The sequence below is a fragment of the Trichechus manatus genome, unplaced genomic scaffold, assembly GCF_000243295.1.
Source record: "Trichechus manatus latirostris isolate Lorelei unplaced genomic scaffold, TriManLat1.0 scaffold00036, whole genome shotgun sequence".
Lineage (NCBI taxonomy): Eukaryota > Metazoa > Chordata > Mammalia > Sirenia > Trichechidae > Trichechus > Trichechus manatus.
In genome coordinates this window covers 14,243,064-14,299,975 of record NW_004443972.1, presented here as the reverse complement: position 1 = coordinate 14,299,975, position 56,912 = coordinate 14,243,064, and the positions used below count along the sequence as shown (strand labels likewise).

Here is a 56,912-nt window from a genome sequence, read left to right as displayed (position 1 = left end):
TAACAATGTATGTATAAATTTTTGTATGGGAGACTAACTTGAAATGTAAACTTCATTTAAACTACAACAATAAAAAAAAAAGAAAAAAGAACTTTATGCCGTGGTGGGAATGTTTTATCTGCTCTTTCCGATATGACAGGCACTAGCCACTTGTGGCTATTAAATGCTTGAGATGTGTCTAATACGACTGAAGACTGAATTTTAAATTTTATTTAACTTTAATTAATTTAAATTTAAATAGCCATGTGTAGTGGCTACTTAATTAGGCAGTGCAATCTAATGCTAAGGTTATCTTGGAAATTTCTGATCATTCTAAGAGTTTTACCTAAACCTCACTGTCATATCTTTCTTTTGGCTATTCTGGTGACTTCTGAAATGTCTAAGTGTAAAAACGGCTTAGGGGCAATGTCCCATCTCCTCCAACTTCACAAGAGGGAGGGAGAACCAAGATCAGCAGCCCAAGGCTGATTTCTATGAGGTAAGGGTCAGACATGCCTCCTTTCTTTGCAATTTTTACCAACCCTGACACCAACTGTCCCTCCCACAGGACTCTCTACTGGGTTCGATAATTCATTACAATGGCCACACCGACCAATCAGGGATCCCAGCGCACCATCTTCTGCAGCCGGGTCTCTCCTACCACTGCTTCCCAATGCCTTCAGGGTTACAGTTTGTTTTTTTCTCTGTCAGTCTCTTGCTTCCAGGAACTTCTCAGCACAGGGATCCCAGGTCCAAAGGGCGCGCTTGCCGCCACTCCTGGCTGTTCTTCCCTGGTGGTGGTAGACTCCTCCTCTCTGTGCTGGAATTGGCTCTCTTTTAAGGCAAAACTGACCAATCCCGTTGGTAGGCCACAATTGCGCCATCACACAGTCCCGCCCAATCACCTGGGTGGGAGTTACAAGACCATGGCTAGAAAGGCCACATACAAAAGTAATTAATCCACCACACTAAGAATGGCTGAAGTTTTGAATAGTCGACCATAACCACTGAATGCCCAGTATAGGCTGAGCATTAGACAAGGTACACAGAGCACAGGGCCTCTTCTCTCGGGAATCTTGAGGCTGTGCAACCATACAACTATGGTTAGGCAAAGTTTGGGTGTGAATTTAATGGATTGCCCATTACACTACTTGAAGCCCTTGAAAAGCTTTCAAGTACGTTATTTTATTTAACCATCACAGATACTTTTACTGAATATTTACATTTCTTCCATTATCAAACAAACCACACAGTTTTCACAAGCAATGTGGAAATAACTATTGACAGTTATTATAAAGTCAATACACTAAAAAGTTTGTAACTTCCTTTGATTCTTCTGTCCCCCTTTATTTTTTTATTTATTTTTTACACATGTTGTTTTATAACATTGGTTAACAACCCCACAACATATCAGCCCTCTAACTTCTCAACCTCTTTTTTTTATTTGCTGAAAATACACATAGCCAAAGATACACCATTTCAAAAATTTCTACATGCACAGTTCAGTGGCGTTGAGTACGCTCTTCGAATTGTGCTGTTATTCTCACTTAAGATGAAGGCTTACAGAACAAAACAGTTTCTCATTTAACAGTTACTACAAATGTTGCCCTATGACAATGGTTAACAATCTCACAACACATCAACAATATCCTTACTCAACCTTGGGTTCCCTATCACCAGCTTCCTTGTCCCCTTCTGCTTTCTGGCCCTTGTCACTGGTCTTCTGTCCCCCTTTAATCTACTCATATTCCTTTTGCAAATCCTTTAGCCCCTATTCTTTAAAAAATATTTGTTTAAAAATTACAAAAATCATTTGTGTATTTTTTCTTTTAATCTTTTATTTTGATGTAATTTCAGATTTATGGAAAGGTTACAAAAATTGTATGAAGAATTCCCTTATACTCTTCACCCAGATTCCCCAAATTTTAATATTTTATTTGTTTTCTGAACCATTTGCAAGTCAGTTTCAGACATGATGTCTCTTTACTTCTAAATACTCCAGTGCATACTTCCTAAAAATAAGAACATTTACTTATATTACCACAATACAATTATCCAAATCTGAAAATTAACATTGATATAATTCTATTATCTAATCTACAGACCTGATTCACTTTTCACCAATTTTCCTAATAATGTTCTTTATAGCAAAAGAAAATCCCTGATTATGCAATGCATTTAGTTGTCATGGCCTTTTCATCTCGTTTAATCTGAAACATTTCCTCAGTCTGTGTATCTCATAACATTGATAAATAGAAGAGTGTGGGCCAGTTTATGCATATATACATATACACACATACACACACACACGTGTGTATATAAATACATTTGTTTGCTTGTTTGGTTTGCAAACAAGCAAACCAAACAAAAAATATGTGTATATATATATGTTTGTTTGCTTGTTTGGTTTTTGATGTTTGAACCCAAGCATCCCTCACTTGACAGCCTGTGTTTTCTTTTTTTTAAATTGTGGTTTTATATATATATATATATATAAAATTTTAATATATAACATAACATTTACCATTTCAACCATTTTTACATGTACAGTTTAGTGTCAGTAATTCACCATGTTGTGCAACAGTCATCGCTAACCATTTCCAATGTTTTTTTCTTCACCCTTAACAGAAACTCAACGCCATTAAGCAATACCTCCCACTTCCCCTGACAACCATCAGTAAACTTTGGTTTCTATGCATTTGTCTATTCTGATGTTTCGTATAAGTGGGATCACACAATATTTGCCCTTTTGTGTCTGACTTATTTCACTCAGTGTAGTGTTTCCAAGGTTGATTCATGTCCTAGCATGTACTAGAACTTCATTTATCTTTATGGCTGAGTAATGTTCCTTTGTATGTGTACACCAGATTTTGTTCATTCATTCATCTGTTGATGAACACTTGGGTTGTTTCCACCTTTGGCTATTGTGAATAATGCTGCAGTGAACATTGGTGTGCAAGTATCTGTTTGAGTCCCTGGAGTGGAATTGCTGGGTCATATGGTTATTCTATGTTTAACTTTGTGAGTAACTGCCAAACTATTTTCCACAGCAGCTGCACCATTTTACATTAAAAACAAACAAACAAAAAACTATATACATATAACAATTTTATTGAGATGTAATTCTTTTACCATACAATTTACCCATTTAAAATGTAGCATTCAAACCTTCATCTAAAGTACAATAAAAAAAGCATTCAATAGTTTTTAGTATATTCACAGTTGTGCAACCATTACCACAATTAATTTTAGGACATTTGCATCACCCCGCCAAAAAAACCCTGTATGCTTTAGCCATCACCCTTCTACCCCTGTCACTCCCCCAGACCTAGGCAACTACTAATCTAGTTTCTGTCTCTATAGATTTGCTTATTCTGGACATTTCACATAACTGGAACCATACAATACACAGTCTTTTGTGAATGGTTTCTTTCATTTAGCATGTTTTCAAGGTTCCTCCATGTTGTGAAATGTATCAGCATTTCATTCATTTTTATTGCTGAATAATACTTCATCATATAAATATATCTTGCTACCCATTCATCAGTTGTTTCCACATTTTGGCTATTGTGAATAATGCTCTATGAACATTCATGTACAAGTTTTTGTGTGGACATATATTTTCATTTCTAGGGTATATTCCTAGGAGTGGAGTTGCTAGATAACTGGTTTTTTTAATATTCTAAATAATGTTGCAATGAATATCTTGCCAAAAAGAGTAATTGAAAGATTTTCAGGTCAAAGGAAAAGCATAAATAAAGGTCTAGGGGCATGTGTGTTTTGAGTCTCAAGCCCTCTGAGCAACGCATTCAGCATTTGTAAAATGGGCTGTTGTAAATACTAGCGATCGGAGATAATGGACAGTGTTTGGCACACGGTAAGTTCTCAACAAACGATAGCTATTATTCTACACCCTCCAAACGTTGAAGCAAAAATTCTCATGGGCCTAGCCTCTTAATCCATCCATATCATCAATATGATGAGATTTCCCTGGGTTTTCATTTTTATGACTATGTATTTTATTTTGGCAATTCTGGTTATGCCTTCAGTAACCTCGAGAGTGATACCGCCTGCGGAAACTAAAATTGGGCTCAGCTTGAAGTTTGCCATTCCCTTTACATCTTTGCATCCTATTGCTCGCCGAACTCGTCTTGTTATTAACTTCTTTCCCTACGTCCCCACTGCAGGGATGGGAGGCAGGTCCTACTCGTATGTCCTTCCAGTCATCACAACTTGGTATTGTTGTGCGGAGCCGAGGTGAAAATCGTGGCTTGTATAAACCAGAAGTTGAAAAATAATGGTCTGTGAGTCAAGTGTAAACTGCAGTCTGGAATTGTTTTGTCTAGTGTACAGTTTTAAAAAAAAAAGAGTTGAAACAATATATAAAAGTCAGGAGATTTCACACAAAACTCTGTATTTCAGATTGCTTTGGGGAAAAAAACGAAAACAGAAACAGAACATATGGCAATATTGGGCCTGCATTCCTGCACTGCAAGAGGAGACTGATTTGTCCTACTAAAGCTCCTTCCTTTAACCCGTTTCCTTAGTGAAGGGAGCTGAAACAGCTAGTCCATGGAGACACTGGAAAGATACTAATTTTTACAAATTCTTGTGTGGCCATTGCACCATCTCCCCGCCCCCAGCTACACCCTGTCTTAATTTCCTAGTGCTGCTGTAACACAAATACCGCAAGTGGGTGGCTTTAAAGAACAGAAATTTATTTTCTCATAGTTCTGGAGGCTAAAAATCCAGTCAAGATCTCTTCCCTGTTGATTACTTTTTTGTAGGTGGTCCCAGGTGTTTCTTGTCTCCTTGGCTTGTAGACAATCTTCACATGGCATCTGGCTGCCCCTCATGTGTCTGTATTTCTGTGTCTAATCTGCTTTTTTTTAATAACTCAGAAATTACTAGATTTAGAACCCACCTACTCATGTCTGATCTAATTAACATAACAGAGAAAACTCCTATTTCTAAACAGGATTACAGAAAAAACCGAAACCAAGCCCGTTGTTTTCCAGTTGATTCTGACACATGGCGACTCCATATGTTACAGAGTAGAACTGCTCCATAGGGTTTTCTTGGCTGTAATCTTTATGGAAGCAAATTGCTAGGCCTTTCTTCCACAGCGTTTCTTGGTGGGCTTGAACTGCCAGTCTTTAGATTAGCAGCCAATTGCAAATCCTTTCACCACCCAGGGACTAGGGGTTAGAATTCCAACACATTTTTAGGGAGGAGACAATTTAATCCATAACACCCCCATTGTCATTTATCCCTGCTAAGCCACTGGCATTGTTAGTGACTTCACACCAGTCCAGACAACTTTTTTTTTTTTAAACTTTGTCTGGCATTCTGCTGCATTGTGAAAAATTTCCTGCAAAAGTCTCCTAATACATGATTATAAAGGTAGTGGCCTCTAGTTCCCAACGTCCTCCCTCTCGCCTTTTAAAAATGTTATTATATGGTCATTGTTTCAGTGCACAGGTGACTTCACCTTTCTCTCAACAATCTGCCGTTGAAAACAGCAGCTTGCTCAGTTCTTAAAAGCCTGGTAGAACTAAGCAGCACATCGTCAGACCTGGCAGTTCTTCCTTGCTTCATAAGCCCAGCTCACTTAGAACCACTTGACCCATAATGTCTGCTGTCAGATTGCTCATTGCTCAGTCTTTCCTTGCACTTGATACATCTGGTTAAAACTTTCCATTATCTCTAGGCTGTCTTTTGGTGCCTTCTTATTCTGTCTGTTTTAATCTTGCAACAATCCTCTCTCTTCTCATAGACCTTAGGTTTCTGAAGGGAATGCTTTTGTTCTTGCGTGAGCTTTTCTGCTCTCATCTCCTCCATTCTGTTTCATCTATTCTGTGATTTCACTATTTCGGCCCCAGTGTCTTCACCTTGGTTTTATCTGTCTGTGCTCTCCAGTAAACGCTTCTGCAGCAATATCTATTTTATTCTTGAAAGCCTTTGGCTATACTTCTTTGGAAAGTTTTCTTTACATCATTTAAAAAAAAAGTCTCATTACTCTGAAATCTTTAAAGAGGAGCAGGACTTCTGCTCTTCTTCAGTTTTTTACCCAATTCTCTGTGTTTTAAGAAATTAATTCCAGCTTCTACCATTGCATGAGTAGAAATGATAAAATCTTTTCACTTTACATTTTATGAGAAGAGCCCTGGTGACACAGTGGTTAAGCACTTGGCTGCTAACCAAAAGATCAGTAGTTCTAACCCACCAGTGACTCCACAGGAGAAAGATGCAGCAGCCTGCTTCCGGAAAGGTTCTGGCCTTGGAAACCCTATGGGGCAGTTCTACCCTGTCCTGTAGGGTCGCTATGAGTCGGAACCGACTCGAAGGCAATGGTTTTTATTTGGGTTTACATTTTATGACCTCTAGCATTTTTGCTTATGATACTTCTAATCCTACTGTATTCAAAAGGCTAGCATGGGCAGCTAAGTAAACATCCCTCTGTTCAATCTAATGATTCTTAAACTTGAATAATTAGTGGACTCTCTTTAAAAGAAAAAAAACTTTTTTTTAGCCTCTAATCCTGGTGGCACAGTGGTTAAGAGCTCAGCTGCTAACAAAAAAGTTTAACAGTTCGAATCCAACACCTGTTCCTTGGAAACCCAATGTGGCAATTCTACTCTGTCCTATAGGGTCATTATGAGCCAGAATTGACTAGATGACAATGGGGTTTTTTTTAATGGAGTGTTGTCCTAAAGTATTTTATTTATAATCAATAGCTGTTTTAGTATAGATAAGGTTCTGAACGTATGGGGCCGTTTCTTGACTTCAGCGTGCCTATGATAACTCAGTTCTCTCAGATTTTTCTCTTTTCAGACTGCCGTGAAGCTTTTTCTCATGGAGTTCATTTATGTGTTAAGTCTTCTTCTTTCCTTTTCTCACAGATGTGTGATAATTACAGTGGTGGTATTATTGACCTCAACGAAATGAAAATGCCCTCGCAAACAGGGCCTAAGACCCAGTGGCACACCTGCTCATAAGGTGATCATTCAGGTTATTTGAAATATGCTTTTGTAATTATTTAGATTGATTTGGAAAGCCCTTTTAGGAAACATTCCAATCTCCGTTACAGTGTCTAGTAGGCTGACAATAAATACTTCAATGCAGAGGTTACCTTTTTCTAATCCACCGCCCTACCTCCTTTTCCCAAGATGCACTTGACATCTCCCCAGCCTCATTCTTTCTGCTGTACACAGGGGACGCATCACATGTGCATTTCTTCTCCTTGTCTTTTTCAGGGCTCAGATTTACAGATGGGATCTTTTCTCTCAAGCCAGTTCACTTCCGTAATCTTTCAAACTTCCAAACAAAAATCTGAAAATCTGAACTTGAAGGACTCTCCCTTACTGAGGAATTTGGTTAGACTCCCAAACCAGTTCTTTTCACACACAGGTTTCTCTTCAAATTCAGCTCCATTTCTTAAGTCAAAATGACACCCAGATTCTCTCTTTTTAGAGACCTCTGGTCACGAGCTCCTTTAAGCATCACTACCTTTATGGGGTAGTGGAGACAGCTGTAGATTTGGGATTAAAAGAATCCCAAAGAAGTTCCTCTATTTAACAATCTATAAAATCTTTTAACTTTCCAGAAGCTCATTTTTCTTATCTGTAAAAGGGGTGTATCTTCCACCTCCCAGGATCCTTGTGAAAATGTCATGAAATCATTTTTAGAATTCTGTTACATATTTTTACTTTAAGCTCTGCTTGCCCTAATTTTGTGTGTGTAGTTTTTTTCCTCCAGTCCATCAACATTTCTTTGAAAGTTCTTCTCTTTGTTTTTCTTCGGCTCCTCATTTTTCTTGGCTCAGGGTCTCTATCACTTTCTTTTTCTTAATTAATTAATTAACCAATTAATCATTGATCCATTCTTTCATATTTGAATGGTAATGTTAACATCTTGGTAGTTGAAGTCGGACTTGTTGGGGAGACTATTCTGGGGGTAAAGTAACTCCCTGAGGACATGGTTTTCCAGGAATCAATGCAATCAGAGAAATAGCTGAACGGTGCTTTTGGAACAGAATAGGAATTGGGTGGAGGGAGAGGAGAAAAGTGAGGAAAAGAGAACGGAAGAGGGGAAAGTATCCAGCAAGATGGTGTGAGGAACGAAGGACTGGTAAAAACCAAAACCAAACCAAACCCCTTGCTGTCGAGTCGATTTCGACTCATAGCGACCCTATAGGACAGAGAAGAACTGCCCCATAGGGTTTCCAAGGAGCGCTTGGTGGATTTGAACTGCCAACCTTTTGGTTAGCAGCTGTAGCCCTTAACCACTAAGGTACCAGGGTTTCTGAAGGACTGGTAGGGGTGAAAAAAATGTTGGGCAAAATCCCGAGTTGGGCAGATGGTGGGAAGTAGGTGGAAGAAGGATATGCATATAAAATCAGCAATATCTAATATTCTACTAGAAGTTGTATGGGTATTGTGATATAAACTCTTTACCAAACCTTCTGTAAAGTTTGCTGTTGTTAGGTGCTGTCCAGTCGATTTTCAACTCATAGCAACCCCATGTGACAGAGTAGAACTGCCCCACAGAGTTTTCTAGGATTCCTGGTGTCACAATGGTTAAGTCAGTGGTTCGAACTTACCAAATTCTCTGCAAGAAAAAAGACCTGGCAATCTGCTCCCATAAAGATTATAGCCTAGGAAACCCTATGGGGCAGTTCTTCTCCATCCTATATGGTCGCTATGAGTTGGAATCCACTCAACAGCATTCAACAACAACAACAATCTTTGTGGGAGCAGATTACCAGGTCTTTCTCCTGAGAGGCCACTGGGTGGGTTATCTATCAGTTAGCAGCTGAGCACTCAACCATTGTGCCAAGTCTACCAACCACCAAAGTGGGCTTTTGGGAAAATCATGGGAAAGGACTGAGTCCCAAGCTCAGATCAGCATGATGAGGCACAGTGACAGTAAGAAATGAACTAATTCATTGGAAAGCAGAGCTGACCATGACAATGAAAACCTTCTGGAAATGAACTGACATCTGGGGAAGGCTTTGAATATCAACTGGGCATAGAGGGGGTTTGAGGCAATCTTACCTATTCTGAAAGGGTGTGGTGAGTCCAGCTGACATCTAGACATTCATTTAAAACATAACATGTACCAAATGCCAGCATGTACTCCTTATACGTGAGTTCTATCTAAAGAAAGCCTATCACGGAGTAAGAGCCTGATAAATGTGTGCTGAAGAAATTGATTTTAGCTTTTCCAGCTATTAATTATCCCTCTAGGTCCCCAGGTGGTGCAAGTGGTTTTCAAACAGCTGCTAACCTAAAGGTTGGTGGTTCAGACCCACCCAGGAGCAGCACCACAGAAGAAAGTCCTGGTGATCTGCTTTTGTAAATATGTTAGCCAAGAAAACCCTATGGAGCAGTTCTACTATGTAACACACAGAGGTGTCATGAGTCAGAATTGACTCAATGGCAATGGGATTGATTTTTTTGATTAATAATCCCTCTTTGTTCCTCTCCTATCCCATTTTTTTTTCTAAGTGGCTTAAGAAATAGCTATTTTCAAGTGCTCTCTGTATCTTTCTTCAGCAATTTTTCCTAGTGTTTTCTTCCTGCACCTCTTGTTTGCTCCCAGCAATTTAATGTTTACTTTATTCTCTCCCTCAACCTGCAAACCATCTTCATTTTTTACCTCCCCTCCAGAGGCTCTGCCTCTCACTGCTTTCTCAGATTTCCCAGCGGTCATTTCCGTGGGTATGAGTGGCTCAGTTGTTTGTTTTGTTTCGGGATCTTGTGGTTAGCATAGCAATGCCAGTCTCCCTTTTAAGGTGAAAAGTTCTTAGAAGCTTTATATAAATACTCCCTTTTGTACCACAATATTTGTGCAAACTTCAGTTTACAGAGAAAGAAATAGAGAGGGAGAGGGAGACAGAGAGAGAACGTGAGAGAGAGAAGCACTCATCTTTTGTAGATACCATGCTGAAGTATTTACAGATAAGATTATACGATGTTTGGAAATTGCTCTAAAATAATCCAGAAGGATAGAGGGAAGAAGGAAAAGAAGTTGTGCAGGGGGTGGCGGGAGGCGGAAGAGGGCTGGATGCTGTAGATAAAACAAGATTGACCACATTGTTGAAGCTGGGTGATGGGTACATAAGGGTTCAATATAATATTCACTCAATTTGTGTGTGTGGTTTATTTTTATTTTTATTTGTGTGTGTGTTTAAAATTTCCCTAATAAAAAGTTTAAATTCTGTTTATTAAAGGATTGCATGTGGGTTATTGATCTTCACACCTAACATTTTCTTTTCAGTGCACATGACCTTCAGGTAATATCTTGAGCCACCTCTTCAATATATCCCCTCCTCCCAACTTCCCACCTCCCACCACGCCATTTCTAAACCTTCTCTTTCTAGTGATTAGTTAGCATGTCTATTTCCCTTTGGTTTAAGAGGTCCTCGAGGGCCAGGACAGTATCTTACTTGTCTGTGTGTCCCTGTGTCTAGCACAGAGTCTGCTGAACTGAAGTGAACTGAGCTAAAGAAAATATCTGAAAGTGAATCCCCAGCTCTGCACCTACAGACCCTTCCCACCCACTCCCAACACACACACACATTTTTATGGCATCTGCTGGGCCTCTGAACACATCACAGGGACTCCCAACTAAGTGGATCCAGGACACACCCACACAGGGTTTATTGCTCGGGAGGGAGAGTAAACAGCCTCTTTGGCCTTCCACAGCTGTAGCCATGCCACCACAGAGTTGTCCTATCTGTCCCGGTCATTTGTCTTCTGATACATTCTCCAAGATAACTCCAATTTCTGTTCAGATCTGAAGCCCACACCAAATTTGTTACTTCCTGTGATTTGGTGATTTTTAGTTAATGCAATTATGGGCCTAAATTAATGCTCAGCGTCCTCACCACATAATCTCTCTTTGAGAAGCCTCTCTTTCCCCCACAATACATGCCAGTCTCTAGAGAGAGAGTGGAGCCTTCTCTCCTCACTTCCTTTGGGTGGCTGGGCCTCACACTGCCCCAGGAGAGGCAGATCTAGCAGTGTCTCCATCTTCACTTCCGTTTCCTTTATCATCTTCCCTCACGGTTCCTCCCTGCCTCCATCCTGCCCTGAATCTTCAGTTTTTCCCTGAATTTCCTATTTTAGGCTCGTTTATACCACCCCTCTCTTTCTAAACTTTTATTTATTTTGTTATTGTTGTTGAGAATATACACAGCAAAACATACACCAATTCAAGTTTCTACATGTACAATTTAATGACACTGATTACATTCTTCGAGTTGTGCAACCCTTCTCACCCTCCTTTTCTGAGTTGTTCCTCCCCGTTAACATAAATCCACTGTCCTCTAAGGCTCCTATTTAATCTTTCAAGTTGCTGTTGTCAATTTGATCCCATATAGATAGTTCTTGAAAGAGCATAATGCTCAAGGCAGACATGTTTTACTAGTTAAGCTAGACTATTGTTTGGTTTTAAGAAGACTTCGGGGGATATTTTTGGTTTCAGTTTTAAAGATTATCTCAGGGCAATAGTTTCATGAGTTCATCCAACCTTCATGGTTCCAGAAAGTCTGGATTTCATGAGAATTTGAAATTCTGTTCTGCATTTTCCGCCTTTTGGTCAGGATTCTTTTATAGAATCTTTGATCAAAATGTTCAGTGATGGTAGCCAGGCACCATCCAGTTTTTCTGGTCTCACAGCAAAGGAGGCAGTTGTTTATGGAGGCAATTAGCCACACATTCTTCATCCTCCTCCTGTTCCTGACTCTCCTTCCTCTGTTGCTCCAGGCAAATAGAAACCAATTGTTGTGCCTAGACGGCTGCTTGCAAGCTTTTAAGACGCCAGGAACTGTGCTATGAACTAGGAGGTAGAACAGAAGCACTAAACATGTTATCAGAAGCACTAAGCATGTTATTTGGCTAATTAACTGGGATGTCTGATGAAACCATGACCAAAACCTCCAAGAAACCAAATCCCATGAGGTGTTTGGTTGTACATAAATAAGCAGCCTCCAAAACAAAACAAAACAAAAAAACCCATTGCTGTCGAGTCGATTCCGACTGATAGCGACCCTATAGGACAGAGTAGAACTGCCCCAAAGAGTCTCTAAGGAGCGCCTGGTAGGATTTGAACTGCCGAACTTTTGGTTAGCAACCATAGCACTTAACCACTACGTCACCAGGGTTTCCAAAGCAGCCTAAGCCCCAGTAGCTACTTTTTTTTTTGGTTGTAAATATATCTATCACATAACTTTTGTCAATTCAACTTTTTACAGGTGTACAGCTTATTGACAGCAATTACAGTAATCGGCTGTGCAACCCTACCCTTAATCAATGCAATATTTCCATCACCATTAACCTCCGCTTTCCCCCTCCCTCCTGCCCCTGGTAACCACTAATAAACTTTGTTCTTTATAAGTTTGCCTTTTCTTGTCTTTTTATATAAGTGAGTTCATACAATATTTGTCCTTTTGTGATTGACTTATTTCACTCAGCGTAATGTCTTCTGGCTTCATCCATATTGTAGTGTATATCAATACGTCTTTTCTCCTACTGGCTGAGTAGTATAAGCTTATACCATCTCTTATGGTTCCCTTCCTACAAATGTAATTCTGGCAGCTTCTAGGACAGACATCCTTGTACCATTTTGCTCTTACTAACCCTGTTGCTGTCAAGTCGATTCTGACTCATAGCAACCCTATAGGACAGAGTCACTGCTCTATAGGGTTTCCAAGGAGTGCCTGGTGGATTCAAACTGCCGACCTTTTGGTTAGCAGCCGAACTCTTAACCGCTATGCCACCAGGGTTTCTTTAAATGGATTATTACAAATCTCACTGGTCATTTTGTCTTCTTCCCAGTATGCATCACTTGGAGGGTTCATGGGGTGTGTGTGTGTGTGTGTGTCAGATGTTATTTTGCCCATTTGACAAGGATCAGAAAGGTTGAGTGGCTTGCTGAAGGTTTCAGAACTAGTAAGGGTCAGAAGTCCACCACCCATATGTCAGCTTGTAGTACTGTCGTGGTTTGTGTGTTGCTATGATGCTGGAAGTTATGCCACTGTTATTTCAAATACCAGTGGGGTCATCAGAGCTTACAGACTACGAAGAAAGGGCCGGAAATCTACTTCTGAAAATTAGCCAATGATCCCTTGGATCCCAACAGAGTGTTGTTTGATATAGTGCTAGAAGATGAGCCTCCTAAGTTGGAAGGCACTGAAAATACATAGCGGCCACAACAATGAACTCAAGCATACAGACAACTGTGAAGATGGTGCAGGACTGGACAACATTTTGTTCTGTTGTACATGGGGTCTCTATGTGTTGGAGGCAACTCAACAGCAGCTAACAACAAGAGTCAGAAGTAGAACCCCAGTCTCCCCAATTTTAGTCCAGTGTTCCATCCGACTTACACTGTGCTAACGTTTCCTGGGGAAATAGTGACAGACCTCAAACTTCTGTGCATTTGCCTGGCCACATTTACCTTTCTGGGGTATGTCTGACCTCAGCCCAGAGTACTGGGAACTGAGTTCAGCCAAAATGAGGTGGGTTAGGTCTAACTATCTTATTGACTTATGCTAGCATTGCCTAGATGGCTAAGTACTGTCTCACATAATTTGGGATGCAATCCTCCTGGCCATGGAGCCCTAGCCAGGTACCTTTAGATTTCTAGCAATCAGAGACAGACTTGGCACCAGGTCATACTCCAAGAGTTGGCAATCTGTAAAATGATGCACTAAAGCACTAACCCCTTCCTTGGGTAAAGAGAAGTGCAGCTTGTCAGGTAGTGTTAGCAATTAGAGGTGCAGAACGGTGGAACTCTGAGTGACAGTTGACCTCTGTGGGAAAAGAATATGGTTATCCCTTACCCTCACCCGAGAATGCCCCGGCTGTTCACATGTAAGTATGTGAAGTATATATCGTATTTATGTGTGGTGGGGGCAGGGGAGCTAGAGCAGGTTTTTAGCCATGGCGACACTTGCCCTTCCACCCTCGCTTCCAATTAAAATCAGCGTCTACACCTCATCCACAATGCCCTGTGGCATCATAACCTCTACAGTTCAAGAGCATGAACTTACTGGGAGGCCCTGAGCAGATGTCCTACTGAAACTACACTTCTACCTTCTCTCCTTGATTGCTTTGCAGAAGAGAATAATTTTGTAATAAATTTTATTTTTAATCATCTCCACCAAGCCTTCAAAACAAATTATGTATTTATGTGAGGAACTGGAAAAGACATTTCACCTCAAGTGAAAACTGGAGCATTTTAAGACAAACACAATGGGAAGAGTCACTGCTTATGTTTGCATAGCATATTGGCCTTGGCAAAGCTCAGTGTACTCCTCTCTAAACCTTGCCTTCAAGGAAAATTCAATGTGGGTGGAACCACTCAGGCTAAGTATTAAGGAGAGAGGTTATCTAGTGGGTGGAGAGGAATAGTCAGGGAGTTTGGATTCTCTGCTTATTCCACAGAATTACATATGTAAATATCAATGGGATCTTGACCCAGGCCAAAAAGAGGCACAGGAATACAATGGATTTACAATTATGGATGCTTTATTATCTACAGTCAAAAGCAATGGTACAAAAGCTGTTTTATTTACCAAGCGAGTGCACTAAGGCCTGTGGAAAATTTTGGTCATTTCTACTAAGCTGTCAGATATTTGAGGCAGCTGGCCAGACGGCTGTGTTTTATGTCCTGGCTTAACATTTTCGAGGCTGCTGAATAATGTAGATCCTTTTTAGTGGAGTGACCTTCTCCAGGGCAGGTCTGGGTTTTTGATGTGCCATGTGCACTCTTGCTGGGAATTTATGGCTGATCTAAAGGTGAGAAGGAAAGAAAAAATAAGCATATTGGATCTTCTGGTCATGAAATATTAAAGTAATAGAAAACAATACAGTTGGTCAGGAGAATTTCACAATTTTGTTTACTTCTTTGCTAGCATCTGTTTATCCCATACCACTCCCAGCCTTGGGCTCAAGAACGTATGTGTTAACTTGGGTTTTCCCTCATTAATTTTTCTCTAATTATAAAAATTATGAAATACATCTAACATATATGTGTAGAATATACGTAACTTGTATGTATACATTAGATATGTTTTGGAGCAACATCTAAAAAATTTTTTTTAATTGTGCTAAAACTATATATAACATTTTTTACATGTATATTTCTGTGACACCAATTACATTAATCATGTTGTGCAATCATTGCCAGAATCCATTGCCAAATTTTCTGTCACCACCATAAACAGATACTCAATATGAAGCAACATTTTTTGAGGTAGAAATGGTTAACTGCATCTGCATCAAACCTCTGTAATATGAGTAATTACTCTGGCACTAGTGTGCATATTTGGATCACTATATTCTAAGAAAGCTATGGGGATACCAGAGAAGGTCCTGAGAAGGAAAACAACAACCAAACCAAACCAAACCAAACCAAACCAAACCAAACCAAACCAAACCAAACCAAACCAAACCAAACCAAACCAAACCAAACCCGTTGCTGTCAAGTCGATTCCAACTCATAGCAACCCTATAGGACAGAGTAGAACTGCCCCATAGGGTTTCCAAGGAGCAGTGGTGGATTCAAACTGCTAATATTTTGGTTAGCATCTGAGCTCTTAATCACTCAACAATACCTCAGTTGTCAAAAGATCAGAAAAAAAGAACCTCTGAAAGAAGTTAAGAAGAGTTGTTGTTATTTGTTGGGTTGAATTACGTGAAATTGCTATTTTTGTAGGTCAAAAATGGCTTAATATTGGCCATTTTATATGGTTCGAGCTAAATAGCCTGTGAAGAGAAACGAAGAATGACTTACTAGCTTCAGGTAACAAAGGCTCTCATTAGCCATCTCCACAGAAGAAATATATGAGGAAACAGGCTTAAATATATTTAAATGAACACACATTGAGACTTCTTGACAGTAAGAGTAATTTCAAAAGGAAATAAGAGACCTTATGCAATTTTCATCAAGGACAGCTTTAGATTGCCAGCATGCCAGTGCTGCTGAGCACTTTAGATGTAGTTTTCCCAGCAGGAGAGTTTGGACCCAGTGACCTTTTGGGTTCATTCCAGTGCTTTGCTTCCAAGCCCACCAACACAACATAAACGGCATCTTCTTTAACCAGCAAATAAAGAATGCCTCAACCCACTAGAATTTAACTTTTCTTTGTTGAACTTAGACACCCTTATCTTGACACTCAAATTAAATAAAAGAGGAGGTAAACTGTTCTCGATCCCAAGCATCACATTGTTTATGGCTCATTTGAACTCTTCTAAGCCAGGGAAAACAGATATGCCTTATGTCTCTTCTCAAATGTCCCGGCCCAAGCTCTAGACACACAGCATTCCCTTTCATGTGAAACTTGACCTTAAAAAGTTCTTTCTTCTTGTTCTTAAAAAATTAAACATGCTGGAAGAATATACACAAAAGTGTTAACAACGGTTATCTCTGAGGGATAGAACTATGGGTAATTCCCAGTCTTTTTCTTTACTTATTAGTGTTTTCCTAATTTTTTTTTTTTTAGAATGAGTAGGTTCAAGTTATATAATAATTAAGCCCAAGGATGGTCTCTACTGGTATTCTAGCAGAATGGAAGCAACGTAATTGAGATATTGGTCACAAATATTGCCTTAGAGTCTAAAAAAAGAGCTAGTGTCTTTTCTCTTGTCAGATCAATTATTATTGGACCATATGACCTGCATTTATAGTGTGGTAAGGGCAGAGTGGTTACTTTTCCTTTTAATACTAGAACCAGAAGGAGACTTAAGAGGCCACTGACTTCAGTAGTTTGATGTCGGGCTGGATGTCTTCAATCTCCACCAAGATGGATGGATTATTTCAGGTTAGCTTTAAACCACATTCAAGAGATCACAGTTTGGAAGAACAATTTGGTTAATTGCTTAGGGCCAAACGTAAGGTAAATGTGTGTGAAAAAGAAAACAAACAAGTGACTCTGATATAACAGAAATCTGGGCAATTAGCCAAGGGGAGATGGGGCAAGATGACAAGTTGGGACTGGAAAGGACAAAACCACATGTTGATTGTTCCGAGAGAGGTGATGGATGGAGTTGGGAAAGGAAAGAGGAGGGGAGGACTGTGTTAAAACACACTTCTTGCTTAATTCGGCACTAATTCTTTATTTGGTCATCTCTAGGGCCCCCGGTGCCGCAAGCAGTTAAGCTCTCAACTACTAGCTGAAAGGTTGGCGGTTCGAACTCACCCAGAGGTGCCTCAGAAGAAAGCCCTAGCAATCTGCTTCCGAAAGGTCACAGCCTTGAAAACCCTGTGGAACAGCTCTATTCTGCACACATGGGGTCACCATGAGTCAGAATCGGCTAGATGGTGACTAATAACAACAACAGGGTGATCTCCACGACTATTAGGGGCTATATTTTAACCAAGGCATTTAAATAAGGTTCTAAAAGTGGTGTTCAACTACTTCTCAGGAGGCGAATGTGACAGATTAGAATGTCTGGACACCGAGTCAGCCCCTGGGGCCCCTTGGCCATCTATGAATTGGTTTGGGAAAGGCTGGAGAAAGGGAAAAAAAAAAAAGAAGAAATTCAACAAGATTGAGAAAGAAGTGGAAATAACTCTGGAAAAGATAATAGCTTCAGAGAAACCGCCCATAATTATTAAGCTACTAGTGTACAGTCTTTGGTGGGGAGGGCAGTAGCAGGCTTATGTAACAACCCTTGGAAACAAGACAACACAAGGTATCAAGTTCTCTTTCTCAAATCATCCACCCTCTTCCACCTGGAACATCTTGATATGGAAGAATTTGCAAGTTGTGAGTGGAGAAACTACAGAGAGTCTGATGCAACTGTAAATAAACTGGTCAACCCCTTGAGACCCATAGCCTGCCTGCCGTCTTGAATAGGCAAAGGGCTATGCCTGCCATCTTCTGTGATATAGGAACTAACTCCCTGTCTTTAAGCTATCTCCTTACTTAGGTATGCTTCTTGTTTCTGGCCAAGTTGAGGAAAACAAGAGACTGGGGTGGCAGGACCAGCTGAAACTGGCAAGAACTAGATCTGGCCCACCAGACATGCACACAACCATCCACCCCCATTCTCTGGGTGACCCCAGAAGTCTTCTCCCACAGGACAGAGCCAAACTTTAGCCACCCAAGATTGGAGGAAGGCTTTCAGAAGTGAGGGGTCTGAGCCTAAGATCCGGTCTGAGAGACACCCACCCGCCACCCTCCCGCCCTGACCCTTTAAGACTAAGCAAGCGAAGAAAGGCCAGACTGCCCCCGGAATGACTTTTCGGGCCAGACCAATCAGCTAGCTGGCCTCACTTCGAGGCGTTCCTGAAGACCCCAGACCCCATTTATTTCGCCCATATAAACCTCTTGAGCTATTGTTCTGAGAGCCATCTTGGCAACACAAGTCTTGGTGTGCTTCTTTGCTTGCCCAACCAAGTAAAGCTGCTTCTTTCGCTTTCGCCTGTTTTCATGTCTCCGTGGCCGCGTCGAGCAGGCCTGGAACAGTCTGGTTATACCCTCACTACCTAATACTGAAATACCTAAATACCCTAAATTTTTTTTTATTTAAATAATGTTTTATTGTGTTTTCGGTGAAAGTTGATGCAGCAAATTAGGTTCCCATTTGACAATTTCGACGGAAATTGTTCAGTGACATTAGTTACACTTTTCACAATATGTCAACATTCTCTCTAATTCCATTCTGATTGCTGCATTTCTATTATTCTAGTTTCCCTGCCCCCTGATTTTCTCATCTATGCTTTAGAATAATTGTTGACCTTTAGGTCTCAAATAGATGGAGTATAAATATCCTAATTCTTTGCTATCGTTTTTATATCAATGGAGATAGGAAGATTTTGTTTTCAAGCCTGAACCAGAAATAGGTAGGAATAGCTTTCCAGAGTACAGCCGGCTGTGCTTTAGTCTGATGTCTTTAACTTTGGGGGATCTCTGGAATTTTCATCATTAGTCTTTATAAAATGCTAGGGTTTGTAGAATGAAAGATATTTCTTATCTGATTCATTAGGGTAAGAGAGACTCTAGGTTAAAAATAAGAGTTTAAGTTAAAAGATGGACCACGAGGGAAAGAATTTAAGGCCAGAAATATGTGTCAGGATACTGCCTTGCTGGGGCTCCATCACAGGGCAACAGTATTGAACTTGAAAAGCAGATCAATAGAAACCCTCACTTTGAGAATTTGCCTTCATCTTAGGTAGCTGTGACCTTAGAATCTATATTTTTGGTTTCAGAGAAAAAGCTAAGGAAGTGGGATAAGGGTCTTTATGATTGGGGCTATGAAAGAAATTCTAGATGCAAGCAAATCAGCCACAGGTTTTGTTTTAGAGTCTGAGGTTGGGTAGTATTAGCAGACTGGCAGCTCTTCCATTTATCTTTCCAGGGTGTTAACTTCCAACTTGAATTGCTGGCACTTAAATTTCCACACCCTGTTAAGCAAAGTGCTTAAGACAAAACATTCAGCTCCAGTCAATGAAATTCAAGGATACTTCTACGGTGATGTTAATCTACAGAACAAGAGAAACCTTTTTAAATTTGCTGATGCCTTTGATAGCTTTCTCTACTCCCACCCTCATCCCATTTCGTGTGCATCTCACTAACTTCTGTGCTGGCCCGTCTGGCAACTTGAAAAATGGCCCCAACTTTAACTAAGCTTAAACATTCCACCACCTCTCCACACCATAACCCAACCCTATTCCTAATGTTTTAACTGGATACTTCTATGTTCTGAGACGCTTCACAACCACTGCCAAATTTAACTTTCATGAACGTCCAGAGAATTAATACATTTGGCAGTATCATTCGCTCTCTCACCTTCCGCCTTAAAAAAAATTAAGTAAATGAATAACCATAAATCTCAGAGGAGCTATGTGACTTCTAAAAGGTCAAACGATTTCTAAGCATTAGGTAGTACTTAGTCTAAGACCAGGTCTCTCAGACTTTTAGCTTAGAGAGCTTTTGGAGTTATATGACCCTTTTTGTGCAGGAATATAATGTCATGTGGTCTGACATTGCATGCATCTCTGATCTTTTGGAGACTGGATAGGGAAGTCGAGAGGAAGAATAGCATGGAGGGAAAGGTCTGCATGGGAGGAGGAGGTGGGGAAATTTTAGTCTCCTTCCCACTTAGGTTTGTATAATTCCAACACATTTGGGATTGCTTTTCATCTCCCAAATCAAACCCCAGGTTGGTTTTAAAGTAAGGTACTTGTATATTCCTGGGTGGCACAAATGGTTTGTGTTGGCTACTAACTGAAAGGTTGGTGGTTCGAATCCACCCAGTGGCACCATGGAAGAAATATCTAGCTATCCACTTCCGTAAGGTTGTTGTTGTTAGTTGCCATCAAGTCAATTCCTACTCATGGTGACCGCATGTGTGTAGAGTAGAATTGCTTCAATGGGTTTTCAAGACTGTGAGCTTCTGGAAGCAGATCACCAGGCCTATCTTCCGAGGCAACTCCAGGTGGGTTTGAACTGCCATCCTTTCAGCTAGTAGAGTAGAAGAGCACTTAACTGTCTGTGCCACCTAGGGCCAACTGAAAACCCTACAAAGCACAGTTTTATTCTGACACACATGAAGTCGCTACGAGTCAGAATTGACTCTCGATGGCAACGGGTTGTGTGTGTTTTTTTTAATCCATAGATTAAATAGCATATGGACAGACATTTCTTGCCATGACTGAATGTTTGATGAGATCTTTGGATAGAGGAGATATTGTCATTGTCTCAGACTTTAAATTCTTAAAATAGGCATGAGAATTAAATAATTACAGCTGGCTAGATGACTGTTGATAAATGCAGAGGGTATTACCCTTGATTCTGTTACTATATTTCTTCTGACCAATTTTATATTGCCTTTGTGACAATATATATTGTGGGGAAAACCATTGTAAGCTAGTGAACATTTATCAGAAGAGATCTGTATCTATAGTCTCATATCTTTTGTATCTCTAAATATCTTTATATAGATATATTTTTTATCTTTTTTTATGAGGCTGTATAGGCATAGTAATTAAGAGCTTAGGCTGCTAACCCAAAGGTCAGCGGTTCAAATGTACCGGCTGCTCCTTGGAAACCCTATGGGGCAGTTCTACTCTGTCCTGTAGGGTTGTTACAAGTCAGAATCCACTCGATGGCAATGGGTTTGGATTGGTTATAGTTTACATGGCAGTTTTTTTTTTCATTTTTTAAAATGAAAGCATAATTTACATACAGTAAAATTTACCCTTTTTAGTGTACATTTCTGTGAGTTTTGACAAGTGCATACAATCTTGTAACCACCCCCACCATTAAGGTATAGAATTGTTCCTTCACCCTCCCCAAATTACCTTGTGCCATTTTGTAGTCAACCCCTTTATCCACCCCCAGCCCCTGGCAGCCACTGATCTCAGCTGATCTATTTTTTAGAAGGCACTTGTCTTTCCTGGACCTTCCAAGGTTGAAGGAGCCCTGGTGGTGCCTTGTTTAAGTGCTCGGCTGCTACCTAAAAGAGCGGCGGTTGGAATCCACCAGCTGCTCTGTGGGAGAAAGATGTGGCAGTCTTCTTCCATAAAAATTTATATCATTGGAAACCCTATAGGGCAGTTCTACCCTGTCCTATAGCATCCCTCTGAGTCAGAATTGGCTCGATGGCAATGGGTTTGATTTTTTTCGGTCCAAGGTTGAATGTTATGAAATTCTAATATACGTCCAGTTGATTATGATTTCTGGGGGGATTTTTCTTAGCTGTAGGAAAACACGTGGATCTCACTAATTTCAATATTTGAAATAGTCACTTTTGCTAATCTTGGAACTTATATTTGATGCTAGTCACTTTTTCTTCGTCTGGATTCCAAGTGATGCCCTGCAGGATAACTGCCTGGGGAATGGCAGCTAACACTTACTAAGGGTTGAGTGTGTTTGGCTCCATGCTAAACACTTCAAGTATATTATTTACATTTTATTCTCACAACATCCTTCTAAAGTAGATATTACTAATAGCATTCCTGTTTTACAGATGAGGCAACAGAGGTACAGAGAAGTGAAGAAACCTGCCCAAGGACACATAGCTGGTGAGTGGCAGAGCCAGGATAGGAACCCAGGCAGTCTGACATCAGAGCCTGCTCTCCTAACCAGTAATCTGTGCAGTCTTAGCCACAATCCTACTACTGTCATGTGAAGAATCCTTCTAAATTCTAAACATTGAGCTGAGCTACAAAGTTGTTGTTGTTAATAGGTAAACCCATTGCTGTCGAGTCAATTCTGACTCATAGGGACCTGTAGGATCAGAGTAGAACTGTCCCATAGGGTTTCCTAGGCTGTAATCTTTACAGAAGCAGACTGCCACATCTTTCTCCCATGTTAATAGGTATAGTTGCTGATTAAAAAGTTGGTGACAGCACACCATCCCAATTTTCTCTTACAGTTTCCAAATACAATCTTATATTGTTGTCACTATTTTTGGGAGAGATTATTCATTATTTCTTTGAAATAAAGAAGTAATATTTTTAACTGAAAGGGAAAGAATCCCTCTATGTCATATACGAGGAGCTCTGGAGATGCAAGTGGTTAAGCGCTCAGCTGCCGCAAGGTTGGTGGTTTGAACCCATCCAGCAGCTCCACAGGAGAAGACCGGACGATCTGCTTCCATAAAGATTACAGCCAAGAAAACCCTATGGGGCAGTTCTATTCTGTCACATAGGGTCGCTATGAGTTGAAAATCGACTTTGCGGCTCTTAACAACATGTTTTATATACAAATACACGTATGTACGTAAAAAGACAAGATAGACTCTGGCATCACAAGTAATGTACAACACTGTTGTTGTTAGTTGCCTTCGAGTCAATTCTGACTTATGGTGACCCCATGTGTGCAGAGTACAACTCCTCCATACGTAATCAACCTTTTAACCACTCCTTTAAAACATTTTATTTCAAGTTAATATATATCCTAGGGGAACATGTCTATTCTATCCAGTTCCACTTACAACTGTGGGCATTTTCTTTCCCCCTGAGGAAGAGGCGGTTAGCGGGCAGGAGCAAGGAAAGGTGAGATGGAGGAGTGGGCAGCTTGCGTTGCCCCGGCAGGGTATCTATCATCCGTCACTGCCCTTCTGCTAAGCCAGGAAGGCAAAAAGAGTCACTTAGGACCTCGCCCCAAATCTATCTGAGCGAGTGAATCGAGCCCCTCACAGTAGAAGTCGCTGTAGATGTAGCCTACAATCAAGATGCTTTTCTGTCTTTTAACATTTTGGATTTCAGACAAATCTTTTCATTTCACTGTCATAAAAGCAATGCTACGAACCCTAAGAAAAAGAGCACAGACGTTCCTCTGCAGGAAGCGCGGTTCTGAGAGCTTCCGGAGAAGGAACTCATTTATCCACACAACAACCCTATGAGGTATGTACTGTTACTTATCTCCATTTGACAAATGAGGAATCTGAGACACAGGATAAGTAACTTGCCCAAGGGCATATGGATAGTAAGTGGTGGTATCAGTGGCCAGTGGGGGCCCCAGAATGTCCCACTGTATAGTCACTGCTCTAATCTTTTGCGGAAGCTGAACTGATGGTCCTGAGGCCCCTGACTTAGGCAGTGGCAGCAAGTCTTCCTTCTGCGAAGGACGCTGGTCCTCTCCCTTCAATAAATGTGAGAGCAGCAGGAAGAGTGTTTCTTCATTCCTTTGAATGTAAGGCATCTGCCTCCTAGGAGTAGAATAAGAATCCTCACTCAGCTCACCTACAACATTTAAAAAAAACTGTTGTTGTTGTTAGGTGCCATTGAGTCCATTTTCAATTCATAGTGACCCCATGTGACAGAGTACAACTGCCTCACAGGGTTTTCTAGGCTGTAATCTTTACAGAAAGGAGCCCCGGTGGCACAGTAGTTAAGCACTTGGCTGCTAACCAGAAGGTCAGCAGTTCTAACCCACGAGCCACTCCGAGACAGAAAGGTGTGGCAGTCTGCTTCCATAAAGATTACAGCCTTGGAAACCCTGTGGCTCAGTTCTACTCTGTCCTATAGGGTTGCTACGAGTCAGAATTGACTCAATAGCAAAGGAGGTAGTGGTGGTTTTTTTTTTCGGTTTAATATTTACGGAAGCAGATCACCAGGTCTTTCTTCCACAGAGCCACTGGGTGGGTTCAAACCACCAACCTTATGGTTAGCAGTTGAGCACTTAACCATTGCACCACCAGGGCTCCTGAAAAACAAATGACTGAATCCAAAACCAAGACACTATGTCTCTGGTTGTAGTTTTCTGAATTTCTTGTGCTACCTAGAAAAAATTCAGGAAATTGAAATAAAAATAACAACGGTCAACCACCTTTATAAACAGACTTTACTGCCATAAACCCAACCCATGCCCAGCCTTCCTTCAGCCCTAAACCGTGTAACTCTCCACCACCACCCTTACCTCAAGTCAAACGTTTCTTTAAGGGAATGCTGTGGTGGGGAGGAAGGTCAAAAACTGATGAATCTCCAACACACAGGCTGTTTCTTACAAAAATATGCCAATGTTCCGGAAAATATTTGGGATGGCAAAGTCAAGTTCTGCAAATTTTGCATCGTGTTTCTCATTTTCTTGTTTTTGAAATGATTTATTCAGTGGGTACTTTAGGAATTTGGGAGAAATAGCTTCTCTCACCAAACCACTCTGTGTTCCTCTTACTGGGAACAGATTCTCTCATAAGGATGTCAAACCTTTGGGTTGGAAAAAACCTCAATGGTCATCTGCTCATTTGCCCACACAGGCTGATATGTTGGTAAATACTGACTTGGAGCATTGGGTTTGTCTGTCTGGGTATGTGTCACCTCACCCATGGCCTACCTTCTCCAATGCGTCATTCAGGGCATCCATGGTCAGTATTTTGGCAACATTTGCAATGGCACTGTGAAAATGAAAAGAAACTTCATATAAGACTTTAAGACTTTCACACTAAAGAAGCTAACTGATTTAACAGAGCCTTTAAGCTTTCACAGTTGCTCTTGAGTTGATTCCGACTCATGACGACCTCACGTGTGTCAGAGTAGAACTGTGCTCGGGAGAGTTTTCGGTAACTGATTTTTTGGAAGTAGATCACCAGGCCTTTGTTCCAAGGCATTTTGGGTGGACTTGAATGCCAACCTTTCGGTTAGCAGCCAAGTGCGTTAGCTATTTGCACCACCTGGGGATTCCTGGGAACACGTAGTAGACAAAAAATCCTGCTTCTTTGTGTCCAGGTGATACAAGCTTTGTAGGCCAAATTATTATTATAATTATTTTAAACTTTTCATTGAAGTATAATATACATGAAGAAAAATGCACATATCGTAAGTGATCAGCCTGGTGAATATTCGCAAACTGAACCCACTAGTAAAACCAGCACACAGATTATGAAACAAAAGATGACCGGCGCCTCCCTTTGTGCTCCCCACTACCCCCAAGGATAACCACTACCTTGACCTACACCCCTTAGCTTAGTTCTGATGGTTTTTGTACTTCATGTAATGGACCATACAGCATCTACTCTTTCATGTCAGGCTTCTTTCGAGTTATTCTGCGGGAGAATTACAGTTGGGTAGAGTCTGTGGTACAGTTTCTTGAAGGGAACTCTGCACTTGGCATATTCTTTTGTTCTGGGTGGTTCGTGTTGGTCAGTAAAAACAGTTACTGGGAAATAGACATAGATTGATGATACTTAGAACTGTATTTTCTATGACATAATTTTAAAAGCAATTCTCCAAGAAGATGTAATAAGAGGTACTGGTCAATGAAAATGATGTACTTATATCTTGTGCATATGCCTGAGCAGGAGATGAAGTAGCAGAGGTAGGTTTGAGTCAGAATTGACTCAATGGCAACAAGTTGGGGTTGGTAATGAAGCTTAAGCTTCAAGGCCCCTACCTGCACTGGCCATTTCCATGGTCCGGGGAGGAGCGCTAGCAATTTCGCATTTATAATTTTGTATTATTTTTATTTAAAATGGTCCCCAAATTGTATAAGCTTCAGACTCCATATAACTTGCCCCTGTCCCTGGTAAGTAGAGAAAGAAAGCTATTTCCCGCTGTTCAAGTTCTATAGTAGTCCAATTCCCATCTTTTCACGATTCTTAGAAAAACAATTGAGATTTTTAAAAGGGTTCCAATCCCCACTCTATTACTTTCTAGCCAACTCCTCAGTAGTTCAGCTGATGTTAGAATTAATGGTAGGTCCTCATTTTTCTGAGGTACAGAGAAATAAATGACTTGTCCACTAGCTGCATCCTAGGTCATTTCTAAGCCAGGACTCTTCAGGTCCTGAGTCCCTGGCCCAGGCACGTTAACCTGTGTCACAATAAACAGGGTTAGGCTTGAGGCTGGTTTCAGAATCAGAGCAAGTTTTAGAAATTAGCCAGCTTTGAATTTGACCACAGGCTGGCTTCCTTTACAGAGCACATTCTCTAGTCTAGAAACTGTGCTAGATGCTGGGTCACATGATAAACAAGATGTGACCCCACCACTCTGGAGGACTTACGGCTTCATTTTCATTATGTAACTATATTTCCTATTTTCTGATAGCAGAAGAAATAAATGACTTACTGCTAAAGGGGCAAATCTGTATTTTATTTTAAACTGGAGGTGGAAAATCCTCAAAAACTTCCTTCCCAGAAATTGGGAAGAAAGCTTTAAAAGTGATTTAAGAAATTCCACAGCAGGAAATCGATTTGGCACTTCCTTAAAAAGCTAGAAATAGAAGCACCATATGATCCAGCCATCTTGCTCCCTGGAATATATCCTAGAGAAATAAGAGCCGTCACACGAATAGATATATGCACACCCATGTTCTTTGCAGCACTGTTCACAATAGCAAAAAGATAGAAACAACCTAGGTGCCCATCAACGGATGAATGGATAAACAAATTATGGTATATTCACACGTGGAATTCTACACAACAATAAAGAACAACGATGAATCCGTGAAACACCTTATAACATGGAGGAATCTGGAAGGCATTATGCTGAGTGAATTTAGTCAGTCACAAAAGGACAAATATTGTATACGACCACTATTATAAGAACTCAAGAAAAGGTTTAAACACAAAAGAAAACATTATTTGATGGTTACGAGGGTAGGGAGGGAGGGAGACGGTTATTCACTAACTAGATAGTAGACAAGAATTATCTTAGGTGAAGGGAAGGACAGTACACACTAAAGGAGAAGTCAGCACAACTGGACTAAACCAAAGCTAAAAAGTTTCCTGAATACAACCAAACACTTCAAGGGACAGAGTAGCAGGGGCGGAGGTCTAGGGACCATGCTTTCAGGGGACATCTAGGTCAACTGGCATAACAAAGTTTATTAAGAAAATGTTCTGTATCCTACTTTGGTGAGTGGCGTCTGGGGTCTTAAGAGCTAGCAAGCGGCCATCTAAGATGCATCAATTGGTCCCACCCCACCTGGAGTAAAGGAGGATGAAGAACACCACGGACACGAGGAAAGCGTTAGCCTAAGAGACAGAAAGGGCCACGTAAACTGGAGACTACAACAACCTGAGACTAGAAGAACTAGATGGTGCCTGGCTACCACCAATGACCGCCCTTACAGGGAACACAACAGAGAATCCCTGTTGGAGCAGGAGAAAAGCGGAGTGCAGAACTCAAATTCTAGTGAAAAGACCAGACTTAATAGTCTGAGAGTGGAGGAACCCCAGAGAGCATGGCTCCCGGACTCTGTCAACCCAGCACTAAAACCATTCCTGAGGCCAACTCTTCAGTCAAAGATTAGACTGGACTATGGGACATAAAATGATACTTGTGAAAAGTGTGCTTCTTAGCTCAAGTAGATACATGAGACTAAATGGGCAGCTCCTGTCCAGAGATGAGATGAGAAAGCAGAGAGGGCCAGGAGCTGGTTGAAGGGACATGGGAAATCCGGAGTGGAAAAGGAGGAATGTGCTGTCACAGTATAGGGAGAACAATTAGGGTCACATAACAATGTATGTATAAATTTTTGTATGAGAGACTAACCTGAGTTGTAAACTTTCACTTAAAGTACAATAAAAGGAAATTAAAAAAAAAAAAGAAATTCCACAGCAAGCGTCTATTTCCGTCAGAATTCTCTTTCAGAGATTGGTGCCACTTAACATTTAAGGAGGTACCTTGAGCATCCCCTAATGGATTCATACTGAATCACTCATCAGCTAATCTGTCGAAACCATCTTGAAATTGATAGTCTCTGAAATGGCTGTCATTACACTACTTGGAAGAACTAGTTCTGTGTTTATTTCTTTTTGAAAGTACTCATTTTCCTGAACTAGGGCTTAGAGAGGGCGGGCCATTTGTGTGTGGGATCCAGCCACTCTAAGCCTTTCCCAGTGCAGCATGTCAAGGTTATGGCAGAAGGAACAGGAGGAACCAGCCTCAGTGTCTATATGCGCCTTCCGCTGTGCCAAATATGGTGGCTATTAGTTTCTAAATAACTGAGTGATGCATTTAAAACAAGAAGAAAGTCAGTTAGTTTTAATTCAGGAGATTTGCTTCACAGAAAGTATATTATGAAAACAGGGCAAGTGAGGGACAGTATTTTAAAGACTCATCTGAAACTAAGATAAAGGGATGTGCGTCAGGTTTGGATGCATTTACAACCGCGTGTTTTAAGTGAGGCAGAGAGGCAGGCCGCAGAGAGGAGGAGGCGCGGTGGTGGTGAGGGTAGTGAGAAAGCCCTCCACGTTATAGCCATCTTTCACACAGTGGCCTTTTCACCTTTAGCCCCCCTCTCCCCCACCATCACCACCAATCATCCCTGTCACCCCCACCGCACTCACTGCCAGCGAGCTCCAACATCACGTGACTTATTATCTCTCTCCACCGTTAGCAAATGCACCGGAGACCTTGGTTTGCCCTAAAATCGGAAGGCCTCTGACTTAGGTAAAAAGAATCACTTAAAACTCCTCAAGATGAACAAGGAGAAGAAATTGAACCGTCCAGTCCCTACCTTGTTTTCTCTAATCCGGTTTTCTTGGTATGCCTCTCCAAGACTCCAATTTCTTGTTTTTTTGAAATTCGCATTCCTCCGGCTTTAACTGTCAACAAATAAGCATCAACAGAACAGTCATCCTTAGACCAGCAAGACAAGGCTTGCTTTGTTACGTAAGGTATGAATTTAGATTGGAAAAGAATTTTAGAGTTTTTTTTTAAAAAATTGCTTGTAAACTTGTACCTAAAACAACACAATAAAAAGCTATCCTGAAACACCATAATAAAAGAAAAAAGTATTTTGAGGGGCAAAGAAGGGAGGGGACGGGCTGAGGCCTACTTTATATTTTTCTGTAACTGTGAGAGGGGCCTGTTGCTGTTGTTGTCTTCTGTCATGGAAATGACTCCCATTCATGATGTTACTATGTCTTACAGAGTAGAACTGCTCCATAGAGTTTTCTTGGCTGTAATCTTTACCAAAGCAAATCACCAGGCCTTTTCTTCCATGGTGCCACTGCGTGGGTTCAAACCACTAATCTTTTGGTTACCAGCCAAGCACTAACCATCTGCATCACCCAGGGATCTTGAGAGAGGGGCACACTACTCCTACCCTCTGCAATCGAGTCGATTCCGACTCCGGAGAGGGGTGTACTGAGGCTAAAACACCAGCAGAAGGTTACACCTTGGCTTTGGGGAGGAGAAGAACAGACTCCCTTGGCATTTTACTCAAAAATATTTTTTCTTGTTATCAAACCAATTACTTTCAACACGAAAGTAAGCGACAATTAACAATGCGACTCTTCTGTTTTCCCACAAGATTAAAGTTTGTGCATGGTTTGCATTTTTTTTTTTTTTTTCCAACTAAAGCTTTTCAAAGCCAGATCCTGAGAGAGATGAGCCAGAAGTCAGGACATGCACTGATAACAGGCATTCAATTCAGCAGAGACGTCTTCCATCCCACAGCACACCCACGTTCCATTCCAGACCCTAACCCTCGGATGTTGGCCAAGCTCAAGTGTTCTAATGAGTCATTAAACTACATTAACAATCCTGCCATTCAAGAGATCAATTAGTGTTAATTAGGCTACAGATGACCTAACAGCAATTGAAGTGTTTAACAACGTCAGATGAAATCAATTTTTGAAAAGGAACAACCCATTTCAGACTGCAAGTCCAATCAAATACTTTTTTCTTGTTCCCAGGAAATTTGCACATCTAAAATCTGACAAGCCCAAATGAGAAAAGGCTAAACAGACATTGATTTGTTTGAACCTGTTATTTCTTTTTATGGATGTGTCAGATTGGTAGTTTTCTAAAACTACCTCCAATAACGTGAAAAATAAGAAAACTATATTCTGTTTCTCAATGCCTGTGTGACTTGACTACATCATTGCTCTTTTAAAAATATTATTTATTTTTATTATATAATACATATATAAGGCACACAGTTCAAAAGACACACAAGATCTACAGTCTCTCTCCCACCTTTATTTCCTAGAGCCCCAGTTCACGCCCTAGATACTGCCAACGTTACAAGTTTCTTATGTATTCATCCATGGATATTCCATGCATATACTTATATAGTGTTTAAAAAAAAAATGGTAGCCTAAGATACATATTGTTCTATACCTTGTTTATTTTTCATTTAACCATGGTATTTTGGAGATTTATATACATATCTATAGATATCTATAGATAGATATCTTTCCTTTTAACAGCTGCATTAAAATTGCATTATATGAACCGTCTGTTTTTACTTAACCAGTTTCCTAATGTTGGACATTTCAGGTATTTCTAATTCATTGCTATCACAAACAATGCTTATAATCAATGCCCTTTTATATATATAATTTTGCCCATGTGCAAGTATAGTAGTGGGATAAATTCCTAGAAGTGAGCTAGTTAGCTCTTAAGCGTATGGGCGTTTGGAACTTTGCTAAAGTTTCCCACCTTGTTTTTTTGCAGAGGTTGCCCCTGTTTACATTCGCAACATACATGATGACAGTGATTGTTTCTCCATACCCCTGGCCACAATGGGAAGTATAAAAACATTAGGCTTGGTCAAACCAATAAGTAAAAACAATTGTACCTTGTTGTTTTCATTTGAATTTCCTGTGTTTTGCAAATGGTTGAGATTGCTTGTGTATGTTTTAGAAGCCGTTTGTATTTTCTTTTCTATGACCTGTTCAAATTCTCTGTCCATTTTTCCTATTAGGTTGCGCTCTTTTTCTTACTGATTTATAGGTGCTTTTGTCTTCGATTGCATTGCAAATAAAAAAATGGAAAATATTTTACCAGTTAGTGCTTTTTGGCTGAAGTCCCTGGGTGGTGCAGACAGTTAAGTACTCAGCTGCTAACCAAAAGGTTGGAGATTTGAGTCTAGCCGGAGGTGCCTTGGAAGAAAGGCCTGGCTATCTACTTCTGAAAAATCAGCCATTGAAAACCCTGTGGAGCAAAGTTCTACTCTGACACACGTGGGATCTCAGTGAGTTGGAATCAACTTGATGGCAACTGGTGGTGGTAGTGGCTTTTTGACTTTGTTGACGATACTTTCTGCGAAGCAGAAATTTACTGTTTTTATGTCAACTTACCAATCTTTTATGACTTCTGGATTTTATATCACTAAAGAATTCACCGCTCTGATATTTTATAAACATTCTTCCATGTTTTCTACTAGAGATTTTATGCTTTCATTTTTGTATAATTAATCTTCAATCATATATTTAAATCCTTGACCTTTCTAGAATGTATTTTGTGTGAGTCATGAGGAGGGATGCAAAATTTTTTAAAATGATTCCAATAATACTGAAAAAATACGTATATATATGACTACTTCTGTTCCATTAACCTGTTCATTCATATGCCATTACAACACCATTTTAATTATTGTAGCATTATATTTTAATATCTGACAGAGTTATTCTTCTCTGATACATTTTCTTTTTAGAATTTTATTAGCTATTCTTATCTATTTTTCCGTATGAATTTTAGAACCAGTTTGTCAATTCCATATAAAAAAGTCTTCTTGATATTTTTTTAATGGACTTATTTTAAGTTTATAGATTATCTTAGGAAAAATTGATATCTTTATGTTGTTGATGGCTCCCGTTTCAAGAACATGGCATGCTTTCTCATTGTTCACATCTCTTTTCGGTTACCTCAGTAGCTTGTTCACATAAATCTTGCACATTTCTTATTAGGTTTATTCCATAAACATGTTATCTTTTTTTGTTGTTGGTGGTGATAATATAAATGAGATCTATTCTTCTGTTATATCTCTATTGTTTTCGTATTAATGTTATTAATTTTATACCCAGATGTTACTGAATTCTTTCATTGTTTATCATAGCTTTTGGTTGATTCTCTTAGATTTTCCAGGGAAAAAATTGTATGAACTACAAATAAAGATTATATTATTTCCTCTAGAATAGAGTTAAATAGTGGTGATGGTGGACATCTTTGCCTTCCTGATTTTAATGAGATTGCTTTTAGTGTTTCCCCACTAAGCATGATGTGTACTTTGGGGGCTATAATATGTTGAGACTCAGTTTCCTCAACATACATATATGTTGTGTGTTCTCAAGTTGATTCTGACCCAATAGGACAGAGTAGAACTGCCCCATAGGGTTTCCTAGGCTGTAATCTTTTTTTTTTTTTTTAATTGTGCTTAAGTGAAAGTTCACAGTTCAAGTTAGTTTCTCATACAAAAATTTATACACACACTGCTATGTGACCCTAGTTGCACTCCCCATACTATGACAGCACACTCCTCTTCCACTCCGGATTTCCTGTGTCCATTTAACCAGCTCCTGTCCTTTTCTGCCTTCTCATCTCACCTCCGGACAGGAGCTGCCCATTTAGTCTCATGTATCTACTTGAGCTAAGAAGTACTCTCTTCATGAGTATCATTTTATGTTTTATAGTCCAGTCTAATTCATATCTGAAGAGTTGGCTTCGGGAATGGTTTTAGTTCTGGGCTAACAGAGAGTCCAGGGGCCATGTCTTCCAGGGTCCCTTCAGTCTCAGTCAGACCATCAAGTCTGGTCTTTTTACTAGAATTTAAGTTCTGCACTCCACTTTTCTCCTGCTCTGTCAGGGACTCTCTGTTGTATTCCCTGTCAGGGCGGTCATTGGTGGTAGCAGGGCACCATCTAGTTCTTCTGGTCTCAGGTTATTGCAGTCTCTACTTTACGTGGCCCTTTCTGTCTCTTGGGCTAATAGTTTCTTGTGTCTTCGGTGTTCTTCATTCTCCTTTGCTCCAGGTGGGGTGGAACCAATTGATGCATCTTAGATGGCCTCTTGTTAGCTTTGAAGACCTCAGATGCCATCCACCAAAATGGGATGCAGAACATTTTCTTAATAAACTTTGTTATGCCAATTGACTAGGCTGTAATCTTTATGGAAGCAGATTGCCAGGTCTTTTCTCCCACAGCGCAGTTGGTGAGTTTGAACTGACCTTTCAGTTAGCAGCCGAGAGCTTAATCACTGTGCCACCAGGGCTTCTTTATATATATACATATATATGTTTGTATGTATATTTTCATCATATTAAGGACATATCTTTCTATTACTCATTCATTAGGCTTAAAAATTATGAATAGATGTTGAATTTTATTAAATACCTTTTCACCATTTATGGATATGATCATATGGTTTTTCTTCTTGCATCTATTAACAAACTGTATTAATAGATGTCTTGCTATTGAATCATTTTTGTATTCATAGAATAAACTCTGGTTAGTCATTTTGAATTATTAAGTTGTTCTCTTATTGGTTATAAATGTTTCTGACTGCAGTTTTGTAACGTTAAATTCAGTCTAGGAAAAAAATGGCATCCTTATACATGATCTGCTTTAAATTCTTATCATGTACATACATAGAAGAAAAAAAAGCATACTAAGTAATCAGCAAAAGAAATAAAATTATGTAGAAATATCTTCTGAACAGCCATGGAATACAGAGGTGAAATAAACCAAAGGATGGGCTTTTCGGGAAGAGTGTTTGAAGAGACATCTATATTTCTGCGTGAGAAATGTGCTTGTCGACAGCACTGTTGTCTAGTCTACCCGTTGTTGTTGAGTCAATTCCAACTTATAGAGACCCTATAGGACAGAGTAGAACTGCCCTACAGGGTTTCCAAGGCTGTAAATCTTTATGAAAGAAGACTAGCACATCTTTCTCCCTCAGAGCAGCCGGTGGGTTTGAACTGCCGACCTCTTGGTAGCAGCTGAGCACTTAACTACCCATCACCAGGGCTCATTATCTGGTCTACCAAGGGGAAGCAAATTGGAGGAGATCTGGGCGCCGGCCTTCGATAACCCTCCCAATAATATTTTTTATTCTCCTTCAAAAGTAAGTGCTTTTCAAATATCTTATGCTGTAATTCTTTTCTTGTTAGTTTTCCTTGATGCCATTGTTTCTATACATTTTCACCTGGATTGATTATTATCTCCAACTATAGAAGCTATAGGTGGTACAAACATTTAACACACTTGGGAGCTAACCCAAAGATTGGAGATTCAAGTCCACCCAGAGGTGCCTTGGAAGAAAGTCCTGTTGATCTACTTCTGCAAAATCAGCCATTGAAAACCCTACAGAACACAGTGCTATTCTGGCATACAGGAGGTTGCCATGAGTCAGAATCGACTGGTTTTATAGAAGTAATATTGTTACAGTGAAAAACAATAGTTAAAAGTGAGAAAACTTTTGGAATGTTGAGCTCTGTGTATTTGAAAAGACATTGACAGTCTAGAGAATGTGCCAAGGAGGGTGACTGGAGTGGAGAAGGAAGCTGTGTCACATGAGGAACTAAGGAATCTGGAGGGAACACTGCTGAAGAAACAAAGAGTAAAGAGGGGTTAAACCAAAAACCGAACCAAACCCATTGCCGTCAATTTGAGTCCCATTCATAACAACCCTGAAACTGCCCCACAGAGCTTCCAAGGATCCCTGGTGGCACAGTGGTTAAGAGCTCAGACCGCTAACCAAAAGGTTGGCAGTTCAAATCCACCAACTTCTTCTTGGAAACTGTATGGGGCAGTTCTACTCTGTCCTATAGGGATTGCTATGAGTCTGACTGTGAGTTGGACTCAGTCATTGATTGAATTGTGTCCCCCCAAAAATGTGTGTAGCAACTTGGCTGGGTCATGATTCCTAATATTGTATGATTGTGTTATCTGATGTGATGTCCTTATGTGTTGTGAACTCTACCACTATGATGAGATTATATGTGATCTCCTCACGTGTTGGAAATTCTATCACTGTGATGAGGTTATACTGATGAGGTTGACAAGATCAGTGTCTTAATGCAACCTCTTTTGAGATATAAAAGAGAGAAGTGAGCAGAGATACCTGGGAACCTCACACCACCAAGAAAGCAGTGCTGGGAGCACAGCGTGTCCTTTGGACCTGAGGTTCCTGCGCTGAGATGCTCCCAGACCAAGGAAAGACTGAGGTATCACAAGGACCTTTCTCCAGAGCCGACACAGAGAGAGAGCCTTTTCCTGGAGCTGAGAGAGAGAGCTTTTTCCTGGAGCTGATGCCCTGCATTTGGACTTGCAGCCTACTGGACTGTGAAGACAATAAATTTCTCTCTGTTAAAACCATCCACTTGTGGTACTTCTGTTAGAGCAGCACTAGATGACTGAGACAGACTCTATGGCAATGGGTTTAATCTTTATAGAAGCAGACTGCCACATCTTTCTCTTCACAGCAGCTTGGGGGTTCGAACTGCCATCCTTTTGGTTAGCAGCCGAACGCTTAACCACTGAGCCACCAGAGCTTCTTAAAGAGGGGTTAAGGTGGTCATTTTCAAAGATCTGAGGAGCTGTGTGCCACAGGAGAAGCAGTTTCATGGTGAGGAAATGTAATATAGGTCAGATAGCTCTTTACTTCCTAAGCTCTATGACCTTGAGCAAGATACCTAAAGACCTCTGAGGCCCAGTTTCCTCTACCTTCAAAAGGGAATTGTTCAGGGTTGTTCTAGAAATTGGAGGTGACCTGATAGACATTTACTAACTAGTAGCTATTGGTATTTATCTTATGTTGTTCCAGAAGAAAGAATGAAGACCAATAGATGTAAGTTCCAGGAAGGCAGACAGGGCCGTAAGGAGGGTAACTAGCGCCCAGGGGCAATCTCTGAAGTGCGCTCTGCACCCACTGCCCCCAGTTCAAGCGCCCAGGTGCAATCTCTAAGTTGTGCCCCCCTCCCCAATTTAAGAGCCTAGGGGCAGTCTCTAAATTGCGCTCCCCCCCACCCCATTTCAAGAAGAATAGGTGCTGATCTCAGTGACATGTCAACAGAAACAGCTCCCCTCGCTTTTCCAGCCGCCTCGGTTAGGTGCCTTTCATAGTAGCTGGCTTGTCGGCATGCCATTCCGTGCCTCATCTGGCGCCGCCTGGACTTGCACCCGGGTTCAAGTGCCTCCACTCTCCCCCACTACTCCTCTGAAGGCAGAATCTGACTGTATTATAACAGTTTGCATTATTCAAAGTGAAATAGATTGCCTAGTACAATGGTGAATTCTCTGTCCCTGAGTGTGTTTAAGTGAAGGAAAGAAGTCTACCTGCCATGAACACCTTAGGAGAATTTTTAGGAATTCCATGGAAGTTGAACTAGATAATCTTTATTATTACGAAGTCCTTCAGTGATCCTAGCCTTTCTCATCTGCTTCAGAAAAAAAAAAAAAAATCCCTTTTCTACCTTTGGAAGAACATAGAGCAGTTAAGAGAGAGAGAGAGAGAGAAAAAAAAAAAGCCAAAATACATAAAAAATAAATGCAAGCGTGCGAGTTCTCCATTCTTAAGAATAATAAAACAGAGACATTTGGATGAGGGGGAAGCCTTCCCAGAAGAGTCCTGCTTTCATTCAGCGGTCTTTGAACTAGAATCCTCTCTTATAGGCCTGTGGGATCCAACTCAGTGATTAGGAAACATAAGTATAACAACATCTTGGATATCCAGAGCCCTTTTCTTGTACCTAACTTGTTCAGGGAAGTGATTTCACCTGATCACCCAGGTACAGTAGAGATAGGCAGAAGATAATATCCCCATACTATAAGTGGATACACTGAGATAGATATTAAGGCTGGCATTACATTGGGGTGACTGAACCAGATGGAACCAGTTTGTGGGAGGGTCCTCTTCAAAGCTCTGCCGGGAACACTTGTCTCCCAGTATCTAGATGAACCATTTTGCATTCAGTAAGTGTTTATAACCCAGTGCAACCAGGCTCTTGCCTGTTGTGTTTATACCAGATAGATCTACTGAGGAAACCTCTTCAAGGTCTCAGTGTATCCAGATCAACCCATTTAACTGTAATCATTTACATAATACCATGTTTGGGAATGTACTGACTTTTAAGTCTTTATAGAAGGAGCAACTGGATTTGGGCAAAGTAAAATATGAACTGATTTAACATTTAGCAGGCTCTTCGGTACACATACTTAAGACTTTAGGTTCTTTCACGAAGCAGAAGGAACTAGAGACAGAAAAGGTAAAGGAGAGAGATGCTCTTTTGGATGATTTCGTTGGAAAATCCAAATTTATACGGGGAAAGTGAAGCTTTGCTTCCCTATCCCTAAGTGTTTTTGCAGTTTATACCGTCAAAAATAGACCCTTCTTTAGTTTAGAATTCTATATAGTAATTTTCCAGTTAAGCTTTTCCAGACATTTTGCAGTTTTTGGTGGAGAGTAGTCAAGATAAAGACAAGCTTGCAAGAAAAATTAGGCTTTCTCCTTCACTAATCAGTGAAGAATGTATGTAAAAAAGCTGAACAACAGAAAGGTTTATGGAAACTCTGCCTTGTGGCTTAGAACTTCTGTTTGAAGATTTTAATTAAAAGGTTAGATATTTGCAAATTGCTTACTTTGCATTCACAGTTGACTTTTCAGCCAATTTTAAGCTGCCAATCAGGACCCAAATGACCCTCATCAGGAAAAGGGTGTGGAGAAGGCACAGGGCTTGAGAGCAAGCGGGCTTTGGAGTGAGGTTACTTTCATTTTCAGATCTCAGCTCTCCTGTCTACTAACTGTGTGGCCTTGGGCAAGTCCCTCAACCTCGCTAAATTTCACTGAGCTCCTTTGTGAAAGGAAGATGATGGTACTACACGCTGTAGGGCTGTTGGGATGTCTAGAAGGCTCTGTGCATTGCTGGGCACCCAGCTAGTGCTCAGTGAATTGCAGTGGACTCTTTCCCCAATCATGATGTTTGGCAGTGGTTCTCACCACCTCCTTCTTTGAACCTCACAGGTCTGTTCCTCTCTCACTTTACCAAACTGATTCAAGCAGACTGAAATTGAGAGAATCAAGCTTCTGCTTGTTTGTTTTTAATGATACTGGCCTTACGCAGTTACGGTCTTCCCAGTTTTCTGCATTAGTTCCACACTTGAGAATACAGCCTCCCCCTAAACTTCCCTCTCTCTTTAATGAGACAGAAAACTGATTCTCTCCAGGGGTTCAGTGGTGATTTCTCTTAAGGCTTTGATTCATTTGGCTTAAACCAAATAAAAAAGTGCACAACATGTGTCCAGTGGCACTTTACATGGGCCAACTCTTTTAATAGTCACAACAACCTTATAAGACCTATGTTATTTATTACCCCTTGTTTTAGAGATGAGAAAGTGGGGGCTCAGAGATGAGAATGAAAGCAGGTTCAAAGCCAGCTCTGTCAGACCTTTCCCACTGTACCATGTTGCTTCCCACTTCCAGGAATCTGTCTTTTGCTTATAAATTCAGGGGAAGATTTAAAGGAATTTTGGGACCTAATTATTGTTCCATAAATAAAATTCTGCAACACAGCAAACCGGTTCAGGCTTAAAATATGTAGCAAGACGTGCTGAAGGATCAGGCTTCTTTGTTCCCTTGTTCTCAGTGGGGAGGCGAAAGTCTGCCTTCATCTTCATTCTAATTATCCAAAACCTCTTATTGGCGGTGTCACTGTTCATAATAATTAATTGTCATGCCAGAGGCATTGTGACATGCTTGATGGAGTCATGGTGTGCTATGTACACAAAGTAATTAGCAATCATTAGTGGTGGGGATAGAAAGTTCCTAGTGATTTTAGTCAAACTTTCATTTTGTTAAGTTTATTTCTGTGTTCTTTGTGCATAAACGTAATTTAGCATGTCAGGTTTTAGCTTAATGGTTTTACGAAGAATTGGGATGAAAGTGGCTGGAAAAGAACGATGTTCTTTTCCTTTTGCCTTTATCTACATAATGAGCTTCTCTTCTAATAATTTGCATATATAGTTCCTAACCATGAGTTAGCGTCATTATCTTTAAATATAAACCAAAACCTCAAACCCATAGTGATCCTATACGACAGAGTAGAACTGCCCCGTAGGGTTTCCAAGGCTGTAATCTTTACAGAAGCAGACTGCCACATCTTTCTCCTGCAATCTTTAAATGTAGATAATGTTAAATATTTCTAAATCCAATTACGAATATGAAATGTCAGTAGTGTGCCAAAGAAGATCAGGGTGTTTTGAACTGGAAACTCAGAATTAGTTTGAGTTTCTAAAATTCTGATTTCTTTCATCTGGGTTGCCCATCAGAAAGCTACTGAACCTCTGTGTCAATTTTTTACGCCTTGCGAAGGTTATACCTGTGATCACCCTCGGCAGCACCTTGGCTTAGAAATGCCGAAGAATTATAACAATAAATAAATTTTGTAAATGGAGAAAGGCAAGAACAAAGAGGTCGAGCTTTAGAGAACTTTCTTAAGGAACAAAGAAGGAAAGCAGTTGAAGGAACATAAACCTAATTAAAAATCGCCCTCTACACTTCAGCCAATCCATACGAACATACGGTTAAGTACAATAAAATTAATTTCCATGTTGCAGAGAGCAGATAATAAATAGCACAAGTTAAAAAATTTGTGGATACTTTGCAAACATCTTGGTAGCTACCTTTTCCAGTCAGGCTCCTTCAGGAGTTGCGTCCTTATTAAAAAGTGCTTCTCACCTTGTTGACAGGCAAACTCCACCACTGATAACACTGCCCAACCACAAAGTCTGAAGAGGGAGCGAGAAACGTGGGTGCTGCCTGTGCGTGGAAGCTGGTTTGCCTGGGTATGAAGTCAGATAGTGTACAGGCAATTCGGGGAGACTGAGTCTTAGAGCTGGAACCTCCAGGAAGGATAGTAGTGACTCTATCGGACAGGGTAGAACTGCCCCATAGGGTTTCCAAGAAGCAGCTGGTGGATTCGAACTGCTGACCTTTCGGTTAGCAGCTGAACACTTAACCACATGTAGGTGGGAAGAGTTATAGCTGGCTCCATAGCCAGGGAAGGAAGGGCCAATCTCCCTACCTATCCTTCTCCACAAGCGCTGAATCCCTTTTACCACCTCCCCTACCCTCAGTATAATTAGGTTTTAATTGAACGGGGCCTGACAAATCCCCGAGTAGTTTTATACACAAGCCTAGAAAGATCAAAGACACAGGAGGAAATCGGGCTGCATGAAGTTAAAGTCCTAACGGGTAGGTTGAGAACCTCTGCTCTGTTGGGGTTGTCCTGTTGCAGGCATTGGTAGAAGGAGGGGCAGCAGCAATAGCAGCAGAAGCATGAGGCTGCTACCGTCTGCAGGACAGAGGGCAGGTGGGCAGCCTACCTGCGGGAGGATGCCCCCCTTTCAGCGGGGAGAGCAGGACTTGCACTTCATTTTCCATAGTGAGTGCCAGTGCTAGTGCTCTGGAGTGCCAGCTGGGCTGACCCGCTGCACCCTGGCTTTATACTGGCTGGGGGCAGGGCCCCTTCAGGGCATTTCTGAGCAGCAACAAGGCTTGTCACTTAGCTTTCTGGTGCATCTCCTTGGCAAGTTTCCTCTTGGACGAAACCTTTCTTCTTTTTCCCTTCATCTGGGAAGGCAGACATCTATAGCAAACAGGAAATTCAGGAGATTTCACTCGGGGAAGTGGGGGAGACAGTAGAGTTCAGTGGAACTCCTTTCCTCTCCAACTATTCAGCCATCAAACATGTATGGTGTACCTACAACGTGGCAGGCTCTGTAGCATATTCTCGTGTGACAGGGATGGGCAGGAGAAGATCTTTGCCTTCAAGACACCTGTAGTCTTTAGAAGAGACAATTATAAAACAAAGTGCCATGGCTTTGTCCCAGTCTTTACAATTATAGGCATTTTTACTAAGAAAATAATTGGAGATGTGCACAGAAATTTCTGCAAAAGGATTGTGATCATTTTTTTTTTGGAAAGTATTGATTGGAATCAGCATAAATGTCAAAAAATACAGAGAGGCAGGTAAATAAATTATGATTATATGAGAGAGTAGTATGTATACATTACAAATCATATTGCAATGATATTTAATGATGTGAAAATATTAATGATATGATAGTGAAAAAAGTAGGTTAGAAACCAATAGATGGCTTTTCTTAAAAGAAAAAATACAAATTTAAGCTTAGTCATTATTGTATCTCTGGTGGCGTTGATCAAAGTTTAACACATGGTAGATACTTATAAATATGTATTCATTATTCAATAAAATTAAAAGCTTCTGTTCTTCAGAAAACACTGTTAAGAAAATGAAAAGACAGGTCACAAACTAGGAGAAAATATTTATAAAGCACAATTCTAATAAAGTATCGGAATCTAGAATATATAAAAGAATTCTTACAACACAATAAGAGAACAAAATTTTAATCTAATTAGTTTTTAATTTAAACTAATTTTAAAATGGGCAAAAGATTTGAACAATAACTTCCCCCAAGGAGGAGATACTGACAGCAAATAACTACAGAAAAAGATGCTCAATATCATTAGTCATTAGGAAAATGCAAATTAAAACCACGATGAAATACCAATACATACATATCAGGATGGCTCAACTAAAAAGAACAGAAAATACAAAATGCTGGTGAACACAGAGCAACTGGAGTTCTCATACATAGCTGGTGGGAATGCAAAATGGTAAAGCCACTTTGGAAGACAATCTAGCAGTTTCTTATAAAATTAAACCTATACTTCGTATACGACTCAGCAATTCTACTCCTAAGAAATTTCCCAAGAATTATGAAGGCATCTATACATGCAAAAACCTGTATAAGAATGCTTATAGCAGCTCATTCATATCTGCCAAAAGTTAGAAACAATCCAAAAGTTCATCAAATTGAGAACTGATAAACAGATTGTCATATATCCAAACAATAGAATACTAGTCAGCAAAAAAAGGAACAAGTACTAATACAGGCGGCAACATGGATGAATCTCAAAAGCATTAAGCTAAATGAAAGAAGCCAGACTGAAAAAGCTGCATACTGTCTGATTCCATTCGTATGACATTCTTGAAAAATCAAAACTATAGGAACAGAAATCAGATCAGTGATTGCCAGGGGCTGGGGCTGGGCAAAGTGGCTTGACTACGAAGGACCGTAAGGAAACTTCCGGGGCGATGGACACATTCTGTATCTTGATTGTGGTGGTTACATTCACAAACTGTATGTTTGAAAGGGGTGAATTTCACTGTATGCAAATTATACTTCAGCAAACAACAAAAATAGCTATTTGTTAAATAAATGAGTGATAATATTCCAGACTGCTAACAGTGGCTGTCTGTAGGTGGGAGTATTATTTGTTGATTTTTATTATTTCTTTAAGCTTTTCTATATTATTATTTAATCAGTAAAAATGAATAAAAATATTTTCTGGGAAAAATGTGCTAAAATGATGTGACAGAGGTAAGTACGTGCTATGGGAGCAAAGAGAAGGGAATATCTACATGATCCAGCAAATATTCTCTCAGTAGCTCTCCCTGCTGGGCTCTGGGTTAGGAACTGGGATTCAGAATTGACTAAACCCCATCCCTGCTTTCGGTGGATCTCACAGTCTCATGAGGGATCTAGACGATGAGATGAGAATGAGGTTGAGAGGAATCTTTCTCTGGCTGACAAGGACTATAACAGCATTGTCCAATAGAACTTTCTGCAGTGATGGAAAGGTTCTGTATCTGTGCTGTCCAACATGATGGTCACAAGTCATATGTAGTTTGAACATTTGAAATGTGGCTGCTGCAATTGAGGAACAGAATTTTAAATTTTATTGCCTTTTAATTAATTTAAATTTAAATATAAATAGGCATGAATCAAAACTGACAGCAACTGAAAAAAAAAAAAAACTTCTAAGGACACAAGTAGCCTGTTTAACTGTAGAAAATTAAGTAGAGGAGAGAGAAAAGAAAATGAGGTCAATGTGTTTTTCCTTCTGGGTGGTCTCTTCCAACACACCCTTCTCCCTTCTGCCACCATCTCTGTTCCATATGGTGGTGACTCAGGAGTCCCAACTCTGCTTTGCTTGGTACATGGGTGACGCAGTGGGGCAGCCTCTTCAGGGTGGTGGAGTCTCCCCTTGCCCCTTCTTTAAGTCAGCCATTAAAAGTACAGGCCTGTATTGCATGCTGTGAGGTGAATGGAGCACAGAATATTTACTTTGGGAATGTACTAGAGCCTTCGTCAGGATGAAAGTCCTCTCGAAGAAAGGCAATATGTTATTATCTTTTAAATGACCTTATAAACCTCATTTTGAAAGAGGCAGTAGGCTAATTGCAGTGGGAGAGTAGCTCATGATAAGACCAAGGTATTTGGGATTGTGCTTCATAATACTAAAGGCCTAGTAAAATGGATTCTCACGATGTTGAAGTTGCCAGATAGCTTTTTGTCTTTTTAATGAAAGGACAACATAACATTAAAAACAGCAATAATATTTCAAAATCATAGGACACTTTCATTGTAGCGCTTTCTTCCTTTAATGTGTGTGTGGGAGCCATTATTACCTTCCTGATCTGCTCATATTTTCGCAGCATGCATCTGATTGTATATTTTGCTTTTATCTCTTAATATTAGTTATATGCTGCATCCGACGCCCAGTTATGGAAGTATGGGAAGTCTCAGAATCATGGGCAAGAAATCTAACCAGGAGGGTGGTAACTCTTGCAAGGTGGGGTGATTTAGAGGGAGGCCCCCTGCAGGGGGCCCTGTCCTCTGTTTTGGTAAGATACTTCAGAACCCTAGTACATGCATCTGCTTACAGTTTCTTTGCTTGTTTTTAAGATGTAGAGTACCTTCCTCTCCCCCACCCCTCTCTGAAACAGCAGGGCTTTTCTTTCCTCCAGGGGCAGTTTTAATCCCTAGTATTCTTTGGCAGCAAATTTGCACTGTGTTCTCCTTTCATTTGCTGCATCTGAAACAAAGACCTCATTAATAATTTGGAGCTGTCTGTAGGCATCTTTCCTCTGAGTTATCACACAGAAGCCTCTGCATAGGGGATTTCCCCAGCAACAAAACCAGTCTCAATTCTGTGTGCAGGACGGCATAGTTCTGAAGTTAGTCTATCTTGATAACAAGGTAAACAATGGAGGGTATAGTTTCTCTTGCCTTGGGTCCTTGAAGTTTTAGTGGTGGGCATCAGAGCCATGAGACAAATAATGTTAATTAGGAGGTAATAATAGTTTACTTGTTTGTTGAAGTACGCCTGAGAAGATTAGTGAAAACACTAATTTCTGCAATCCTCTACTTTCCCCACTTCCTATAAATTCAGAATGTGCTCATGCCATTTTACAGGTGGAAAAAGGCATCACAAAAGGAGGTTGTTGTTGGGTGCCATCAGGCTGTTCCAATTCATAGCAACCCTTTGTACAACAGAATGAAACACTGCCCAGTCCTGCGCCATCCTCACCATCATTGTTATGCATGAGCCCATTGTTGCAGTCACTGTGTCAATCTACCTCATTGAGGATCTTCCTCTTTTTTGTTGACCCTCTACTTTATCAAGCGTGATGTCCCTCTGATAACCAGGACTGGTCCCTCCTGATAACATGTCCAAAGTACGTGAGATGAAGTCTCGCCATCCCTGCTTCTAAGGAGCATTCTTGCTGTACTTTTTCCAAGACAGACAAATTGTTAAACATTACAAGATGGCAGAGAATGATTGGAAACTGCTACTGATCCACTGTTGGCCCAATATTTATTATTGACCAGGAACTTGAAATACCCATGAAGCATCTGAAGAGTCATACTAGGAATCTGTATAAAACTCTGTAAACAAAATAGTCAAAGGAAACACACCCTCTGAGCAGTAGGTACTAGTAATGTATGTCACAGGGATGAGTACATCGAGTTTGGCCCAAGGCGGTCTGTAGGTGTCATGGATGATCTGTCAGATGTGGTATGAGAAAATGACACACAGGAAGGCCAGTAACCAACTAGAATCTAGTACTCACAGGACCCAGAGAGGAAACTATGGCACACCTTGATGCAGGGTCACGCAGGCGTTGCACCTGGGGACAAGGTAACAAGTTGCAATTGTAGGAGAGCATTGGTCAGCAGGGTGGGGTTAGCTAGATATCACTGAAGTCTTATCAGTCAATTTAAAGAGTTCTAGGCCCTGGTGGCACAGTGGTTAAGTGCTCGGCCGCTGACCGAAAGGTCGACTCTTCGAACCTACCAGCTGCTCCATGGGAGAAAAATGTGGCAGTCTGCTTCCATAAAGATTACAGTCTTGCGAACCCTATGAGGCAGTTCTACTCTATGAGTTGGAATCAATTGGATGCCAGTGAGTTTGGTTCGGTTTTAGGGTATTACCTTGGGAAAAGAGAGATTTCTATCACGGGGAATCAGATGGGACATGCCCAGCAGGGACAGGCAGTAACTACGTTGTTAGGATCCAAGCACTTAGAATTTCCTGAGTGATTGGAGTGTCTTTGTTATTAATGGTGAGTTCCTCAGATCACACCTGATAGTTTATGGTAACAAGGTGACTCAGGATGGGGGCTGACCATGGTAGAAAGACTAACCATGTGATTAGAAGTTTGGAGCTTTGAATCCAGTAATGTCAGCCTGAACTCTGGAGAAGGGAGGTGGGTGGGTGGCTGGAGATTGAGTTCAGTCACAGGGCCAGTGATGCCGTCAATCATGCTAATGTAATGAAGCCTCAATAAAAACTCTGAACTTGAGGCTCGGGGAGCTTGCTTGATCGACAATACTCTTCACGTTGTCATGCATCCATGCTTCTCTCCCTTCTTCTGGCTTGATTTTTGTCGTTTTGCTATAATAAAACCGTAACCCTAAGTATAGTGCTTTCAGTGAGCTCTGTGAGTTATTCTAGTGAATTACCAAACCTGAGGGGGAGAAGGAACCCTGCATTTGTAGCCAACTGGAGAAGTGAAGGTAGCACTGGTGTCTGAAGCCATGGGTAGATTTGGCAGTCTGGAGGACTGTGCCTTTAATCTGTGAAATGTGGCCTAATTTTGGGTAGCTGATGTTGAAAGTCATCTGCAGGCACTACTATATGGAATCTAAGGAGCCCTTGTGGTGCAGTGGTTAAGCACTCGGCTGCTAACTCAAAGGTTGGCGGTTCGAACCCACTTCATGGGAGAAAGATGCGGCAGTCTGCTTCCATAAGATTTACAGCCTTGGAAACCCTGTGGCAGTTCTACTCTGTCTTATACGGTTGCTATGAGTTGGAATCAACTCGTCAGCGGTGGGTATATGGGATTTAATGCTAAGCAATGCTGCCTGTTCTTTTTCCCCCCCCGGCTTAACTTAGTAACAGTTTTTTTTTCTTAAATTTTTTTATTGTTGTTGAAAGTATACACAGCAAAACATATAAGAATTCAACAGTTTCTACATGTACAATTCAGTGATGTTGATTACTTTCTTCAAGGTGTGCAACCATTCTCACCCTCCTTTTCTGAATTGTTCCTCCCCCATTTGCATGAACTCACTGCCCCCTAAGCTTCCTATCTGAACCTTTGAGTTGCTGTTGTCAATTTGATCCCATATAAATAGTTCTTACCAAAAGAGCATGATGCTTAAGGCAAACATTCATTACTAAATAAACTAACCTACTGTTTAGTTTAAAGAAGACTTCTGGGAGTATTTTTGGTTCAAGGTTTAAAGATTATCTTAACACAACGGTTTCAGGTGTTTATCCAGCCTCAGTGGCTCCAGAAAGTCTGTATTCTATGAGAATTCGGAATTCTGTTCCACGTTTTTCCCCTTTTTGATCAGGATTCTTCTATAGAATCTTTGATCAAAATGTTCAGTAATGGCAACTGGGCACCATCCAGTTCTGGTTTCATGGCAAAGGAGGTACTTGTTCATGGAGTCAGTTAGGCACACATTCCATTTCCTCCTCATATTCCTGACTCTCCCTCTTTCTTTGTGATGCCAGGTGACTAGAGACCAGTTGTTGTATCTTGGATGGCTGCTTGCAAACCTTTAAGAGCCCAGGCACTATGCAACGAAGTAGGAGGTAGCACAGTAGCACTAAACACTGTATTCAGCCAATTAACTGGATGTCCCATGAAACCCTGACTCTAAACCTCCAAACCAAGAAACCAAATCCCACGAGGTGTTTGATTATACATAAGCAGGCTCAGCAGCTAATACTGCATATTCTTAATTGCAGAGATCAGATCTAACTGCCTTACCAAAAAATAAATGCTATACCCAAATATACACAGAAGTCTGCCCAAATGCTCTGACTGCTGTCAGGGAGTAGGATGAATTTTATTCCCTGATACAATCAGAAAGATTGCTGACTTTGTTTCTCTTACATAAAATGTGTAACTACAAAGCAATGGAACTGTCTTTTGTATCAGGTTATGAAAATCAATTTCACTACCTTGTAGATAAACCTATGTACGTCATTAAAAAATTATGTGTAATTCCTTAGTTCACTTTTTTTTTTTTTTTTTGTGGTGTGGGGTGGGAAGAGAAGATTTATGGAACAAAAAAATGAATACAAAATTTTTTTTCTTTTCCATTCAAAAAATGTTAATTTAGCAAGAAGTATTTTTAAAAATTAATTCTTCCCCATAAGTAGTAAAAGTGCATGTATCAACATTTAAAAAGGTACATGGTTTCCCTCCCACACTGACCTCAAGTCACTCAATTCCCCACCCTGAAAGCAGTCCTTTTTATCAGTGTAACAGGTAACATTTTGATAATTTTCTCATGTAAATGAAAATATAATAAAATTAAATGAATACGAATTATTGGTGTATATGTAAAGAATCTTCTCTAAGGAAAATTTGATCTTTTTTGTCTTTTTTTTATTGTACTTTAGTAGAAGGTTTACAGAACAAACTAGCTTCTCTTAAATAGTTAGTACACATGTTGTTTTATGACATTGGTTAACAACCCAATGATATGTCAACACTATCCCTTCTTGACCTTGGGTTCCCTATTACCAGCTTTCCTGTCCCCTATTGTCTTCTTGTCCTTGCCCCTGTGCTGGTGTGCCCCTTTAGTCTCGTTTTGTTTTATAGGCCTGTCTAATCTTTGGATGAAGGGTGAACCTCAGTAGTGACTTCATTATTGAGCTAAAAGGGTGTCCGGGGGCCGTACTCTCGTGGTTTCTGCAGTCTCTGTCAGGCCAGTAAGTCTAGTCTTTTTTTGTGAGTTAGAATTTTGTTCTACATTTTTCTTCAGTTCTGCCTAGGACCCTCTATTGCGATCCCTTCAGAGCAGTCAGTGGTAGTAACCGGGCACCATCTAGCTGTACTGGACTCAGTCTGGTAGAGACTGTGGTAGTTGTGGTCCATTAGTCCTTTGGACTAATCTTTCCCTTGTGTCTTTAGTTTTCTTCATTGTTCCTTGCTCCTGAAGGAGTAAGACCAGTGGAGTATCTTAGATGGCCACTCACAAGCTTTTAAAACCCCAGACGCTACTCACCAAAGTAGAATGTAGAATATTTTCTTTATAAACTATGCCAGTTGAGCTAGATGTTCCCCAAGTTGATCGTTTTTAATGCTTTTGACTCTTATACATTCATTAAAAAAACTTTTTATTATTGATATTTTTAAATATAAAGAAGTCAAGAGAGTAATATAATGAACTCCCATGCACTCATCACCTAGCTTCAAAAATCATCAACACATGACCAATCTTATTTCATCTATAACCTCCTCCTCTCCTCCTCCCCATCAACAAATTTGCCCCTTGCACTATTTTGGTGCAAAATTCCTGGCAGCACAGTGGCTGCTAGCCAAAAGGTCAGCAGTTTGAATCCACCAGCCGCTCCTTGGAATTTCTATGGGGCAGTTCCGCTCTGTCCTATAGGGTCACTACGAGTGGGAATCAACTCGACGACAATGAGTTTGGTTTTTCGTTTGGTTTATTGCTATTGTTTTCAAACATTCGTATCATATCTCTTAAGCAAAATTAACAGTCATCCTTTAATATCATCAAATATTCAGTCAGCCAGGGATTACAATAGACTTCAATAATGAAGTCACTTCTGAGGTTCACCCTTCATCCAAAGATTAGACAGGCCCATAAAACAAAACGAGACTAAATGGGCATACCAGCCCAGGGGCAAGGACTAGAGGGCAGGAGGGGACAGTAAAGCTGGTAATAGGGAACCCAAAGTCGAGAAGGGAGAGTGTTGACGTGTCCTAGGGTTGGCAACCAAATGTCACAAAACAATATGTGTATTAATTGTTTAATGAGAAGCTAGTTTGTTCTGTAAAACTTAATCTAAAGTATAATTAAAAAAAAAGAGAGGTGAGGATCCTCAGGATGGGAGGTATTTTGGGAGCCTGGACCACAACCAGCATCCTGGAACATCAGAGCTGAACGAGTAAAAAAAAAAAAAAAAATTCAGTCAGCATTCAAATTTGCCACTTTGTCTCATAAACTTTTTGTTAGACGATTTGTTCACACAACAATCCAAACAAATAGACACAGTGTATTTGGATGATGTGTCTACTAAGTCTTTTTAAAAATCTATATGTCTCCATCGTTTGCTTGCTTTTTTTTTTTTTTTTGCAATTTTATGTTGAAGAAACTGTGCCATCAGTCTGTAGAACTTGCCACATTCTGAATTCTGAATTTTGCTGAACATGTCTTGCTGTCACTGAACATGTTCTCTTGTTTTCTGTATTTCTTTTAAACTGGTGTTTTGATCTTGAGGCTTGATCAGATTCAGGTTTGATCTATTTTTTTGTCAAGTATACTTTAGGGTGTTATTATGCACTTCCTGTTGAATCACATCAAATGCACATACGGTCTGGTTGTCTCTCTTTGTGATGTTGAGGTTGATCTGTTAGTTTAGCTGAACTTCTGTTTTTAAAAAGCAGTGTTAGATGCAGAAAACAAAAGTTGTTTCTCTATAGAAAATGAAGTGCCGAAAGAGAAATCCACAATTTCATTTTTGGGAAGAGACAAAACACAATGTGGGGAACTGATTTTTGTATTTAACGCAATGAACGACTCATAGGACAAAACCGTGGTCTTTTGGTTCAAGTTTCTTTCAGTCCCCAGCTGAACATTTTGCCATCAGGTATTTGTGGGACTGATTTGCTGGCTTATGTGTCAAAAAATGTGTTTGGATTTAAGGCATTTTTCTACCTTCTTTTCCTTTAATTTGACTTAGCGTTAAGAATTTCTTCATCTTGCTTTGACGGTGGCACTTAAAATGTTTCTAGCAATTGCCTCTATAATGGTAGTAAAAGTGTAACCTACCAGTTGCCATCAAGTTGAATCCAACTCACGGAGACCCCGTGTGTGTCAGAGTAGCACTGCGCTCCATAGGGTTTTCAATGGCTGATTTCTTGGAAGTAGATTGCCAGGCATTTCTTCTAGGAACTTTTTGGTGATCTCCAACTTCCAATCTTTTGGTTAGAAAAATATAACTGTTTGCACCACCCAGGGAACTCCAAGTATAGGCGCTTAGAAAATGTCTTTCCAGGAGTCCTCCAACAGCTGAGGTCTCAGCTTTAATCATATTGGACTTTCAATTTCTAAATAACCGTTGCTCACTTTGTTTTCCCTGCCGTCAAGCTTTCCTTTTCCTCTTCCCTCCATGCCCTCCTGTTCCTCATCAACCCGAAGCCTTCTGTGACCCTGTCATCATCAGACTGTGAGATGTTCCTGCAATCGTCCCGCTGATCTGACTCACATAATGCTTTGTGGGGTGATGACTGAAATTGTTATTGTGACTTTCAAAACTATACTTCTTCAAAGACAAGTAGCCCAAGTGGTTTCTCAATGAAAAATTAATTTCCCCAAAGTCATTCTACGATATCTGCAAATTCTTACAGAGCTTATGCATTTAGGTGACATGAATATCAACTTCATGGTCATCTTGGGTAATAGACAATTCTCTGTTACTCAAATAATCTTGAGTAACTGTGAATAATCTTGTTTTCTGAGTGGTTTTAAAGTTCTTTCAATCCTATGAGTTAATCCTATTTTACCCATAAAAAAGGCTTTCCTGAACACATCTTATGATAATCCTGTTATGAAGCACAAAATATAAGCTGATGAAATTACAAGCAAAGTCTTTTCCTTGAAAGGCTTCCACAGATGGTCCTACTCTGGGCCGTTCCTTTCCTGTGGGTGTGAAAGAAACGGCGGTGATTAGACTTCAAGAAAAGGCTGTGTGCTTGTGTGGGTTGGGGAGCTGACTGGCTTGGAAAGGAGGCACATGTTCTCTGTTCTCTCTTCAATATTGTGCTGTGGATTATGGAGTTCTGCTTGCACAAACAATTGATGTGCTTTAGAAATTGAGAAATAAATGAAAATCTGAAGACACTGACAAGCCTTGTAGAATATGATTTCTGTCGAAGAGAAGTTGGGAGAGAATACTTACTCTCTGAAAACGATCTGCTCTTTAAATAGCATCAGTTGGAGATTAAAGAAAAAACTGTATACACACACACACACACACACACACACACACACACGTATATAAAACCAGTTGTCACTGGTGGTTCCTAGCTCCTGGTGACTCCAGGGGTGTCAGAGTAGAACTGTGCTCCATAGGGTTTTCAATGGTTGATTTTTTGAAAGTAGATTGTGAGGCTCTTCTGAGAGGTGCCTCTGGGTGGACTTGAACCTCCAAACTTTCTGTTAGCAGCTGACAGCATTAATCACTTGTACCACCCAGAGACTCCATAGATAGATATAGATAGCCATAGAGCTATAGCTATAGATATAGGTATAGCTACACATGTTGATACACACACATACACATATATATTTAAAATTTTATAGTATAGCATTAATAGATTTATTAGTTTATCTTACCCAAGAATCTGATACCTGAATCAAAAACCTTTTCAAGGCAGATAATGGTAAAGCAATTTCTTCCCTTCTGTATGACCACAAGTAAACATAGAGAATAAAAAAAAAAAAAAAAATTCCTTTCTTTTACTCACTTTGTTTTGGTGTGCTGGGTTATGTGCTATTGGAATTCCTGTGTCTGTGTGTAGGTGTGAGAAATAATAAGCCATGGATTTTAAGATGCAGAGCAGTCAGGACAAGAAACTTGACTGTGGACTCTGGGTCTTTTCAGAGCCTCAGTGGATTTTAGCACAGGCTAACTTGTAACATCAGCATATTTATGTTTGCATGAGCTTGTCCTGCCTGCCTAGGGAGACTAGAACCTCTTTAAAAGTAGCCTCTGTTTGTTATTCAGATCACATGGCGTATGGTTTGTACAAACTAAATGCATGTTATTGACGATGCTGAGAATACCAGGGAGGACAGTGGTGGTGGGTGTTTCGATCTTAATTGTGTGGTACCAGCAGCAGTCAGGAAAGCTGGCTGCTCCCAACTTCTAGAATCCCACTTCACAGAAAAGGACTGCCAGTACAGGTCACCACTGAATCTTCTTGATGTCATTTGACAAAATGACAAACAGTTGTGATAAAAAGCAATTTTAAGGGTTCTGTGCTAGCAGTGTGTATTCCATGAGAATAAAAAATGGCAAGAAAAGAAATCTTAAGGCTGTGAACTATGGAAAAGATCAGAAAATATCTATGGTGGCGGGCAAAGAATGGCAGTGTCAAAAATTGGTCGGAAGAGAGGGAAGGAAGTAAAAAAAAAAAAAAAAGCCAAAATACCTTGTAGTGGAAAATGGAAGTGGGGGGCGGGGAGGGGAAACAGCTGTGCATCGGTGAGGAGGGGGAGATGAGCTGATTTCAAGAGGAAACTCACATATATGCCTGGACCCTACTTAAACGCCAGCTTTCTGTCTTTTCAAGCCAGCAGGAAATGCTTCAGGAAAGCAGCAATAGCCTTTGCTGAAGCCCATTCAGTTGAAAAGTGAAAATGTCAACAAGACTCACCTCTGCCTCCCAGGCCAGGGGAATCTTTGTGCTTTGTGTTGGGGAGTGGAAAACAGAGCCCTTAGGTCTCAAAAGGGTATTTCTTCTACAAATAAGCCTACTGAAAATCAACTTTTATTAAATTTTCTTGCTCAGTCTAAATGTTGTCTGGTTCTTTTCCTAGCATGCCAGATCTGGATTCATTTGGAGAGAAAGCTCCACTCTAAGCACCGTTTTATTGTATTCTAGTCCATGAACTCCATGTTTGAGAGAGATTGTCGGCCAAACTGCATTTGATAAGTAATTCATTTTTTCCCCATTTTTCTTAATCAAATGCATAGATCAAACCTTGGGATGGGCATTTCCTCACTGCTGATAAAATTCCAGCAAGCAGCTTGGTGTCTGAGATAGCCTGGCAGGCAGAAGTTGCAATTTGGTCCTCTGGTGGGCCAATATAGCTCAGAGTCAGTTTTGTTAAAATTGAATTTAAGTATTTTTAGGTGAGACAAGTGCTTTCTAGTTTGCCAAAGCCTGCATCATCCATATGATGTTGCTCCTGCTTCATATATTTACTTGGACAACCTGACTCTTGAAGGCCTCTGCAGGGAGAGGAGTGTATAATTTCCACTAACCTTTTGAATGAACTGAAAATAGCACTGGATCCTGATTTCTAATCTTCACAATCCCTGAGCAGCCTGGGGACACCAGAATAAGGCCGTGATTGTACATAAAAAGTAATCCCTATGGTTTCTGGGTGATATGATCATGTCCTGAGGGCGTCTCAGTCACGGCTGTCTCTCCAAAGGATGGGCTGTTTCTGTCAACTTTTTCATATTTTGCTGATAGCTTTTACGCAGCCATTTGGCCACAGTGTCCTTTTGGCAACCCGAGTACCACTCAGGCAATATAGAAACTCTGTTATCACACTTTTTTGGTTCTCTGTTTGCTTGTTTCTTCTTTTCATTTTCCTTTGATCTCTAGAGAGCAATAGCGAGAAGAACCAGCTCTACCCAGAAAGGAAATCAAAATAACCTTTTAAAAATATACAGTAATAGCTGCCCCTGCTAGAACCTTGGGATAAGCCAAAAGGAAAAGGAAATTTTCTGTGAATATTAGAGAAAAAACAAACAAACCAGAACTTTAAACTCTGTCTGCCTAAAATATGTCACACCTATTTGATGCGATCACTACTGTACAAAATAATGAAAACTTATTAAAGGTGAGTTCCTCAGGGGAGGCATGGTCAACATGGCAGAGTAGTTAGACACTTCCTATATCCCTCTTACAACAAAGACCTGGAAAAACAAGTGATTTGATTCTATGTGAATATCTGGGAGCCCTGAACAAAGCAGGGTTCAGAAATCCATCTGAGTGATACGGGAGAGGGAGACCATTTGGAAGTGGTGAGGGGGGCCAGAGCCGCAGCAGTGAAACTGCAGGGCAGCAGCCACACCGGTCTGTGGTGAAGCAGGCAAACAGCTGTGCTGTGAGCATGCTCAGAAAGCAGTTTCCACATCGAGAGAGACCCGGCAGCAGAGATTCTGCTTGGACACTCCAAACCAGTGAAGAGCAGTTCCCAAGAGGCTAAGATAAGTACATGCGTGCACCCTTTCGCGGGGATTAAAAAAAAAAAAAAAAGCCCATTTGGGAGAAACCTCTCTCCCTTTTACCTCCTTCCTCCGCACTCTGCGTCGGGAGTCCGCTGGGGCAGAAGTAGATCCCAAAAGGCGCCCTGACCCATTCTCCTGGCCTTGGAGAGGGAACAAATAAGCTGCTGGCTCTCCTAGGCCAGGAACACAGGGTCGGCACAGCTCCTTTGCTGGGCACAGATATTGGGGTCCACAGACTCTGAGTGCCCTACACCCCGGTATAGACTTGTGAGGAGCCATCTCAACAGTGTTAGTCCTCACTGCCACAGTACAACAAGGCAAATATCTGAAGTTTAACTTCAACTGCTTCAGCTGTGAACTGGCAGATTTGTGACCCTCGAAACAGCCCTGCCCCTTAAGTAGGCACTTTTATCAATCTGCAGCAGGGGCTTGAGGACTGGTGGTAGCACCTAAAGCGCCTAGTCACTTGCTACAGGAGTTCAAGAAAGAGTGGTGCCCTCGAGTCTTTACAGCAAACAGAGTGGGGTGCTCTTAGCCCAGCTGCAAAACTCACCTACCTACTCACCCTAGAGAATAGGGACATGCTTTCCTTGCAGACTATCAGGGGCAGCCTTCAGCCCCCTGCCTGGCTCAGTGCATGATCCCCTACCACAGCCAGAGTCCAGTGCCTGCACCAATCACCCATGCCTCTCTAGGACTGGGGGTGAAAGCCTGCATCACACAGTTGGTGACCGGCTGCCTGAACACCCGAGCTGAACCCATATAGGAAAATTTAACAGACTTCTGTGTGCACATACTTAGTTACAGAATTAACTACCTGGACGTTAGAGATCCAAAGGTGTCAAAAATCAAACTAGTGCATACGAGCAGCCTATTTAGGCATATCAAAACAAAACAAAATAAGCTAGGTCTCACTAAGCAAATATAAAATAAAATTAAATTATTGATGGCTTGGCGACAACAGTCAATATGAAGTCACATAAACAGACAGTCCATGTTGGCTTCAGCAAGCTCCCAAAATAAAGAATCAAAAAATTTTATGGAGGAAGAGAACTTCTTGGAATTACCAGAGACAGAATACAAAAGATTAATATACAGAACTCTTCTAGAAATAAGAAAGGAAATTCAACGGAATGCAGAAATATCCAGGGAACATACAGACACAGTAGTAGCAGAACTTAAAAAAGTTATTAAAGAACATAATGCCAAATTTAATAGGCTGCAAGAATCCATAGACAGACAGCAATCAGAAATCTAGAAGATTAACAATAAAATTTCACAGTTAGACAATTCAATAGAAAGTCATAGGAGCAGAATTGAGGCAGTAGAAGTTAGAATTAGTGACATTGAAGATAAAGCTCTTGATGCTAATTTATTTGAGGAAAAATCAGATAAAAGAATTAAAAAGAATGAAGAAACTCTAAGAGTTGTGTGGGACTCTAGCAAGAGAAATAACCTACAAGTGATTGGAGTACCAGAACAGGGGGGGATAGCAGAAAATTCAGAGACAATTGTTGAAGATTTGTTGACAGAAAACTTCCCTGATATCATGAATGATGAGAAGATATCTATCCAAGATGCTCATCGGACCCCACATAAGGTAGATCCCAAAAGAAAGTCACCAAGACATAAGCAAACTTAGCAAAACCAAAGATAAAGAGAGAATTTTAAGAGCAGCTAGGGAAAAAAGAAAAGTCATCTACAAAGGAGAGTCAATTAGAATAAGCTCCGACTACTAAGCAGAAACCATGCAGACTAGAAGGCAATGGGATGACATATTTAAAGCCTTGAAGGAAAATAACTGTCAGCCAAGAATTATATATCCAGCAAAACTGTCTCTCAAATATTATGGCGAAATCAGGGCATTTCCAGACAAATAGAAGTTCAGGGAGTTTGCAAAAACCAAACTACAATTACAAGAAGTACTAAAGGGAATCCTAGGGTTAGATAATCAGTAACACCAGCTAACAACGCAAGACTAGAACACAGGACAGAGCAACCAGATATTGACTCAGATACGGACATCGAAAATACATCAAAGCTAAAACATTGAAAATAGGGAAACAGATATCAATATGAAAAAAAGGATAATTTTAAAACAAAAAAAGAGGGACTTAAAAATGGAGACATTGATTTTCTATATGGAGGGGAAGTTAAGGCGATATAAAGTAATAAAAGACCAGTATAAACTTAGAAAATTAGGGACAAATATTAAGGTAACCACAAAGGAATCTAACAATCCTACAAATCAAAATAAAAAAGTAGAAAAACATAATGACCCAGCAAACACAAAATCTACAACAAAGAAAAAGATGAAAAAAAAATACATTAAGAAAAACGACTCAGCACAGAAAATT

At 40.4% G+C, this 56,912-nt stretch overlaps 1 protein-coding gene across 1 annotated transcript; it reads right to left on the bottom strand.

Moving 5' to 3' along the window:
* Positions 1 to 14,496: 14,496 nt before the first annotated feature.
* Positions 14,497 to 40,570, bottom strand: DAPL1 (death associated protein like 1). Its single transcript, XM_004375410.1, has 4 exons — positions 40,491 to 40,570; positions 28,901 to 28,988; positions 24,776 to 24,836; positions 14,497 to 14,780 (listed from the first exon to the last, which is right to left on the bottom strand). The coding sequence occupies exons 1-4, from the start codon at positions 40,546 to 40,548 to the stop codon at positions 14,664 to 14,666; spliced, it is 324 nt and encodes a 107-aa protein (XP_004375467.1). The 5' UTR covers positions 40,549 to 40,570; the 3' UTR covers positions 14,497 to 14,663.
* Positions 40,571 to 56,912: the final 16,342 nt, after the last annotated feature.

Bases quoted from the DNA above. Each gene is read 5' to 3' on its own strand.
- DAPL1 (XM_004375410.1), bottom strand. From the start codon at position 40,548: ATGGAAAATGAAGTGCAAGTCCTGCTCTCCCCGCTGAAAGGGGGGCAT. The intron at 28,989-40,490 runs GTAGGCTGCCCA...ATTTGTTGACAG, and splicing joins AGGGGGGCATCCTCCCGCAG to TTAAAGCCGGAGGAATGCGA. The intron at 14,781-24,775 runs GTAGGCCATGGG...TCTCACCTTTAG, and splicing joins TGAATGACGCATTGGAGAAG to ATCAGCCATAAATTCCCAGC.